At 45.1% G+C, this 72089-nt stretch overlaps 1 pseudogene; it reads left to right on the forward strand.

Moving 5' to 3' along the window:
- Nucleotides 1–4660: 4660 nt before the first annotated feature.
- On the forward strand, nucleotides 4661–55048 carry LOC121568164 (annotated as a pseudogene).
- Nucleotides 55049–72089: the final 17041 nt, after the last annotated feature.

Consider the following 72089-nt stretch of genomic DNA (forward strand, 5'->3'; position numbering starts at 1 on the left):
GCACTGACAATACTGTATATTGCAACCACCAAGCTGAGAATGGTGTTCATTATAGACAACACTGACCTCTGCTGGCCATTAGCTTGAATGTTGACTGATCGGGTTTATAAGTGGATTTTTTAAATTATTTTTTTTGTAATTTAGCAGACGCTATTATCCAGAGCAACATACAGTTAGTGAGTGCATACATTTTTCATACTGGCCCCCCGTGGGAATCGAACACACAACCCTGTCGTTGCAAGCGCCATGCTCTACCAACTGAGCTACAAACCACAAAACAGCTGACTTTATCCACATCTGCATTTTCTGTTTCTCAAATCAACACACTTCAGAATTCAAATAGAGAAATGCAAATAGAGAAATGGTAGGTTGAATGTCCATATCGTTTTTATCTGAAGTTCAACTTTGCCCTTAATTGGCAAGCCTGTTGTCTGCAGTTGTAGCAATTTGCTTGAAATAATAACTGAGCCAAGCCAACTGGTCTTAGACTGCTGTTTTTTAGACTGCTGCTTTAAATATAATGTCAAACCACAGATATGTTCCATTGACCTCAGCAGCAAAACATGATGCTTCAAAAGACAAGGGATGTGTCCCAAATGGCACCCATTTACCAATATAGTACTCTACTTTAGGGTGTCATTGTAGTGCACTTTATAGGGAATAAGGTGACATTTGCAAAGCACACAGGGGCTTCCAAAATGTCTTGTGTGTGGTTTTGTGACTTTGCATCCTGTCTTTAGAAATAAGGACTTCTGGGACTAATCTGTATTTTAGGCACTAAAATTTTAGACACTTGGGTGTCTGAGGTCCTTGATGATCTTCTTGGCCTTCCTGTGACACCGGGTGCTGTAGATGTCCTGGAGGGCAGACAGTGTGCCCCTGGTGATGCGTTGGGCTGGTGTGTTAGATACCACCTACATACACTACCAGTCAAAAGTTTGGACACACCTACTCATTCAAGGGGTTTTCTTTATTTGTACTATTTTTTTACTAATAATAGTGAAGACATCAAAACTATGAAATAACACATATGGAATCATGTAGTAACCAAAAAAGTGTTAAACAAATCAAAATATATTTTATATTTGAGATTCTTCAAATAGCCACCCTTTGCCTTGATGACAGCTTTGCACACTCTTGGCATTCTCTCAACCAGCTTCACCTGGAATGCTTTTCCAACAGTCTTGAAGGAGTTCCCACATATGCTGAGCACTTGTTGGCTGCTTTTCCTTCACTCTGCGGTCCGACTCATCCCAAGCCATCTCAATTGGGTTGAGGTCGGGGTATTCTGTAGGCCAGGTCATCTGATACAGCACTCCATCACTCTCCTTCTTGGTAAAATAGCCCTTATACAGCCTGGAGGTGTGTTGGGTCATTGTCCTGTTGAAAAACAAATGATAGTCCCACTATGCCCAAACCAGATGGGATGGCGTATCGCTGCAGAATGCTGTGGTAGCCATGCTGGTTAAGTGTGCCTTGAATTCTAAATAAATCACAGACAGTGTCACCAATAAAGCACCCACAAACCATAACACCTCCTCCTCCATGCTTTACGGTGGGAAATACATGTGCGGAGATCATCCGTTCACCCACACTGCTTCTCACAAAGACACGGCGGTTGGAACCAAAAATCTCCAATTTGGACTCCAGACCAAAGGACACATTTCCACCAGTCTAATGTCCATTGCTCATGTTTCTTGGCCCAAGCAAGTCTCTTCTTATTGGTGTCCTTTAATAGTGGTTTCTTGCAGCAATTCGACCATGAAGGCCTGATTCACACAGTCTCCTCTGAACAGTTGATGTTGAGATGTGTCTGTTACATTTATTTGGGCTGCAATTTCTGAGGCTGATAACTCTAATGAACTTATCCTCTGCAGCAGAGGTAACTCTGGGTCTGCCATTCCTGTGGCTGTCCTCATGAGAGCCAGTTTCATCATAGTGCTTGATGGTTTTTGCGACTGCACTTGAAGAAACGTTCAAAGTTATTTAAATGTTCCGTATTGACTGACCTTTATGTCTTAAAGTAATGATGGACTGTCGTTTCTCTTTGCTTATTTGAGCTGTTCTTGCCATAATATGGACTTGGTATTTTACCAAACAGGGCTATCTTCTGTATACCCCCCCTACCTTGTCACAACACAACTGATTAGCTCAAACGCATTAAGAAGGAAAGAAATTCCACAAATTAACTATGGTAAGGGTGCTGCTTAAACTACTTCTTATGAGTTATGATTCTCTGCTTATTTGCATTCACAAGCAATGCTTTTATTTGACATTTCTGGTCCACATATAGTGCCTTGCAAAAGTATTCATCCCCCTTGGTGTTTTTCCTATTTTGTTGCATTACAATCTGTAATTTAAATAGATTTTTATTTGGATTTAATGTAATGGACATACACAAAATAGTCCAAATGGTGAAGTGAAATGAAAAAAAAATCTACAAAATAAATAACGGAAAAGTGGTGCGTGCATATGTATTCACCCCCTTTGCTATGAAGCCCCTAAATAAGATCTGGTGCAACCAATTACCTTCAGAAGTCACATAATTAGTTAAATAAAGTCCACCTGTGTGCAATCTAAGTGTCACATGATCTGTCACATGATCTCAGTATATATACACCTGTTCTGAAAGGCCCCAAAGTTTGCAACACCACTAAGCAAGGGGCACCATTTTACATTTACATGTTAGTAATTTAGCAGACGCTCTTATCCAGAGCGACTTACAGTTAGTGAGTGCATACATTTTCATACTGGCTACCCGTGGGAAACGAACCCACAACCAAGCAAGCGGCACCATGAAGACCAAGGAGCTCTCCAAACAGGTCAGGGACAAAGTTGTCGAGAAGTACAGATCAGGGTTGGGTTATAAAACAATATCTGAAACATTGAACATCCCACGGAGCACCGTTAAATCCATTATAAAAAAATTGAAAGAATATGGCACCACAACAAACCTGCCAAGAGAAGTCTGCCCACCAAAACTCACGGACCAGGCAAGGAGGGAATTAATCAGAGAGGCAACAAAGAGACCAAAGATAACCCTGAAGGAGCTGCAAAGCTCCACAGCGGAGATTGGAGTATTTGTCCATAGGACCACTTCAAGCCATACTCTCCACAGAGCTGGGCTTTACGGAAGAGTGGCCAGAAAAAAGCCATTGCTTAAAGAAAAAAATAAGCAAACACGTTTGGTGTTCGCCAAAAGGCATGTGGGAGACTCCCCAAACATATGGAAGAAGGTACTCTGGTCAGATGAGACTAAAATTGAGCTTTTTGGCCATCAAGGAAAACACTATGTCTGGCGCAAACCCAACACCTCTCATCACCCCGTGATCACCATCCCCACAGTGAAGCATGGTGGTGGCAGCATTGCTCGTGTTTGTAAGTCGCTCTGGATAAGAGCGTCTGCTAAATGATGTAAATGTAATGTTTTTCATTGGCAGGGACTGGGAAACTGGTCAGAATTGAAGAAATGATGGATGGCGCTAAATACAGGGAAATTGTTGAGGGAAACCTGGTTCAGTCTTCCAGAGATTTGAGACTGGGACGGAGGTTCACCTTCCAGCAGGACAATGACCCTAAGCATACTGCTAAAGCAACACTCGAGTGGTTTAAATGGAAACATTTAAATGTCTTGGAATGGCCTAGTCAAAGCCAAGACCTCAATCCAATTGAGAATCTGTGGTATGACTTAAAGATTGCTGTACACCAGTGGAACCCATCCAACTTGAAGGAGCTGGAGCAGTTTTGCCTTGAAGAATGGGCAAAAATCCCAGTGGCTAGATGTGCCAAGCTTATAGAGACATACCCCAAGAGACTTGCAGCTGTAATTGCTGCATAAGTTGGCTCTACAAAGTATTGATTTGGGGGGGTTATGCATGCTCAAGTTTTCAGTTTTTTTGTCTTATTTCTTGTTTGTTTCACAATAAAAAATATTTTGCATCTTCAAAGTGGTAGGCATGTTGTGTAAATCAAATGATACAAAAAAACCAAAAATCCATTTTAATTCCAAGTTGTAAGGCAACAAAATATAAAAAATGCAAAGGGGGGTGAATACTTTCGCAAGCCACTGTAAAGCATTACTGCATGTAGTGTATATTCAAATGTAGCATATTCTGCAGCTGCATACTAGAAATCATAGTCTCTGAGGTTAATTGTGATGATGATTCCAGTATGTACAGTATGTCCTGTGTGTGTGTCAAGGTAAGCTTGAACAGGACGGCAGCAGTCCTACGAGGGAAAGAAGCCAGCTGTCACCACCCCCTGTCAGTGTTCCTGTCACAGCAAACCCGCCAGTGTCCCAGACAACAGGCCCAAATCACCAATCACTGTGGTGCTGGACCTCACTGGCTCACCGGAGGTAGTGGTGGCACAGCGCTCATCTTCTCCCACAGACACAGGTCATCTTAGTTGAGAAACAGTAATAGTGAGATACCGATCCACTTAGCCATCCACTATATAGGTCAGTGTTACTGGGGGATGCCTAGGGGGTGCATATTTCCATTCTAACTCAGCACTAATAAAACATATGATTCAACAAATTAAGGGCTTGATGATTATTTTATTAGTTGAATACAGTGTGTTCGTGCTGGGCTAGAACAAAAATGTCTACCCCGTCGGGATCTTCTCAGGAATGGATTGAGATAAACTATCTGTACTGTAGATGCACTTACTGCAGTGTAAGTCACACTCCCAATCCCCTAGCTCAGCTCAGGTTTTACATTTTTCAATTCAATACAAATGTTGATACCTCTGTCTCTTCAGTGCCCCCTCCACCAGAGGAGTACAAGCCCAAGTCTCTAGCCTCTCGTCTGTCTGACAAGTTCCAGACCTCCCTCACCTCCGACCAGGAGAAGGATGATGACTTCTGTGGTGAATCCACAACACTTCCAGCCTGATAGGAAACGCATCCGCACCCCAACTATGGAGCAGAAGGTAGGTAGCCTTATAGAATTCAATAGAATTTCATGGATTTGTATGAGTAGCCATATTAACAATGCTTTCACAGACGGACCAATAAGTCTAACCATTCTGATTGGTCCCTGTTTCAAGTTGCGTAGCCTTGTTCCAGGGTATACAAAATCTGTTTATGTCTGTGCGGATTATCAGCTCTTTACTGCCTTGACTGTCTGAAGAAGTATTTGTCATCTAAGGAACTGCATAAACAAGATATAACGATCTTATAATCTATGCAGGCCTTTGATGATGACACACCCTTAAAAAAAAAAAAAAAATTATGGGACAATGTACAGAATTCAGTCAAAAACATAAACCCTTACTCTCTGTTCCCCTCAGGGTCGTAAGAGAAGGTGCTTGGAGCAGGGAGTGGTGTTTATAGATGATGAGCCAGAAGGAGGGAGGCCAGTGTCTGGAGCACAGACATGGACCGTGGAGCTGAGTACCCAGGCACAGACTATAGACCTGCCCCCTGAGACACACTGCTGTGTGAGTATATTTATCTAAACTAAAGATATGTTGCCACTTGCCTGTAAGTGCTGATCTAGGATCAGCTAAATTGATGGACCTTCCCCCTGAGGCGCACTACTGTGTGAGTACTTCTAGTCTAAACTAAGGATATGTTGCTTTTTAATGCTGATCTAAGATCAGCTCAACTGATGGTAGGGTGGGGAAATATATTGTGTACAATATACCGGTACGGATCCACATACCGGTAGGGATTTTTACAGTCTACAAAGATATTTTGGTACAGTGCTACATTTTATGAAACGTTCTACAAATTGGACTACTTTCAAAGGCAGTTGTGTCGTAGATCCGACATTTTTGTCACGAACGTCGAAGGATGAGGACCAAGGCGCAGCGTGATGAGCGAACATACTTTACTTTATTAAGTATCACACGATAAACAAAACGATAACGTGACGTCCTAGGTCTAAACACAACCAACACAGAACAAGATCCCACAACTACTGTGGGAAAACAGCCTGTCTAAATGTGGTTCCCAATCAGAGACAACCAGCCACAGCTGACACTCGTTGCCTCTGATTGAGAACCACACTGGCCAACATAGAAATAGAACAACTAGAATCTACAACATAGAACATAAACACATAGAATTTACACACCCTGGCTCAACATATAGAGTCCCCAGAGCCAGGGTGTGACAGTACCCCCCCCCAAAGGCGCGGACTGCGACCGCGCCTAAACATAAACCAAACAGGGGAGGGCTGGGTGGGCATTCCTCCTGACCAGGCACCGGTGACCCAGGCACGGGTTGTGCCGGACTGACGACGCGCACCCCTGGCTTGGTGCGTGGAGCAGGAACGGGCCGGACCGGGGTGACGATGCGCACCCCTGGCTTGGTGCGTGGAGCAGCACTGGGCCGGACCGGGCTGACGATGCGCACCATTAGCTTGGTGCGAGGAGCAGGAACAGGCCGGGCCGGGCTGGCGACGCGCACCATTAGCTTGGTGCGGGGAGCAGGAACAGGCCGGGCCGGGCTGGCGACGCGCACCATTAGCTTGGTGCGGGGAGCAGGAACAGGCCGGGCTGGCGACGCTCACCATTAGCTTGGTGCGGGGAGCAGGAACAGGCCGGACCGAGCTGGCGACGCGCACCGTAGGCTTGGTGCGAGGGGCAGGAACAGGCCGGGCTGGGCTGGCGACGCGCACCGTAGGCTTGGTGCGAAGGGCAGGAACAGGCCGGGCCGGGCTGGCGACGCGCACCGTAGGCTTGGTGCGAGGGGCAGGAACAGGCCGAGCCGGGCTGGCGACGCGCACCGTAGGCTTGGTGCGAGGAGCAGGAACAGGCCGGGCTGGGCTGTGGAGACGGATTGGAGGCCTGGAGTGAAGAGCTGACACAACCCGTCCTGGCTGAATGCCTACCTTCACACACTCTGTGTGAGGCATCAGCACAGGACGTACAGGGCTGTGTACACGTACTGGCATAACAGCACGTGACACTGGCGCAGGATATCCGGGACCGAGGAGGGGCACTGGAGGCCACGAGCGCTGAGCCGGCACACTCCGTCCTGGCTGCATGCCCACCTTCGCACGACACGTGCGGGGTGCTCGCACAGGACGTACCGGACTATGCGGGACCACTCGTGGCACAGTACGCAGCTCCGCATACCCCGGAACCTGCCCAGTCTCATGCTGCCATGCCTGAGTACGGGGAGTTGGCTCTGCTCTACATCCAGGCTCCGCCAACCTGCCTTCCGGCCCCCCAAACCCGGTGGCCTCCTCTCCTAATCTCCCAATTCGCCCTGTGGCAGCCTCCTGCTGCCCCATCGCCCATGCCGTGTGCCCCCCCCTAAACATTTCTTGGGGGTGCCTCTCGCCTGTCCGACCACGACCCGGTTGGGGCCGCTTCTCCTCTCCTGCCTGGGTCTCCCCCTTCATAGCCTTCCGGTACCGGACGGCCTCCTCCTCCGTAATCTGCCCCCAACCGAGGAGGACATCCACTAGAGTTACCTCCTGCGTGTGTTCCTGGACACGCTGCTTGGTCCTGTGGTGGTGGGATCTTCTCCTCTCCTGCCTGTTTAAATGTGGTTCCCAATCAGAGACAACCAGCCACAGCTGACACTCGTTGCCTCTGATTGAGAACCACACTGGCCAACATAGAAATAGAACAACTAGAATCTACAACATAGAACATAAACACATAGAATTTACACACCCTGGCTCAACATATAGAGTCCCCAGAGCCAGGGTGTGACAATTTCTTGAATTTTGTTTTGTTTTGTATTTTGTATTTTTTTATTATTGTGTACTCTTTGACATTTTACTGCATTGTAACATAAGCTAGTAACAGAAGCATTTTGCTGCACCCGCTACAACATCTGCTAAACGCGACCAATAAACTTTGATTTGATTTAGTTTGATTGAGTATAAAACCATCAGAATGTAGAAAGCCCATTCAAATCACTTAGAATTGCTGCCATAAACTACTCAGAAAACATATTTAGAACTTTTATTATTCAGAAACATAAAATACAGTCAAATACCGTTGTACTGTCAAAAATTAGACAAATATTGTGATATGATATTTTGGCAATATCGCCCAGCCCTAACCGATGGACCTGCCCCCTGAGGCACAGTGCTGTGAGTACAACTATTCTAAACTAAGGATATGTTGCTTTTTAATGCTGATCTAGGATCAGCTCAACTGACTACCACCTTAATGCCTACCATTAGAATCCATGAAGAGAAATATTTTTGTTGTACAGCGACCTAATTTTGAACATCTACCCAAGTACTACATTGTGTCCACTGGGTGGCAGCATAGCCCACTTAATCTGTGGCCCTGCTCCATCACATACCTTTGGCATTGTTCTCACATTTCTTGTGCGCCAAGTGAATGTGTTATGTAATTTAGGTTGTGTTTAGGCTTCATAAGGCAGGAAGAGGAGGGGGGAAAATGAATAGGTAGAGGGAAATTAAGAGGCGGTGGAAGGAGAAGAAAGTCCCCTCCCGCTGTTCGTGTTGGGTTTCCCCGTCTGATACCTGACCGGCTCCTCTCTGCTGTGAGCTGCTGACTGATGTCCTGAATGGGTCTCTTTGAAGGGATAGAGCTCCACTTTTAATTAAGACGGTTTGCCTTGCCTCGCCGCTGATCTGTGAAAGCCAGGGATAAATATTGAATGGGGTTCACTCGCAGGTTACTGAGCCCCGGGACCTAAAATGGTAAACAGGTGCTTTCTGAGGAGGGAGGGCTCGGTGGCCATTCGTGGGTCCCCAGAGCCTCACACTTGTGCCAGTTGCAGACCAAATGGCACCCTATTCCCTACATACAGTTGAAGTCGGAAGTTTACATACACTTAGGTTGGAGTCATTAAACTTGTTTTTCAAACACTCCACAAATGTCTTGTTAACAAACTATAGTTTTGGCAAGTCGGTTAGGACATCTACTTTGTGCATGACACAAGTACATTTTCCAACAATTGTTTACAGACAGATTATTTCACTTATAATTCACTGTATCACAATTCCAGTGCGTCAGAAGTTTACATACACTAAGTTGACTGGGCCTTTAAACAGTTTGGAAAAGTCCAGAAAAGTATGTAATGGCTTTAGAAGCTTCTGATGGGCTAATTGACATCATTTGAGTCAATTGGAGGTGTACCTCTGGATGTATTTCAAGGCCTACCTTCAAACTCAGTGCCTCTGCTTGACATCATGGGAAAATTTTAAGAAATCAGCCAAGAGCCGTCATACCGCTCAGGAAGGAGATATGTTCGGTTTCCTAGAGATGAACGTACTTTGGTGCTAAAAGTGCAAATCAATCCCAGAACAACAGCAAAGGACCTTGTGAAGATGCTGGAGGAAACAGGTACAAAATAACACCATCCCAACCGTGAAGCACGGGGTGGCAGCATCATGCTGTGGGGGTGCTTTGCTGCAGGAGGGACTGGTGCACTTCACAAAATAGATGGCATCATGAGGAAGGACAATTATGTGGATATATTGAAGCAACATCTCAAGACATCAGTCAGGAAGTTAAAGCTTGGTCACAAATGATTCTTCCAAATGGACAATGACCCCAAGCATACTTCCAAAGTTGTGGCAAAATGGCTTAAGGACAACAAAGTCAAGGTATTGGAGTGGCCATCACAAAGCCCTGACCTCAATCCTATAGAAAGTTTGTGGGCAGAACTGAAAAAGCGTTTGCGAGCAAGGAGGCCTACAAACCTGACTCAGTTACACCAGCTCTGTCAGGAGGAATGGGTAAAAATTCACCCAACTTATTGTGGGAAGCTTGTGGAAGGCTACCCGAAACGTTTGACCCAAGTTAAACAATTTAAAGGCAATGCTGCCAAATACTAATTGAGTGTATGTAAACGTCTGACCCACTGGGAATGTGATGAAAGAAAGAAAAGCTGAAATAAATAATTCTCTACTATTATTCTGACATTTCACATTCTTAAAATAAAGTGGTGATCCTAACTGACCTAAGAAAGGGAATTTTTACTAGGATTAAATGTCAGGAATGGTGAAAAAAGTTGATTAAATGTATTTGGCTAAGGTGTATGTAAACTTCCGACTTCAACTGTAGTCCACTACTAGAGCCCTATGGGCCCTGCTCAAAAGTAAGGCACCCTATAGGGAATAGGGTGCCATTTGGGATACAGCCCAGAGCAGAGGGGTGATGGCTAGTTTATGTTATGTCTCCTAAGGTATTTGATCAGGATGGCGCTGCAGTCATCTTTTTGCGACTCAGCCAGCCCACCCTGTGTGTGTGTTTTTATGTGCACCTCACCTCCCATTGGAATGCATTTCGAATCTTGAAGGCTGAGGACTGAGGAGCAAATTGGCGTCCAGCGAGCGGCGCCAGCGACACAGAGCCAGCCTGTCCCCGCCAACCCCCCACCACCATCTCCTGGCCCCCCGGAGTGTGAGACTCCTCTCTCTCAGGTGTCAGCTGTGCAATGCTGAAACTCAAGGCGCACAGGGCTGGAATCAGCTAGGTCTACGTAGAGGATACTGAGGGACTGAGAACCACACCACCACCATCTCTACATCCAGGGCACGGTTCTGACTGTCACTCTGCCCTGACATTAAGGATGAAGCTAGTCCTGTTTGGAACACACCAGGTGATATCTTTAAAGAGAGGTTTTCTTATGAACACTGTCGGGAGAAGCCACAAGCAAGTTAATAGGGTAACATTTAGGAGGCAGCTCCTGTGGGTTTTAATGGTATAAAGAGCCCTGAGCTGACATGATGAATAAACAGAGGGCCCTCTAGGGGCCCCTAGTAGGATCAGGTTACAGCGGGGCCACATCGTTGGAACAGACCAGTTATACTCCTCAGCTCTGCGGCTCCACTCCTCACCTGGGCAACACAGCCCGATCACCTTAACTGCTGCTGCTGCCACGTTAAATAGGCCCCTCCACATATCCCTGCTACTGCGAAATCATGGCAAATACAGTTGTACTGTCACGAGTTGCAAAGCCAGAACCCAGAAGCAGACCAGGACAAGGTAAGTTGAAACGAAGGTGAGTGTTTATTTACAATTCAAGAGTGATGCTGAATAATCCAGGGAACAGAGCGGGCGGCGTTGATTAATTGTTGGGGGTGCAGTGGTTGATCCCATCATGGGTCGGCAGCCGCCGACCACCAGGCAGAGGTTGGATGAAGGTTCCGGACGGGTGACTGCAGATGGAACAAAACGGAGGTAAGTAAACAACAAGGTGCAAAAACAACAAAACTAACGCTAGGCTCTAAGACTGATACTCTGGTAAACCTACTGTTCATGGCTAACGATCCGGCAGGGAATGGATGTTAGGCCAGAGCCTAAGAAGGGTGATGATCAGGACCAGGTGTGCAGATTGCTGATGGGATGCAGGTGCGGAAATCAAGAGGGCTCCCCCGGGAGCGTTCCAGAACCCTCGGGAAACTGGAGATCACGAGCAGAAAAAACTAGTCCACAGACAGGACCCGACTCAGACTGCCGGGATCGTTACAGTACCCCCTCCGACGAACGCCACCGGGCGGACTCCCGGAGCGCCAGGATGGAGGCGGTAGAAGTCACGGATGAGGTCAGCATCTAGGATCTGTCGCCGCGGAATCCAACTCCTCTCTTCAGGACCATACCCTCCCAGTCCACGAGATACTGGAAACCCCGGCCCCGCCGTCTGGAATCCATGATTCGTCGCACCGTGTAGGCAGGACCACCTCCGATCATCCGAGGAGGAGGAGGAGGAGGCGGAGGAGGCAACAGAGGACTGAGGAAAACCGGCTTGAGGCAGGAGACATGAAAGGTGGGATGGACTCTGAGCGTCCCTCGGTAGTTTGAGTCGAACTGCCACTGGATTGATCACCTTCTCCACCACAAACGGACCAATGAACTTCGGTAACAACTTCCTAGACTCAGTCCGTAACGGAAGATCCCGTGTGGCCAACCAGACCCTATCTCCGATGGTATAGGTGGGAGCGGGGATCCGGCGACGATTCGCCTGGAGCTGATACCGGTCCGAAACTCTAAGGAGTGCCTTTCTGGCTCGATGCCAGGTCCGGTGGCAACGACGAATATGGGCCTGAACAGAGGGCACTGAGAGCTCCTTCTCCTGAGAAGGGAACAAGGGAGGTTGGTAGCCATACAGGCACTGGAAGGGAGACATCCCAGTGGCAGATGTAGGGGAGAGTATTGTGGGCATACTCAACCCAAGGCAACTGAGAGACCCAGGAGGTGGGGTTGGAAGAGACCAGGCAGCGTAGCGTGGTTTCCATCTTCTGGTTGGCTCTCTCCGCCTGACCATTGGATTGGGGGGTGAAAACCAGATGTGAGACTGACTGTAGCTCCAATGGCCAAACAGAAGGACTTCCAGACAGCAGAGGTAAACTGAGGGCCACGGTCGGAAACGATATCACTGGGCAACCCGTGGACCCTGAAAACCTCCCTAACCAGGATCTCGGACGTCTCCGAGGCAGAGGGAAGCTTGGCAATTGGCACAAAGTGGGCGAACTTGCTGAATCTGTCCACGATAGTCAGAACGACCGTGTTCCCCTCAGAAGCGGGCAACCCAGTGACGAAGTCCAGGGCCAGATGCGACCATGGTCGCCGGGGAATAGGAAGGGGGTGAAGTAGTCCAGAGCTGGGCCGATTGGTACTCTTATTCTGCGCACACACTGGACAGGCAGCAACAAAACCCCGAGTATCCTCGGCCATGGCAGGCCACCAAAAACGTCTGCGAAGAAACGCCATTGTCCGAGCCACGCCAGGGTGACAAGCCATCTTGCTGGCGTGGGACCATTTGAGGACAGCAGGACGAACCGACTCAGGCACAAACAACCGACCGGGTGGACCGTTACCGGGACCGGGCTGAGTCCGAAGGGCCGCCAGCACCTCCTCCTCAATCTTCCACATAACTGCTCCCACGACGCAGTTCCGGGGGAGAATTGTCTCGGTCTTGGACCCACTCTCCTCCGTCTTGGAGAACATCCGGGACAAGGCGTCCGCCTTGCCGTTCTTAGATCCAGGTCGGAACGTCAGGGAAAACTTGAATCGTCCGAAAACAACGCCCACCTGGCCTGACGGGAGTTGAGACGTTTAGCCGATTGCACGTAAGCAAGATTCTTGTGGTCAGTCCAGACAATAAACGGTTGCTCCGCCCCCTCCAACCAGTGGCGCCACTCCTCCAAGGCAAGTTTCACCGCGAGAAGCTCCCGGTTACCCACATCGTAATTCCTCTCCGCAGGCGAAAGGCGACGAGAGTAGTAGGCGCAGGGATGGAGTTTACTGTCCGTGGAGCATCGCTGCGACAGGATGGCGCCAACTCCCACATCAGACGCGTCCACTTCAACGACGAACTGACGGGCCGTGTCCGGTTGAGAGAGAATCGGTGCGTTGGTGAATCGCCTCTTCAAATCCAGAAACGCTCGATCCGCCTCCGGATTCCACTTGAAGGTCCTGATACTGGAAGTCAAGGCAGTTAACGGAGCGGCCACACGGCTGTAATCCCGGATGAATCTGCGGTAGAAATTCGCAAACCCCAAAAATCTCTGGAGCTGCAATCTCGTACCGGGCTGGGCCCATTCCAGAACCGCTCTAACCTTCTCCTGGTCCATCCTAATCTCTCCCCTGGAGATGATGTACCCGAGAAAGGATGTCGTGTGGGCGTGAAACTTCGCACTTCTCGGCCTTCACGAACAGGCGATTCTCCAACAATCGCTGCAGAACCTGCCGGACATGCTGGACGTGGTCGGAAGGTTCCTTCGAGAAGATCAGAATGTCATCCAGGTAAACAAACACAAAGAGACCCGATCATATCTCTCAGGACGTCGTTCACCATACTCTGGAATACCGCTGGAGCATTGGTCAGTCCAAACGGCATCACCTGATACTCGAAGTGACCCATCGGTGTATTGAAACCCGTCAACCACTCGTCCCCCTCTCTGATCCGGACCATGTGATACGCATTGCGTAGGTCTAGCTTGGTGAACACCGTAGCACCCTGTAAGGAGTCGAAGGCAGAACTCATCAAGGGCAGGGGATACTTGTTCTTGACCGTGATGTCATTCAACCCCCGATAATCAATGCACGGTCGAAGAGAGCCATCCTTCTTACCCACAAAGAAGAATCCTGCCCCAGGGGTGATGACGAGGGACGAACGAGACCAGCAGCTAGGGACTCCTTGATGTAGGTCTCCAAAGCCTCACGTTCAGGTCGGGAGATACTGTATAACCTTCCCTTGGGGTAGACAGCTCCAGGGAACAGGTTGATGGCACAATCATATGGTCGGTGGGGAGGGAGTGACAGAGCCTTCTGCTTACTGAAAACTTCCCCCAAATCGTGATATGTCTCGGGAACCAGGGACAAATCTGGGGGTTTAGCCTCAATCACCTGACTGGGAACCGAATGGGGACAGGCAGTCTTGAGACAGTTAGCATGACAATCAAGGCTCCAACTCGTTACCTTGCCCGTCACCCAATCGAACGTGGGATTGTGTTCCTTCAGCCAGGGGTATCCAAGGACCAGAGGAACATGGGAAGACGGCAGAATGAAGAATGAAATCATCTCAGAATGATTCCCCGACAACAGCATCTTAACCGGTTCAGTCCTCATCGTGATACGTGCCAGACTACTGCCGTCCAGAGTGGTAGCTTCAATGGCTTCCGGCAATTGCTCCTTGGAAAGCCCCAGCTGTTCCACCAACTCGGCATCTAGAAAGCTTCCATCGGCACCTGAATCGATAAAAGCGTTAATCGCTAAGCTCTGATTCCTGTTCATAAGGGTAGCCGGGAAACGGGGTCTGACAGAGGTATTGAGAGGTCGAAACTGGCTCGCTAAAAGTCCTCCCAACTTTAGCGAGCCGCGCAGTTTGACGACCCGACTGGAACCTGAGAAGCTGATCGGTTGGACGGAACCCATTGCTTCTCCCTCCTTCGCTCTCGGACTCGATTATCCACCCGAATAGACAAGGCTACCAAGCTGTCCAGGTCACTAGGCTCCGGATAGGAGATCAACTCATCCTTGAGCTGCTCCGACAGACCCTGGTAAAAGGCCGCTTGCAGAGACTCCTCATTCCACCCACTCTCCACAGCCAACGTCTTGAACTCGATCACGAAGTCGGCCACGCTGCGAGTTCCTTGGCGAAGCGAAAACAGGCGCCTAGCTGCGTCCCTCCCTCGGACGGAATGGTCGAAGAGCTTCCTCATCTCGGCCGTGAACCCCTGGTATGAAGCCATGCAGGGATCCTGTCGTTCCCAAACGGCTGAAGCCCACTCCAGCGCTCGACCACGCAGCAACTCAATCACAAAGGCTATCCTAGCCTTGTCTGTGGCATAAGAGTAGGGCTGTAGATCGAACACTAATCCACACTGCATAAGGAAGGAACGGCATCTTCCCAGCTCCCCCTCATATTTATCCGGCGTCGGAACCTTGGGCTCACGGAAGGACACAGCTCCAGAAGCGGCAGGCGAGATGGGTGAAACCGGTAGTGGATCCTCCACCGGAAACTGGCGTTGGTTCTGGACCTCCGTCAGACCGGTAGAAAGGTTCGAACTGACAACGCGATCTCCTGTAGTACCGTGCTATGATGGCCCAACATCTTCTCCTGCTGGGTAATGGCATGGCGAACAGAGTCCAGGTCCGCTGGGTTCATTACTGGCCGGATCGTTCTGTCACGAGTTGCAAAGCCAGAACCCAGAAGCAGACCAGGACAAGGTAAGTTGAAACGAAGGTGAGTGTTTATTTACAATTCAAGAGTGATGCTGAATAATCCAGGGAACAGAGCGGGCGGCGTTGATTAATTGTTGGGGGGTGCAGTGGTTGATCCCATCATGGGTCGGCAGCCGCCGACCACCAGGCAGAGGTTGGATGAAGGTTCCGGACGGGTGACTGCAGATGGAACAAAACGGAGGTAAGTAAACAACAAGGTGCAAAAACAACAAAACTAACGCTAGGCTCTAAGACTGATACTCTGGTAAACCTACTGTTCATGGCTAACGATCCGGCAGGGAATGGATGTTAGGCCAGAGCCTAAGAAGGGTGATGATCAGGACCAGGTGTGCAGATTGCTGATGGGATGCAGGTGCGGAAATCAAGAGGGCTCCCCGGAGCGTTCCAGAACCCTCGGGAAACTGGAGATCACGAGCAGAAAAAACTAGTCCACAGACAGGACCCGACTCAGACTGCCGGGATCGTTACATGTACACCTTAGCCAAATACATTTAATCTCAGTTTTTCACCATTCCTGACATTTAATCCTTGTAAAAATTCCCTTTCTTATGTCAGTTAGGATCCCCACTTTATTTTAAGAATGTGAAATGTCAGAATAATAGTAGAGAGAATGATTTATTTCAGCTTTTATTTCTTTCATCACATTCCCAGTGGGTCAGAAGTTTACATACACTCAATTAGTATTTGGTAGCATTGCCTTTAAATTGTTTAACTTGGGTCAAACGTTTAAAGTAGCCTTCCACAAGCTTCCCACAATAAGTTGGGTGAATTTTTACCCATTCCTCCTGACAGAGCTGGTGTAACTGAGTCAGGTTTGTAGGCTTCCTTGCTCGCACACGCTTTTTCAGTTCTGCCCACACATTTTCTATAGGATTGAGGTCAGGGCTTTGTGATGGCCACTCCAATACCTTGACTTTGTTGTCCTTAAGCCATTTTGCCATAACTTTGGAAGTATGCTTGGGGTCATTGTCAATTTGGAAGACCCATTTGCGATCAAGCTTTAACTTCCTGACTGATGTCTTGAGATGTTGCTTCAATATATCCACATCATTTTCCTTCCTCATGATGCCATCTATTTTGTGAAGTGCACCAGTCCCTCCTGCAGCAAAGCACCCCCACAGCATGATGCTGCCACCCCCGTGCTTCACGGTTGGGATGGTGTTCTTCGGCTTGCAAGCAACCCCCTTTTTCCTCCAAATATAACGATGGTCATTATGGCCAAACAGTTCTATTTTTGTTTCATCAGACCAGAGGACATTTCTCCAAAAACTACGATCTTTGTCCCCATGGGCAGTTGCAAACCGTAGTATGGCTTTTTTTGGCGGCTTTGGAGCAGTGGCTTCTTACTTGCTGAGCTGCCTTTTAGGTTATGTCGATATAGGACTCGTTTTACTGTGGAAATAGATACTTTTGTACCTGTTTCCTCCAGCATCTTCACAAGGTCCTTTGCTGTTGTTCTGGGATTGATTTGCACTTTTCGCACCAAAGTACGTTCATCTTTAGGAGACCTTTAGCATCTCCTTCCTGAGCGGTATGACGGCTGCGTGGTCCCATGGTGTAAATACTTGCATACTATTGTTTGTTTAGATGAACGTGGTACCTTCAGGCGTTTGGAAATTTCTCCCAAGGATGAACCAGACTTGTGGAGGTCTACAATTTTTTGTGTATGTAAACTTCCGACTTCAACTGTAATTACTTATTCATCGACGGATGGGGGGGAGAGGTGGAGTCACTGCTGAATAGAGGCCCTTGTCAAGAGGCAGCAGCAGGAAACCGCTGACAAGGGTATCCCTTTACGTGCCTGCCCCTGTCCCCGTCTGAGATGCAGACGACACGGTTTGGGGCTCTGATGGGCTCATAGCAGCGAGCAGACACCCCCCTGGAATGGAATGTAGATAACGAACAGGGGGCCTGATGATGTTGGCTGCCCTCTGCAACAGACACATACCGGCTCATTCATTCAACACTGGACAATTCCACTCACCACCGCTGCCTGTTGCTCCATGTGTGATGCTGAGAGCGAGGGCGTCTGTCTACCACCCAGAGTGAATACCTGTTCAATCAAGGGAAAAGTGACTGAGCTGAGTTAGGGCCCCCTAACACACATTGTAATATTTAATGGCAAACACTGTTTGAGAAGGAGCGGTAAGGAGGGTAACCCGAACCGCCTGGCCCTTCTAGTCTCCACTGAAGCACCACAGGCTCAGCTAGCTTGATCTGCTGGCATTGAGGTGTAATACACACCCTGAGCTTTCGTTTATATGGTGAGGCATATAAACCGGTTGGTGCCAGATGGAAGAGAAGAGATGAATAGTGAGGGATTTCTTATTATTTAGGGGATGAACGTCTTTCTTTTAAAAGCAGGACTTATGCAGTCACTAAGCTCAAGGTTTAGATTCAGAGTTACTTCAAAACAGTGTCAGAAGAGAACATTTTACTTCCTCTGACGGAAACAGCTAAAGAACACTATGTGGTTAGCTTAGAACTTGGTGGTGAACAATACTATTTGTGGTTAGCTTGTTTAGTCTGCATGGTTGGGTCTGGTGAGTGGATGATGCAGTGAAAGGGGTGGAAAGTGTCCCACTTAAAAGAGCACCTGACTGGTATTGGTTTCAGCAGCGCTGTCGGCTACGCTTCACCTGTGTGTCAAGAGAAAGTGACGCCACACATTGTCTGTGGTTACTAACAGCCAATTAAAAAGCAGCTACACTTTTCACATCCCCAACAATGGCAACCTATCAGCTTAGAAAATGTAATTTAACCATGACTGACCGGCAGTATTGTGTGGATACACATTCTTGCTATGCTTTCCTATATGTTCACTACTAGAGCATATAACGTTCACCAGTTAAGAGATTCACCAATTGTCTGGTATTGGTGATTTACCTTTTTGTTTGGTGTTAATATTTTTATAGTGAGCAATGTACTCCTGAGTGGCGCAGTGGTCTAAGGCACTGCATCGCAGTGCAAACTGTGCCACTAGAGATCCTGGTTTGAATCCAGGCTCTGTCGCAGCCGGCCGCGACCGGGAGACTCATGGGCGGCGCACAATTTGTCCAGGGTAGGGGAGGGAATGGCCGGCAGGGATGTAGCTCAGTTGATAGAGCATTGTGTTTGCAACGCCAGGGTTGTGGGTTCGATTCCCACGGGGGGCCAGTATAAAAAAAATATGTATTCACTAACTGTAAGTCGCTCTGGATAAGAGCGTCTGCTAAAATTTAAAAATGTTTTTCACAATTCTCTGAAGAGAACAACACTCTTTATCTTGTTCTTTTATCTTCCTTCTCCCTCCATGTGTCCACTAGTCCCCCGTGGTGTCCTGCTCTCTCTAACCCTGAGCCTCATCCAAAGGTGTCCAGAAAGGAGCCGAGGGGAAGTCTTCAAAGGAGAAGGACAAGGACAAAGAGGGAAACAAGAAACAAGTCCCCAAGATCTTCTTCGGCACGCGCACCCACAAACAGATCACTCCGATCGCCCACGAGATGAAGCGTACGCTCTACTCTTCCGCCCCATGACCATCCTGTCCGGTAGGGACCACACCTGTGTCCACCCAGAGATGGTGCCTCACTCCAACCGCAACAAACGCTGCAAGGAACTGCTGGAAGCGAAGAATGTGTGTAGAGTATAGACATACAGACCTACACACATAGACCTAATACACACATAGGGTTGCAAAGGGAGGGTATATTACTGGAAACTTTATACATTTACCAGTAAACTACCAGAAATGTGGTATCTTTCAAGGATTTTATGTAGTCTGTCACAAGACATTTAGTGGCCCTATTGGGTACTTCAGATTTTTACAGGTGTTTGTGATTATCTCTGGCCCTCTGTGTGGCCTTATCACATGTAAAATAATAATTAAATAATTAAATAAGATTTTCAAATACAAAATATAATGACATTAATCTGTAAAACATTTTCCTAAATATAAACCATCAACTTATTGAATGCCATTGGTGTTTAATATGAGGGTTTCAGCATGAAAGATATTTAATATATATATTTTACACATATATATTTTACTATGTCAGTATGTATTTGTTGTCAATGTTTTGGCGTCAAACTGGTGGCAGTTGTGAAAAAAGTTAATAGTTGGAAGAGTTGCAGAGTTCATTGAAAAATAATGCCATTGTTGATTAGATGCTTTTTTTCATTAATTATGCTATTTCTCTTGAACCATATGGTCTATCTACTAGAAACTCATGGACAATATGGACACAGATATAAAAAATGAAAACTATATATGAATACTTAAAAAAAAAAAAAGTGATTCAAAGTTACGATAGATTGTCATAGATTTTCTGTTAATTACCTAAATTAATTTAGGTAAACTACCGGTAGCTTTGCAGCCCTATACACACAAACCTGGGATTTAACTGACGACTGTCCAGTTGCTGTCCCGCTTCCCTAACCTCTAGCTCACCTACCGCCCTTCTTTGTAGTAACACAGTGTTTTCCTTAGTTTCACCAATAGAAGGGTCTTGTTGTGTAGGCCTCTTGCCCTGCTCCACCCCAGGGCTTAGACCATTTCTGCTCCTAGCTAGGCTACATTAGTGTTGCCCTCTTAATTCTAAATGGAGTTGGTTGACTATTACTGGGCCTGAATTGAATTATTTTGAACTGAGATTTACCCCAATCCAGCTGTGAAAACCAACACCTCTTCAGACATGGAAACACACACACCTCCGATCCTGAGTTTGAGTGGTGTTTCTAATCCCAGTGACAGACACTCTAAAGGGAGTGAATTCGAGCCGCCTCTGAGCTCTAGAAAGAATGGCTTCGTAACCCAACCCCACAGTTAAAGGACAGGCAGACAACCCCCGTCACCATCGCCCCGGGTGGCAATAACCACCCATAATATCCCCAATCGGTCAGACAGTCTCTCTAGCACAATGACGTGTCACAAGGCTTCAGACAGGTTTTGTGTCGGAAGGGAGACTTTTTATAGTCAGTGTTACTGTTACAGTCCTAACTCCTGTTCTCCTCGAGGTGAGGTGACTAGTTTAATGAGCGCCTATTACTCGCGCGCGCGCACGCACACACACAAACACACACACACACACACACACACAAAGGTCAGACTGATCGTATAATAAGCCCCTACTGCGCTGTCACCAGAGGTGTCTTATCTGTCCTGTCCGCCTCAGTCTACAGTCGCCACAGTGACAGTGTCACATCCTGATCTGTTAGAGAATGGGTGTCCCCGCGACAACCCCAGAGGATAGAATGGCCACAGCTCCATCGCACTCATCCTTCTTCTATCAGCCCTGTTCATCCCTCCGTCCCCTCCACTCTCCAGTCCCCTAGGCCCTGTCTAAAGCCAGTCTCTTGTTACAACTCTATACACCCCACCTTCTGGCTTTGACTGAGCTCAATTGGGTTAAGACTCCCCTGTTGTGCTTTCCCTTTTTGTGGAGTCATAAAGTCAAATCGCACCCCTAAGCTGCCATTGCCCCAATATAAGAATTACTTGAGTGGACGCTAATCCTTTCACCTTCGCCACACACACACACTGAACCGTTTGAAACAAAACCTTTTTAAGTGCTGAAGTTTATCCTTGATGTGTGGCAGAAAGTGAGGACCCACCCACCCCTTTGATAGCTGCCTTTCTTTCCATGCCTTTGGCAGTAACGGAGTATAGTCGTCACACGTGTGTGTGTGTGTGTGTGTGTGTGTGTGTGTGTGTGTGTGTGTGTGTGTGTGTGTCACTGGGGAGCCGGCTGGTTGTGACATGGTGGTAGCTGAGGCACCTCTGATGACCGGGTAATGGGCCTTAGTACATGAGACTGGAGACTGCCGCTTGGGATTACCCCGAGCTATTGATAATGCCAGAAGAGTTGATGTTGATATCGGCCTATATTGAGCGTGTGTCTGTATATGTCATGTATATAAACCATGATGAAGGTCTATTGACCAAAGTGTTGATTCTGAGAGATCCTCAAGGTCACCAGTGCGCTGAAGTTAATAATTTTTCATGTGTGTATTGTCAAGGATGAAAACAACCCCTCCTACTCTCTCTTACCTACCACATGCAGGGCGTGTCATGCCGCTTCAAAAACGGTGTGCCCAAGATGCAGGACCAGAACACTCTGCAGTTGGTCCATGGTCTCCACCAGGCCTGGGACTTAGAGGACCTGGTTCGTCTGGGGGGCTGGCTGAAGGCCTGCTCCTACTACGCTGCCAGGGACCTCATGCAGGACGCCTGTATCGTCTTCTGTCCCCACAACTACCTGCTGGAGCATGAGGGGAGGGGAGGAGGGAGACTGGGATAAGGAGGAGGGAGACTGGGATAAGGAGGAGGGAGACTGGGATAAGGAGGAGGGAGACTGGGATAAGGAGGAGGGAGACTGGGATAAGGAGGAGGGAGACTGGGATAAGGAGGAGGGAGACTGGGATAAGGAGGAGGGAGACTGGGATAAGGAGGAGGGAGACTGGGATAAGGAGGAGGGAGACTGGGATAAGGAGGAGGGAGACTGGGATAAGGAGGAGGGAGACTGGGATAAGGAGGAGGGAGACTGGGATAAGGAGGAGGGAGAGATGGGTGTAGTATTCTATCCCTAAAACGACCTACTGGACCCCCTCAGTAGGGGGATGGTGAGGAGGGTGGAACGAGGGATGGAGGGAATTGTTGTTGGAGTAAGAGAAGGAGTGAGTAATGAAGAGATGTGTCCTCCTTTACTTTTATCTGAACATATTCCTTGACTACCACCTGGTCAAACCCACTGCATGTCTACTGGGGTAGAGCGGGAGAGGAGTGAGGGGAGGCCATCTGTATGTCATATTTTCCTCACTACCCCTATGCTCTCCTTCTCCCCCTCCTCTCCTTCCCCCTCTCCCCTCTCCTTCCCCTCTCCTCCCTTGCAGATGCAGATCAACCTGAAGAGTCAGATTGTGGTTCTGGATGAGGCCCACAACATAGAGGACTGTGCCAGGGAGAGTGCCAGCTTCACCCTGAACAAACCCCAGCTGCTGTCCAACCACGAACCCCTACGAGCCTTCTGCTGCTCCCTGCTCAAGGAAATAGACCACAACCTCCTGGAGTTAGATAGTCCCTAACCCCTCTAGGTAGACCCTAAACCCTCTGAGCTTTCTGCTGCAGCTCCCTCACATAACCTCCTCCCCTACTGAAACTACAGTACTGTTTCTCTAACTATCTATTTCTGGTGCATGTTTTTCTTTCTAGGTAAGCACTAGCACAACTGCTCTACTAATCAATCCATCTTAGTTAAACATGAATTGAAATGTAATCAATACTTGTAAAGAATGTCTTCACTGACTTGCTTTCCTCAGTATCAAACAATAGTTCTAAGATGGCCGCCTCTCTCGCTGTCTCTCTCTGTCTGTTCCTCCTGTGGTGTAGCTGGATGCAGGAGCACAGCAGTGTTCTGGCTGAGAGGGAGTATGAGATGTCCTGTAAGGTATGGAATGGCAAGGAGGTTCTGGGACTCTTCCACACCATGGGCATCACCGCTGACACCTTTGCCATGCTGCAGGTCAGATAATGTTGTTGATCACCTAGGTCTCCTCTCACCTGTCTCTCTCTCTCAATCCCTATCTTTTGCTCTCTTTCACTTTCACCCCCTTTTTATTTATTGTTGCAAGGTTTGTTTGTTTAGAAGAGAGGCCTACAGCATCTCTCTTTTCTCTCCCCATCTCCCTCCCTCCCTCCCTCCCTTCCTCCCTCATCTCTCCCCCTGTATAGAAGCACCTGGCAGCGGTGTTGGAGAAGGAGGAGCGGGTTGGGCTGGTGAACGAGAGAGAGGACACAGTGGAGGTCCAACCATCAGCTCAGCCAGCTCCTCTGTCCTCTAGAGTCTCTTCATGGTGCTGGACTGTGAATCAGTCTTTAACGATCAGTCAATATTTGTATTGTCCTAATTCGGAAATGTGTATTGTAGTCAGGGTGAAAAACAAGACCAACACAACAACATACTACAAAATACATTATACAAACACTTTTGATTACTGACAAACACTTCTGTCCTGGTCATGTTCCCGTGGTCAGGTTTGCAGAGGACTACCGCGTGGCGCTGCAGCAGACCTACACTTGGACCACGGCTCCAGACATTCCAGATGCATAGGGCTTCTTCGCGAGGCCCAACCGCCGACGCCGACGCCACAGTGCCAAGACCATGACCCTCGTACACACACTCAGCTTCTGGTGCCTCAACCCTGCCGTGGTGTGTAGCAGGGGAGGATGTACTGGAGAGTGAATGCTGTGTATACACCTTTTATATGGTGAAAAAAAGTACATGTTACGCAAATGTAGCGTATTATTATATTACGTTGAGTGCTGCCCGTCCTAAGGGGTGTGGTCATGTGTGCGGGTGTGGCAGGCGTTCTCAGGCCAGCCACGTCATCAGCAAGTCACAGTTCAGTAGAAACCTCTACCTTAATTTCAGCCTCACCACTGATGTTATGGGTAATGATTTTATCATGGTATCCAGAAACTGATGGTTAACGATGCTCAGAAAGGAACTGGACCTTGTAGCCAAGCAAAAAAAAACGAATAACATTTGACTGTTGTAGTCTTATTTTTTTGCTAACTGGGTCTTGTCCTTCATGAATTTTGTCCTGACAGAAGGACGTCCTTACCCTCCTCAATGGGGACGGATGTTTTGAAAAATGTCCAATAGATTTTCGTTTTCTGTTGCAAAACGTTTAGCTTCAAAGTGCCATACTGAACACGACCATTGAGAACCACTGAGCTGATGTGTTCCTAATTTTCACTCACCACTCTTTATGTTGTTTAAATCGTCTTCAGTTCCTAGCGTTTACCACCAGGAGGGGCTAGAGACCACATATTGAGGTCGAGTTCTTTAATGTACTCATGATATCCTTGCTGTGTGTAAGCAAGTTTGGCGCAACTGGTATGAGAATGAGGTTGAGATAATAAGTAGAGTAGAGACATTTTGTTTGATTTCAAAAGAATGCCAAAGGAAGAGGTCCTAGGAGTCCATAGCAGCTGTAATGTAGGCCTAATAGGTATCTCTTAAACAGCGGTAGGCTAACAATTACCTTGTATCCCCTTTCAGTTAACCAGACACTTCTAAGGGCCCATTGATAAATACTTTGTCCTCCTTTGTTTGTTATGCTTCCCTCCATGAATAATAGATTTCCATTCAGGCTCTGTGTCACATCACCAGTCCACTTAGGGACCAGCTGGCTCTCTCATTATTATTATTAGTAATTTAGCAGACGCTCTTATGCAGAGCGATTTACAGGAGCAATTAGGGTTAAGTGCCTTGCTCAAGAGCACATCGACAGATTTTTCATCTAGTCAGCTCGGGGATTAGAACCAGCAACCGTTCGGTTACTAGGCTCAACGCTCTTAACCACTAAGCTACCTGCCGCCTCTCATGTCACTGTTGGTGTGTGTGTTGGTGCTCGCATGTGCACATGTACACTACCGTTCAAAAGTTTAGGGTCACTTAGAAATATCCTTGTTTTCAAAAGAAAATCATTTTATTTGTCCATTTAAAATAACATCAAATTGATCAGAAATACAGTGTAGACATTGTTAATGTGGAAATGGCTATTGTAGCTGGAAACGACTGATTTTTAATGGAATATCTATGTAGGCGTACAGAGGCCCATTATCAGCAACCATCAGTCCTGTGTTCCAATGGCACGTTGTGTTTGCTAATCCAGGTTTATCATTTTAAAAGGCTAATTGATCATTAAAAAACCCTTTTATGTTAGCACAGCTGAAAACTGTTGTGCTGATTAAAGAAGCAATAAAACTGGCCTTGAGACTAGTTGAGTATCTGGAGCATCAGCAATTGTGGGTTCGATTACAGGCTCAAAATGTCCAGAAACAAATAACTTTCTTCTGAAACTTGTCAGTCTATTCTTGTTCTGAGAAATGAAGGCTATTCTATGCGAGAAATTGCCAAGAAACTGAAGATCTCGTAAAACGCTGTGTACTACTCCCTTCACAGAACAGCGCAAACTGGCTCTAACCAGAATAGAAAGAGGAGTGGGAGGCCCAAGTGCACAACTGAGCAAGAGGACAAATACATTAGAGTGTCTAGTTTGAGAAACAGACGTCTCACAGGTCCTCAACTGGCAGCTTCATTAAATAGTGCCCGCAAAACACCAGTCTCAACGTCAACAGAGAAGAGGCGACTCCGGGATGCTGACCTTCTAGGCAGAGTTGCAAAGAAAAAGCCAATATCTCAGACCAATAAAAATAAAATATTAAGATGGGCAAAAGAACACAGAGACTGGAAAGAGGAAGATTGGAAAAAAGTGTTATGGACAGATTAATTTAAGTTTGAGGTGTTCGGATCACAAAGAAGAACATTTGTGAGACGCAGACCAAATGAAAAGATGCTGGAGGAGTCCTTGATGCTATCTGTCAAGCATGGTGGAGGCAATGTGATGGTCTGGGGGTGCTTTGGTGGTGGTAAAGTGGGAGATTTGTACAGGGTAAAAGGGATCTTGAAGAAGGAAGGCTATCACTCCATTTTGCAACGCCATGCCATACCCTGTGGACGGCGCTTGATTGGAGCCAATTTCCTCCTACAACAGGACAATGACCCAAAGCACAGCTCCAAACTGTGCAATAACTATTTAGGGAAGAAGCGGTCAGCTGGTATTCTGTCTATAATGTAGTGGCCAGCACAGTCACCTGATCTCAACCCTATTGAGCTGTTGTGGGAGCAGCTTGACCGTATGGTACGTAAGAAGTGCCCATCAAGCCAATCCAATTTGTGGGAGGTGCTTCAGGAAGCATGGGGTGAAATCTCTTCAGATTACCTCAACAAATTGACAACTAGAATGCCAAAGGTCTGCAAGGCTGTAATTGCTGCAAATGGAGGATTCTTTGACGAAAGCAAAGTTTAAAGGACACAATTACTATTTCAATTAAAAATAATTATTTCTAACCTTGTCAATGACTACATTTCCTATGCATTTTGCTATATTTCCTATTCAAACTCATTTCATGTATGTTTTCATGTAAAACAAGGACATTTCTAAGTGACCCCAAACTTTTGAACGGTAGTGTACGTGTGTTTTTATTTTGTGTTTTATTTGTTAAATTTTTTTTAGGGGGTAGATCAGCTTTAATATTGCAGATAGATTGTAACTTCCATCAATGTAATTGTCTGCATCACATCCAATCCCCATATGTTTTCTTTTCTTCTCGCATATATATATATATATATATATACAGTGAGGGAAAAAAGTATTTGATCCCCTGCTGATTTTGTACGTTTGCCCACTGACAAAGACATGATCAGTCTATAATTTTAATGGTAGGTTTATTTGAACAGTGAGAGATAGAATAACAACAAAAAAATCCAGAAAAACGCATGTCAAAAATGTTATTAATTGATTTGCATTTTAATGAGGGAAATAAGTATTTGACCCCCTCTCAATCAGAAAGATTTCTGGCTCCCAGGTGTCTTTTATACATGTAACGAGCTGAGATTAGGAGCACACTCATAAAGGGAGTGCTCCTAATCTCACCTTGTTACCTGTATAAAAGACACCTGTCCACAGAAACAATCAATCAATCAGATTCCAAACTCCACCATGGCCAAGACCAAAGAGGTCTCCAAGGATGTCAGGGACAAGATTGTAGACCTACACAAGGCTTGAATGGGCTACAAGACCACCGCCAAGCAACTTGGTAAGGTGACAACAGTTGATGCGATTATTCGCAAATGGAAGAAACACAAAATAACTGTCAATCTCCCTCGGCCTGGGACTCCATGCAAGATCTCACCTCGTGGAGTTGCAATGATCATGAGAATGGTGAGGAATCAGCCCAGAACTAAACGGGAGGATCTTGTCAATGATCTCAAGGCAGCTAGGACCATAGTCACCAAGAAAACAATTGATAATACACTACGCCGTGAAGGACTGAAATCCTGCAGCGCCCGCAAGGTCCCCCTGCTCAAGAAAGCAAGTATATACAGGCCCGTCTGAAGTTTGCCAATGAACATCTGAATGATTCAGAGGAGAACTGGGTGAAAGTGTTGTGGTCAGATGAGACCAAAATGGAGCTCTTTGCCATCAACTCAACTCGCTGTGTTTGGAGGAGGAGGAATGCTGCCTATGACCCCAAGAACACCATCCCCACCGTCAAACATGGAGGTGGAAACATTATGCTTTGGGGGTGTTTTTCTGCTAAGGGGACAGGACAACTTCACCGCATCAAAGGGACGATGGACAGGGCTATGTACCGTCAAATCTTGGGTGAGAACCTCCTTCCCTCAGCCAGGGCATTGAAAATGGGTCGTGGATGGGTATTCCAGCATGACCCAAAACACACAGCCAAGGCAACAAAGTAGTGGCTCAAGAAGAAGCACATTAAGGTCCTTGAGTGGCCTAGCCAGTCTCCAGACCTTAATCCCATAGAACATCTGTGGAGGGAGCTGAAGGTTCGAGTTGCCAAACGTCAGCCTCGAAACCTTAATGACTTGGAGAAGATCTGCAAAGAGGAGTGGGACAAAATCCCTCCTGAGATGTGTGCAAACCTGGTGGCCAACTACAACAAACGTCTGACCTCTGTGATTGCCAACAAGGGTTTTGCCACCAAGTACTAAATCATGTTTTGCAGAGGGGTCAAATACTTATTTCCCTCATTAAAATGCAAATCAATTTATAACATTTTTGACATGCATTTTTCTGGATTTGTTTGTTGTTATTCTGTCTCTCACTGTTCAAATAAACCTACCATTAAAAATATAGACTGCTCATGTCTTTGTCAGTGGGCAAACGTACAAAATCAGCAGGGGATCAAATATTTTTTTCCCTCACTGTATATATATATACATACATATATACACATACATATACATTTCCTTTTTAAAAATATATTTCCCTTTATTACTTTCCAACCCCACCACCCCTTCCCTAATTGGAGTAAACTAGTGATCAACAATGCTTAGGCCTCTACTTCCAGCTTATACATACTATATACATTTTATGGACACAGTCAATTTTACAATAATTCTATTTGTACGTGAGTGTTACATGTGAAGGTTTGTTTGCTTTTTTGCGTAGCGCTGCATACCTTTTTTGTGTGTCCGCTAGTGTGCATGTTTAGTGTCTTACAATGCACACATTATTTATGCTTATATACAATAGGCCTATGGTTTGTATTTGACCCTTTAATGTTGTCAAAGCTCAAGGTTTTCCCTCTAGTTGACTATCCAGTTGAGGCTATATCAATGCTATCAGAATATGAACGTTCAAAGTCTCCTATTAGGATCCAGTTTGGTCTCTCCCCCCAGTCATGACGCCAGGCAGGCAGAGACAGCCATGTAACAACTCTGGGTGGGTATTGTGTATTATTGATGACTAGTGCAGGAGCTCTATGCCCTCTGTGCATTAATATTTAATGTGCAGACAGACTGCTCTTAAAGATGATGAAGAGATGAGGGGTATTAATTGTAGAGTCTGTTGAGGCCCTCTGGAGCCGGTGAGTCCTGTGTGTGTGTGGTGTGTGTGTGTGTGAGACAGAGGATGGGTCGTCTCAAGGCGCCCCCTCTCTTCAGTGTGTCTGGGTGATGCCTATCAGAGAGGCAGCAGTATGAAAGACAGAAGCCACATTCACACAGTCACACAGTACTAAGATCACACAGCAAGGCCGCAGAGGCGTCGTCCTTCCCTCTCGGTTCTGTCTGTCGCCCTCTGACAGATGCACACACTCCTGGTAGACACACTGTGAATGTGCATACGCACACAGAACATACAGTACAACTCAAGAACACACAGTTAAAGGTACTCTCTCTCACGCATGCATGCACACAGGCGTGCATGTGTGTGTGTGTGTGGCCATGCACACACACTCATGCAGACATTACACACTCAGACATGTCCCAGAGCCCTCCTGGAGCTGTGGTTTTGTAGCACTTGAGCCTCAACAGCCCCCCAGTTAATGCCCATTAAAACAACAGTACCCCTCTGCCCGCGCCTCGCAGTCTGGCCGCACCGCAAGAGGAAAGGGCCAAAACACACTGGGGGGTTGAAGGGTTGGGAAGAGAAGGTGGAGAGGTGGGTTTATTAAAAATTGGGGTTTGAAGAGGTGAAAAGATCAAAGGGAAACGCAAGATGCTTTTAAAGCAGATTGAGATAAGGGCCATTAGGGGTGATGTCACATAGCTGTATGTGTGAAGACACATCCGCGCTGGCGCCTGAAGGAGGCTGGGAGCTGAGGATGGGGCTGGGGGCACACTCAAACACACGTCCGCCCTGCTATCTCCCAGCCACACTCCGAGATTATTACTCAGCGTAAGGTGTGCTGTCATCTCTACAGGGTGTCTGTGTCTCTCCTCTATCTCTGTGTTTATGGGTCACCTTGCTCAGACGGGCACATATCCATCTTTACTGTTCCAGCTGAGATTATGTTTTATATGGCCTTTTACAGTGGAAACTTGAGGTGCGCTGCTGCTGCTGTAGGCTAAATGTTTCACTACGCTACAGCTTTGAGGAGGCAAAGCTTTAAAGGGGATTTCCACTCAAACTATCTTTCTGCATTTCTTTCATTAGTCCACTATTGATATAGTCCCAACATGTTTTGCATGTCAGCAGTCAAGTTTTGAAGATATTGGACTTTCAAGAAGCAAAGTGTCACCGACCACATCATCATGATGATGTGTTTTGCAGTGGAGCTCCCTTTTAAGACACCTGTCTATGCTCACTAACAGCTTACCCTTCTGGAGAGATTGACACCAAGAAGATACCAAGACGATCTTCAATGCTTAACTTTGAAAGCCCAAGCTTCACTCTCGAGGTGTGGACACCAGGGGAGGGGTTGGGATGGCAGGTGGTGCGGGAGCCACTTGGTTGGCACCGCCCTTGGCGTGATGGTCGCTGTCATATGTAAACGGAATAATTCAAGATTGCAACACATCTCCCGTTCTCTCAGCCACCAAGCACCGAAGCAGCAGGCAGGTCTGCATGTTTCAGTAATGCTACTGTCGCCCAAGACCCCTTCCATAATTTACCAGGCACTACAAGAACAGTGACGTGTGGCAACACAGCCCACCGATACCAGGGATGAGGGGAAGGACATAAAGAGAAAGTGGATAGGAGGAGGAGGAGAGGAAAGAGGTGAAAGATAGAGATTGTGGGGGCATGGAGGGAGGGATGGAAGACGTGCGAAAGAGAGAGGTGTACAGTCGTGGTCAAAAGTTTTGCGCAAATACTAATTTTCACAAAGTCTGCTGCTTCAGTTTTGATGATGGTAATTTGCATATACTCCAGAATGTCATTAAGAGTGATCAGATGAATTGCAATTAATTGCAAAGTCCCTCTTTGCCATGAAAATGAACTTAATCCCCCAAAAAAACATTTCCACTGCATTTCAGCCCTGCCACAAAAGGACCAGCTGCCATTATGTCAGTGATTCTCTCGTTAACACAGGTGAGAGTGTTGACGAGGACAAGGCTGGAGATCACTCTGTCATGCTGATTGAGTTAGAATAACAGACTGGAAGCTTTAAAAGGAAGGTGGTGCTTGAAATCATTGTTATTCCTCTGTTAACCATGGTTACCTGCAAGGAAACACGTGCCATCATCATTGCTTTGCACAAAAAGGGCTTCACAGGCAAGGATATTGCTGCTAGTAAGATTGCACATAAATCAACCATTTATCGGATCATTAACAACTTCAAGGAGAGAGATTCAATTGTTGTGAAGAAGGCGTCAGGGCGCGCAAGAAAGTCCAGCAAGCACCAGGACCGTCTCCTAAAGTTGATTCAGCTGCGGGATCAGGGCACCACCAGTGCAGAGCTTGCTCAGGAATGGCAGCAGGCAGGTGTGAGTGCATCTGCACGCACACTGAGGCGAAGGCTTTTGGAGGATGGCCTGGTGTCAAGAAGGGCAGCAAAGAAGCCACTTCTCTCCAGGAAAAACATCAGGGACAGACTGATATTCTGCAAAAGGTACAGGGATTGGACTGCTGAGGACTGGTATAAAGTCATTTTCTCTGATGAATCCCCTTTCCGATTGTTTGGGGCATCCGGAAAACACCTTGTCCGGAGAAGACAAGGTGAGCGCTACCATCAGTCCTGTGTCATGCCAACAGTAAAGCATCCTGAGACCATTCATGTGTGGGGTTGCTTCTCAGCCAAGGGAGTGGGCTCACTCACAATTTTGCCTAAGAACACAGCCATGAATAAAGAATGGTACCAACACATCCTCCGAGAGCAACTTCTCCCAACCATCCAAGAACAGTTTGGTGACGACCAATGCCTTTTCCAGCATGATAGAGCACCTTGCCATAAGGCAAAAGTGATAACTAAGTGGCTCGGGGAACAAAACATCGACATTTTGGGTCCATGGCCAGGAAACTCCCCAGACCTTAATCCCATTGAGAACATAAATAAAAACCCACAATTCTGACAAACTCCAAGCATTGATTATGCAAGAATGGGCTGCCATCAGTTAGGATGTGGCCCAGAAGTTAATTGACAGCATGCCAGGGCGGAATGCAGAGGTCTTGAAAAAGAAGGGTCAACACTGCAAATATTGACTCTTTGCATAAACTTAATGTAATTGTCAATAAAAGCCTTTGACACTTATGGAATGCTTGTAATTATACTTCAGTGTACCATAGTAACATCTGACAAAAATATCTCATAACACTGAAGCAGCAAACTTTGTGAAGACCAATACTTGTGTCATTCTCAAAACTTTTGACCACGACTGTACAGTTCAGTGCCTAAGAGTGGCACTCGTCCCTCCAGAGCACTCAAAGCAGAGATCCGGCCCACTCTACCAAGTTATTTGTGGCCAGAAGCTGAGCGATGCACACACACACACACACACACACACACACACACACACCATACCCAGAAGTCACCATGAATTATTTACTGTTAGTTGTGCCTGTTGCTTACTCTGAGACTGGGTAAATACTGCAATCCTCCTCATTCCATGTTGTTACCTAGACAGACAGGTTCTGAGGGCTGCTGTGGAACCTTATGGCGTGCCTTGTAGAATGAGGGGCCATGCTAGCACTGGCCTGCTGGAGATCCAGTGATTGTGGACTACACATTGCCACTAGGGGCGGGGGTTTGATTCCCACATTTGCCACCTTCAGTTTGTTTCCTTCTCATCTATTTCATTCATATTTGTCAAAATGAAGTACACAACCGGTAAATTCAAAAGGAGCCATTTTACTCTACAATGTCTGTGTGTGGTGGTTTGCCCTTTGTGGGAGTGCACTCGGTCGTTCCTGTCATGTTTGTGCACCTGGGTGCCAGCCGAGTGTGCAGATTGACATTTACTGTAGCGCTTCAGCAGACCCTGTGCATACACCACCTACCCGTCAGATAATGCCCTTAAATTAGTCATGAAGGCCAAGTTACACACACCAACGGCATCCTTCCAGTCATACTCTGTGTAGACTTTGGTGTTCACCAATCGCTTGTGCATAATATGCCATTTAGCAGACGCTTTTATCCAAAGCGACTTACAGTCATGTGTGCATACATTTTTACGTATGGGTGGTCCCGGGGATTGAACCCACTACCCTGGCGTTACAAGCACCATGCTCTACCAATTGAGCTACAGAGGACCACATAGTTCTTGCAAGATTACATTAGCTGTCATTAGTTTGGTCAGATCAGTTAGAGGTCAAGTTGAGCTGTCTGGCAGAGGAGACGAGCCTTGATGAATAGCTAGGTGACTGTCATTTGTCTGCCTGCCTCTCCATAGAGTAGTATAGCACAGTCTCCTCTCCTAGACCTAGCCAGCCCTCCTCCTCGTCTCCTCTCCTAGACCTAGCCAGCCCTCCTCCTCGTCTCCTCTCCTAGACCTAGCCAGCCCTCCTCCTCCTCTCCTCTCCTAGACATAGCCAGCCCTCCTCCTCGTCTCCTCTCCTAGACCTAGCCAGCCCTCCTCCTCGTCTCCTCTCCTAGACCTAGCCAGCCCTCCTCCTCGTCTCCTCTCCTAGACCTAGCCAGCCCTCCTCCTCGTCTCCTCTCCTAGACCTAGCCAGCCCTCCTCCTCGTCTCCTCTCCTAGACCTAGCCAGCCCTCCTCCTCGTCTCCTCTCCTAGACCTAGCCAGCCCTCCTCCTCGTCTCCTCTCCTAGACCTAGACAGCCCTCCTCCTCGTCTCGTCTCCTCTCCAACCCTAGCCAGTCCTCCACCTCGTCTCCTCTCCTAGACCTAGCCAGCCCTCCTCCTCGTCTCCTCTCCTAGACCTAGCCAGTCCTCCACCTCGTCTCCTCGTCTCCAGTGTCCGGGCTGCAGCGTGAAGTCACAAGCACTGCTTGTCGGCTACTGCGTAGCAACCTAGCAGTACCAAAAGCCCTGGTCTGCCCTAGAAACCCTATGTAAGTTACGATCGCCAGAACGGCCAACATCTTTAATTTTTACGGTCGTTTTGGGCTTTAAAATTAGTTTATTATGATCAAATTCGATCCCCACAGTGAATTATTTTAAAGTTCACCACAAATCGAGATATTTAATTAAATCTGCACTAGGCAGAAATCGCTCCTCCATTTCCTAATTGCAAAAATTCTAATAGTTAGCCTAATTTCAGTTTGTGACAAAACTAGCAAGTATAGTGTAGAGAATCATTCTACCGTCTAAACCGCTGTGAAATACGTTTTCCAAAACCCAAAATATTGTATTTTCAGCTGTTTGAAGCTGGTGTACAAAACTGAAAGTAAAAGATGCAAAAACAAAGCTTCAGTTCGGGAAACTTAGAAATAACGCAGATAGAACAGATCTGCCGCTTCTTAGACTTGCTTTCAATGAGAATGACAGATCAATAACTCACATTTCTATGTGAATTTGGTCGGATCACCCAAAAAGTTACATATTGCAGCTTTAATTAAATGGGGATCCATTCTGACTACTACATTTGTCGTCACACAGGACCACGTGCTGACACAGGCAGGCTACGAGGAGGCTCCCGGTTGACTCTCTCAAGCAGGATGAAAACGACAACATTGACTATGATCCTTTGCTTGTTGTGGCCTCTTTCACCATGATCCTTAATGATTTTTTTGGTGCCATTCAAACCACTGAGGAACAGTGAGGGAAAAAAGTATTTGATCCCCTGCTGATTTTGTACATTTGCCCACTGACAAAGAAATGACCAGTCTATAATTTTAATGGTAGGTTTATTTGAACAGTGAGAGACAGAATAACAACAAAAAAATCCAGAAAAATGCATGTCAAAAATGTTATAAATTGATTAGCATTTTAATGAGGGAAATAAGTATTTGACCCCTCTGAAAACATTACTTAGTACTTGGTGGCAAAACCCTTGTTGACAATCACAGAGGTCAGACGTTTCTTGTAGTTGGCCACCAGGTTTGCACACATCTCAGTAGGGATTTTGTCCCACTCCTCTTTGCAGATCTTCTCCAAGTCATTAAGGTTTCAAGGCTGACGTTTGGCAACTCGAACCTTCAGCTCCCTCCACAGATTTTCGATGGGATTAAGGTCTGGAGACTGGCTAGCCCACTCCAGGACCTTAATGTGCTTCTTCTTGAGCCACTCCTTTGTTGCCTTGGCCGTGTGTTTTGGGTCATAGTCATGCTTTAATACCCACCCACAACCCATTTTCAATGCCCTGGCTGAGGGAAGGAGGTTCTCACCCAAGATTTGACGGTACATGGCCCCGTCCATCGTCCCTTTGATGCGGTGAAGTTGTCCTGTCCCCTTAGCAGAAAAACACCCCCAAAGCATAATGTTTCCACCTCCATGTTTGACGGTGGGGATGGTGTTCTTGGGGTCATAGGCAGCACTCCTCCTCCTCCAAACACAGCGAGTTGAGTTGATGCCAAAGAGCTCCATTTTGGTCTCATCTGACTACAACACTTTCACCCAGTTCTCCTCTGAATCATTCAGATGTTCATTGGCAAACTTCAGATGGGGATGTATATGTGCTTTCTTGAGCAGGGGGACCTTGCGAGCGCTGCAGGATTTCAGTCCTTCACGGCGTACTGTGTTACCAATTGTTTTCTTGGTGACTATGGTCCTAGCTGCCTTGAGATCATTGACAAGATCCTCCCGTGTAGTTCTGGGCTGATTCCTCACCGTTCTCATGATCATTGCAACTCCACGAGGTGAGATCTTGCATGGAGCCCCAGGCCGAGGGAGATTGACAGTACTTTTGTGTTTCTTCCAACTGTTGTCAACTTCTCACCAAGCTGCTTGGCGATGGTCTTGTAGCCCATTCCAGCCTTGTGTAGGTCTACAATCTTGTCCCTGACATCCTTGGAGAGCTCTTTGGTCTTGGCCATGGTGGAGAGTTTGGAATCTGATTGATTGATTGCTTCTGTGGACAGGTGTCTTTTATACAGGTAACAAGCTGAGATTAGGAGCACTCCCTTTAAGAGTGTGCTCCTAATCTCAGCTCGTTACCTGTATAAAAGACACCTGGGAGCCAGAAATCTTTCTGATTGAGAGGGGGTCAAATACTTATTTCCCTCATTAAAATGCAAATAAATGTATAAAATTTTTGACATGCGTATTTCTGATTTTTTTTGTTGGTATTCTGTCTCTCACTGTTCAAATAAACCTACCATTAAAATTATAGACTGATCATTTCTTCGTCAGTGGGCAAATGTACAAAATCAGCAGGGGATCAAATACTTTTTTCCCTCACTGTATAAGATTCAGCCCCATTCAGCAATATGGCACAATTCAGGAGTTTGCATAGGAATACTTGGATGAAGTCAGCGCTATCACTATCTACTGATTTGAATGTTTATGCTCCCTGCCTATTCTCTGCCCTGCCTCGCCTCGTCACCTTTGAACCCGGCTCTACTCAGTCAAGATTAAGGAAAATGTGCTTGTAATTAAATGGCAGCATCAGTCAGAGCAACGAGACACAGAGGGTTCATCCTAAATCGCACACTATTCCCTTTAAAGTACACTACTTTATGGCCATGGTCAAAAGCACTGCACTATATATGGAGTAGGGTGCTATTTGAGACGCAGCCAGAGTGACGTTTACTCTTAGTGTCTGAGAGATAAAAGCATTAGGGACCATTACCCTGGCCCCTGCTGCAAGCCAAGTGGCTCCTGCTGGAGTGGCTCTGACTGGATTGTATTTTGCCCCCCGCTTTTATAAGGGTTTTACAAATTACAGCTCAGGGAATATAAACGACAAGCTCTGCACAAGGACTGTTTGTGCTGCTCAAGTGCATGTGTCCCTTCTGTGTCTCAAATGGCACCCTACTCCCTATATAGTCCACTACTTTTGACCATGTCCCATAGGAGGGCCTAAAGGGCTCTGGTCAAAAGTAGTGCACTATTTAGGGAATAGGGTGCTATTTGTGTCTTACCCTCTGTGTTTTAAGAGCCCTGGCTGGCATTTTATTATCGGGTTACGTTTCCCTTATTATCAGGTTACTCGCTCTTCCCTGGCAGAAGTTTACTTTGGCTGCATAAAGGACAATCTCAACAATCCAAGATGCTGACTACAGTGACCCAGACCATCAATTAGATCAGCGAGAGAGTGAGCTTTGCATGTCGAGAGAGTGAGCTTCCTCTTCCCTTCCTCCTTGAATCGGCCTCTCCTCTGGTCTTCCTCAAGTGCAGCGTGGCAGATAATGGCTGTTTTGTTTCACATCCTAAAATACATAACATGAATAATTCACCCATTGTCAGTCAGGATTGGATCGGAAAGCAATTGTTGGGACAAACAGTTTTGTGGAGGAGTCGTCGTGGTGGTTGACGAATGAAGCAGCAAAAAGACCAGCGGGGGGTCCTTGTCGATGTAACGCTGCGGCTTTTGTATAATAATAATAATAATAATATGCCATTTAGCAGACGCTTTTATCCAAAGCGACTTACAGTCATGCGTGCATACATGTTTTTTTTTTTTTGTGTATGGGTGGTCCCGGGGAGACTTTTGTAAAAGTGTCATGTTTTTTATTAATGCAAAATGTCCTGTTTCCCGGCCCTCCAGGTTGTTTTGTGGCGTAGAGCGAGGCGACCTGATGAAATACGCCTCTGGCAGGCTGTAGCTAGTCAGTCACCTGCCAGGAACTAGAGGAACTATCCATCCATCCACACTCTTGTAATGTTTCATATCCCTATCTGCCATTTTCTCACTGTGTTAGAGTAACCGACTAACTGACAAAAAAAACACACTAAAAACTTTTTTGCCCAAACTATGTACTGCCTGGAGGCTTTTTGGGTGTCCTCTCTGAGTAGGCCGCTGTTCTCTGACAGTAAACGGCACATATTTACACTTAATGGGACAGGGGGATAACAGGGCCCATACAAACACCCCCTCTTCCCTTTCAGCTCTCTTTAGCTATCTCTCTCTTTCTTTGAATTTCTCTCCCTCTCTTTCGGTCAATCTCTATCTGTCCTGGTCTCTCTCTGTATCTCACTTAACATGGGCCAACAAGGCCTGTATGAAAACCCCTTCCTCCGTTTCGACCTTCTCACTGATACCCTGCTCCTGGCTGTGGCCTACTTCTCCCAAACCCAGCCCTGTTGCTCTGTTCTGAGAAGTTTTTCTGCTGACTACAAGACAAGAAGAACTTCTACTTGACCCTTTGAACACATTTCCAAACCAATGAAGATGCTCTGATTGTGAAGCCATGCGAATAATCCGCTACGGTGGAGACATGACTGGATCTCTGCTAGGAGCTGACGAGGAGAGGGCTTTTAGATCAATGTTCCTCCCTGGAGAGATCGTGACTTTTTGCACTAGCAGCAACAGTGATTTTATTATGGATGGAAGGGGAGGGTGGAACTGAGCCATGGGAGGGCAAAATCGGGAGAAAGACAGGCTGCGGGGAGGAGGAGCTTCCAGTGCCATCATGCTGTGAACCTTATTTCAGACTTTAATAGACACACACACCTGCAGTGTCTGGATGCCAAGCTATCAGGACAGTGTACTGGACTGTGTAGCCCTGAAAGGATTCCAGGTGCACCCACTAACTCTGAAAACACTTTAGAGTTCTAGAAAGGAACCTGGAACCCTATTTTTCTATATGTCCTGTGAGAGGAGAGATTGCTGCTTTTGGCTGGTAGACAAACCTCAGTATTTATGCTGCTATGTGAAAGGTTTTCTCAGGGGGCTCTACTGTGGCCCTAGTTTTTCTCTTGTTTACTGTAGTCTCAACTCCTGCTCTGTTGCTTCATTAGGTCATTAAGACTCATGTGAAGAATAGCTTCTATCCCATAGTGGTGCCAAGCCTGATTCATGTTGGCACCAATTGATAGTTATTTATTTATTTGAAGGCTATGTAGTTTTGAAAATTATGCAATTTCTACCAGCTTCCTGCCAAACAGTAAACAAATGAAGAAATGTTAACAAAAATATGAATTGAAAAATAGGTGAACAAATCACACTGTTTATTATTATTGTTGATGCATGCATGAAGCTCTGATCTGTTTGCTGGTGTTCTGTTTCCTTAGATGCTGGACAAGCTGCGTGACCGCTGGACCAACACAGGGCTGTGGGAGAAGCTGGAGGAGAGGAAGACTGGGATCACAGAGCCTAGAGGAGGAGGGAAGGGAGACTTGGATGAGCTGCTGCAGATGTACTACACTGCCATCAGAATCAGTGGAGAGTTTGCAGGGGAAGGAGGTGAGACTGGGCTGTCTGTCTTTCTCTCTCACTATCTCCTTCTTCTTCTCTCTGTGTCTCTATCTTTGTCTGTCTGTCTCTCTGTCTATCTCTTGTGCAAGGGATTAGTGCGCACCAATTGGTTGATTGATCATTGATTAGCTGTGTACAAAGAAGGAAGAATCAAGTTATAAATGTGGAAGAATTCTAGTCATATCTGTTTAGGACGGATGACTGGGTTGATGTTGGTGTTGTTTCTGCCCCCCCAGATGGAGCTCTGCTGATGGCTGTGTGTAGAGGGAAGGTGAGTGATGGACTGGACTTCACAGACGACAACGCCAGAGCAGTGGTCACCATCAGCATCCCCTTCCCCAACATCAAGTACCTGCAGGTAAGAACCAGAGGAAGAGGTGGAGACAACGTCTTGGTGGTGAGCCCCATCAGGTCTGTTTCACAGCAGAGGACCCAGAGAGAGAGAGAGAAAGACCCCTGTTTACCGTTGTGTCCAGCCAGTCACATACAGGTGGAAATACCACCTCTCTAGCAGCCTCCTGCAGACTAGACTTTGCACTTCACAGAATCTACTGGGTACACATTTTCCTACAGACCTCCAGTGCCAACAATAAAAAAGTTATTTTCTGGACACACACACAAACAAAAGTGCATCCTCCATCCTCCTCTTTTTTGGTGATCTATAACATAATCCCAAAGTGATTGTTCTGTGTCTGTCCTGTCCTTAGCAGATAGAGCTGACCTTTGTTTCTACCTTGGTCCTCCACTCTCCCTCCTCTCTTCCTCCCTCCCTCCCTCCATCCCTCCCCTCCTCCCTCCCTGTCTTCTTCCCTCCATCTTTCCTTACCTTATTGTCATTGCCCAGTGTTGCCTAATAAATCCAACTGTGATACCAGCTTTCTGGGTACACAGTCTGAAATAAAGCACTGCAAACACTTGGAAAGTTTCCTTACAAGCCAGAATGTTGAATAATATAACATTTGAACTTACTCTACTGGTTGTCTGAGCGGTTGGTCTTTCGGGTCGACAAAATATCCACAGGAATGTATTATTAAACCGACTTTTCAAAACGATGGTACTGCCGTGGAGATTTCTATCACCTTGTACATGCACATAACCATGTAAACCCCTGTAAGACTTTGGTTAGTATGCATGCTTCGCGTGCGTGTACTTACTTTATTGTGCGCGTGCCTTAGGTGATGAGCAACTCGTGATAGCCACACATAGAGAGACACGGGTTAATAACACTTTTCTGTGGATATTTTGTCTCATATTTCCACCCAAATAAGGACGAAATCAGAAGACAACAGGTAGAGTAAGTTCAAATTAAGTTTGTGATGAGCAGGTCAGGGTATTTAGCTTTATCATGTAGCCCGCTGGCAGCTTCTTTTTTGAGTAGCCTTGGAGGGACGGGAGATAAGTAGGCTAGATATGACCGACGACTAGAAAGGGAGAGAGCGCTATGGGCTCCTGAGGGATACACCAAAGTCCCCTTGTCCTTCTCATGCTGAGAAACCAGTTCACCCAACAGCACAGCAGATCTTTTCTGAAAAGTTATCTCTTTCCTGTCCTCTACTGAGTAAATGGGGTAAATGGCAGGCCTCATGTCAGCTGCCCCAGCCCCAGAGGAGCCCTGAGGGGGTGTAAAGGTCTCTCTCTTGCTCTCTTTTTTCTTTCTTTCCTTATTTCCTTATTTCCTTATTTAGTTCTTCTCTTCCTAGTGTGTCAGCTGCCTGCCCTGGCCCCAGAGGAGCCCTGAGGGGGTGGTAAGGTCTGCTAGCTGACCCCCATTACCAGAAGAGGGGACAGGACATGACGCTAATGACTGTCAGGGCCAGATCACTGTGACTGATTGTCCCCACGGCCCCTCTGACAGCTACGCTAAAACAACCCAGCAGGCACCGGGCAGGCAAGAAGCCACAGGTACACAGCAACACAACGCTGCCCTGGCTGTGACAGGGATCTTATAGAGGAGTCGGATACGCACCCACATGCACGCATGCTCATATCACACATGTGGTCCTCTGTAGCTCAATTGGTAGAGCATGGCGCTTGTAACGCCAGGGTAGTGGGTTCGATCCCCACAACCACCCATACGTAAAAATGTATGCACACATGACTGTAAGTCGCTTAGGATAAAAGAGTCTGCTAAATGGCATATTATTATTATTTATTACATGTAGTGCACACTTTGTCTCTCACAACTACACTCCTACTACACTCAAATGGTCTAGCTCTAATGCCCAGAGCCACAAAAGTACATATATTCTTACTCTCCCACCTGTTTAACATTTATGCCTTTACGGAAGCGCATATAGATATTCCTTTCTCAGCACATGTTAACTTGGACTCACTCACCCTGTCCCACATTTCAAATATGCACCCCCTATAGCTTGTGTAGACACCTCATGTAGTATGACGCCTACCTTCGTGTCTAGACTGCTTTTCCCAGACCCAACTCTCAGCAAAACTTTTTAAGGTTTTAACCGAAGCACAGAGCAGCGTTGTGTTTACTAGCCTGTTATCGTGTCTGAGGTCAAAGGTGAACTGTAAACAGTCCTCCACACCGAAAGCTCTGCTAAGCTACTATTACATTAAAACTGCATCCCAAATGGCACCCTATTCCCTATTTAGTGCACTACGTTTGACCAGAGCCCTGCACTATATAAGGAATAGGGTGCCATTTGGGACTAACCCAATGTTACATTATACACATGTAGAGTCGTTTTTTCCACAACAGGCATGTCTTACAGTCGTGTGTGAGGGAGAGAAACAATCCTCTTGTTCAACAGGCAATAAAAGGACACTTACAGCTGATACGGCATCTCTGTTTGCTTAATGAGGAGCACAGCAGACATTTTAAGACACCGAACACCATTATATAGAGACCTGGTGTTTCAACTTCATACTTTATGGAGGAGGAGGACCAGACAGTTTAGATCCTATGTTGATGAGTGGGAGACACTTTGGAATTTTGTTGTGGGGGGGGTGGGGGTAGGAGTGTGTGTGTGTGTGCGTGTGTGCGTGCTGGTTAGATGCTTGTGAGTGTGTGTTCACTTCACACAGGGACGAGGCACCCAGCTGTCAGCTCTGCCACATTAGGCAGATGGAGCGCTTGGCAATCTCAATGACAGGCACAAGATGGCTTGGACTGCCGGGGGGGCACACACAAACAGGTCCGCTCAGCTGCAAACCATGCTTGCTGGTCAAATGTATGTTTTTAAGCATGAACAGGTAGCAGTGGGAGGACCGGTCCAAAGCGAGCGAGCGACTAGCGATCTCCTGACATTTTAACTAATCCTTTCTAGCTGGCGGTTTCTTTCACATTTATGAGGAGATTCGCTAGAAGCTAGAATTGGCTTTTCACATATGCATCCTGTCATGTCAGATCTGGTGTTGACACAGGGTGGGATGCTGAAATGGACTCCCATTGGATTTCGATGACATTGGCGGCTCGGGGCTATTGGCCATTTCCGTTCGTTTCATGGTCTCAGAAGCATATGCGTCAACCCCTCTGGTGTTTAACAGACAGGAGGAGACATCTCATCTCACCATACAGCCGCTAGCCTGTGCCTCTTGAGCCCCCATGACATGAGTAGTATACATCTGTCCAGCAAGAAAATGGCATGGCTACTGCTCGTCCATTTTGACATGGTCTAGTGAGGCGTTTTTTTATTTATTTAAAGGAATCTAATTCCTGCTTTTTATTTGGTTCAGACCAAATACGTGTTCTGAGTATGGACGGACTCATCCAGGCCATGTTGACGTCCAGTTGGACGGACTCATCCAGGCCATGTTGACGTCCAGTTATGACACATCTCTCTGCCTAGGACAGAAAGCAGAGAGCGGGGAACAGTGTGTACATGCCTGTGTCCCTGTGTCATTGGGGGTCATGGTGCTCTGGGCTGTGAACACACGGCACCTGCCTGTCAGTCCCCGTTAGAGCCCTGTTCACCGGCATGTCCCATATGTCCCGCCCGTCAGACGCCACATGAACTTTTCACTTGTCAATCCCAAAAGGTTAGCGCTGAAAATCCAGGAGAGATGGATTGATGGATGGATGCAAATTGATGGAGATGGATGCTTTCGAGTCCTTTTTGTGGCGTGGCTTGTTGCTCGTCTTGTGTTGACTGGACCACCTTTTCTGCCCCCCCTACCTCCTGTCTCACCACCTCTTTGCCTTTTTGCTCTATCCCCCCATCTTTCTCAACAGATCTGTCTACTAAACCACCTTCATCACTTGTGTTGACTAGACCCCCTCCTTCCTCCCGTCTCTGCTCTTCTTCACCTCCGCTGTATCCCCCCTTTATTCCCCCTTTCACAACAGATCTGTCTGAGGGGGCATTCTGGGCAGGCAATAACAAACCTCTTCAGGCCCTATGTGTTTTTAACAGGGGGTTGGCGTCTTCCCCTGAGCTCCCCGTCTGCCCCTCACCTTCCCACTCCACAGCCCACATTAATCACATTAGTTCTCAATGGATGTGCCCTTCCTGATGCCTGAAAGGTGCTGGATGGCAGGTCAGAGCACAGGTGATGGCCCACAGCTATAGTTAGCCAATCAGCCGCCTATCAGCCACTGGAGCACATTTGGTGGTTTTGGGGTGTCTGACAGGTAGCGATTGATTTGTCCTTCTCACATCATGTCAAAGATAATGCTCCGGGCTACACAAGATTCATTGAAATGTCATGATTTTGGAAAATCGAGGGCTGCTTCAGTTCAACATTACTTTATTGTTCCCCAAAAAGGACATTTGATTGCAAATATTTTAAATTTTTTATATAGATAGATAGATAGATAGATAGATAGATAGATAGATAGATAGATAGATAGATAGATAGATAGATAGATAGATAGATAGATAGATAGATAGATAGATAGATAGATAGATAGATAGATAGATAGATAGATAGATAGATAGATAGATAGATAGATAGATAGATAGATAGATAGATAGATAGATAGATAGATAGATAGATAGATAGATAGATATACAGTGCATTCATAAAGTATTCAGACCACTTTTTTTCCCTTCACATTTTGTTACGCTACTGCCTTGTTCTAAAATGGATTAAATCGTTTTTTATCCTCATCAATCTACACACAATAACCCATAATGACAAAGCAAAAACATGTTTATAGACATTTCTGCAAATTTATAAAAAATAAAATATCACATTTTCATTTTTACAAACAGACAGATAACAGCAAACAATACAACAATAACACCCCCACCCCCTGAAAGAAGACATGAACAACTAAAACCGAAAAACAACAGCAATGCACTTATTTAAAAAATTGACAGAGTAAAGAATAATCGACACCATGCTTCATTGAAATTTGACAAAAATAGAATATGCTCCATTACAAAATAAGTAGGCTACTATGGATCAGGGTGGATTGCAGACTGCGTGTCATGTTGCCCATCATCACCTGATAGATAAGACAGAAAGGGTTGCCATATCTTATCAAATGTGCTGGATTTGCCAGAGATATTATGACAAATCTTTTCCATATGCAACAGACTAGAGACTTCAGCTAACCAGGTTATAAAAACAGGACAAATGTTTTCTATTATTAATCTTTCAATGTGTTTGTAAGCATACCAGTCCGTCTCGTCTCCCGTTGTCTGTTCTGCTCTGTTTTCAGCTTTGATATGTCTGTGGTGGCAGTGTGGCAGTATAGCAGTGTCCTGATGACCCGTCCTGTGAGGTGTGTCTCCATCTAACATTCCTGCTGTGTGTTTTCAGGTGGAGCTGAAGATGAAGTATAATGACCAGCACTGTAAAGCCAGGGGTCTACTGTCAGGCTCCTGCTGGTATGAGATCCAGGCCCTGGGCAGGGACGGCTCTCTTTGTTTGTGTTCCTGTTTGTTTCTCCATCTTCAACTCAGCCTATCACAGGAGACTTCATCCTAGCTCACAAATCAAGCTCATGATCAGTAAACTGAAAACGTTTTGGAAAAACCAGGAGGTTATTACCTGAACTTGAAAATGTTTTTGCTACCACAGGTGTATCAGACACAAGAATTACAGGGGAGCCCACATTCTGGTAGACGACCGGTTTGGGAACAACCCCAACAAATACATCTCAGGTACTGAAATGAATGATTGCAGGTTGCAGCCACTTAAGAGCTTAAATTACTCACAAACAAGCCCTCTAATGTCCCTGTTGTCTGACACAGTGTGTCATTTCTTATCTTGGGCACTTGGTGGTGACGGTAGTTCACAAGATAGAGGACTTGTGTTGTGGTGCATTATTTTAACCTAGGGGATTGGTCTGTTCACATGCAGAATTGAGCAAAATAAAATGTGTTATTAGAAATGATAAATAATTTGTTTTTATATTATTAATTTGTTTTTAAATGAGTGCAGGTGGTGGGATGCTCTTCCACTAACAAGATTAGTCTCTGTTTACCCCAGGTCTGTCCAAGTGGGTGCGTGACCTAGTCAGGCACCACGACGCCTTCATCAGTGCCATGCAGTCGCTGGTGGCTTTTTCCCAGTGCCAACAGCGGGCAGAAGAGACCCAGGGAGCCAGACCTTCAACAGCACCACCGTCCTGTCTCCCGCCAGTCAATCTCCAGTGACTGTAGAAGATCTGTCCCACTGTCGGCCCAGTCCTAGCCCCAGCTCAGTCAGCCTTCTCTGTGCCACAGTGCACCACACTACCATCTCTCAGGTCCCAGAGCCCCACACCCAGCTACAGGGGGTCAGGTCCCGGGTTCGCCCTACGGTCTCTGTCCCACCTGCTCTGTGGCCTCTGTCCACCACCAGCTGTGGAAAGAGTGGAAACACAGGTGAGATGAATAGAGATGTATTACATTAGATATATAAATACATGTTATTTTTGATTCTGTCAGGGAAGTTTGGAGATTATTAGTCAGAGGTTTGATTGGTGCATAAAAGCATAATATGAGAGCTTCATCCAGAGCTCTTTACATTAACTCCTTGTATAATTGGTTTCTAATGAGTCAAATGCATCAGTCAGTCTTTCACAAAGGTCTCCCACTACCTCGACTACATGATCTCAATGCAGACCAACATCTGTTGTGTTCATCTATCTTGTTATTCATGAAGAGATGATGTTATTTCAATAGTCCTGTCCCAGTAAAGTGGATGGGCCCCGGGGAACAGGAAAAGGGCAACAATGTGTGAGGCTTTATGCATCTACTTCTCTGATGAATAAATATTATGGAACAAAGATGTTAGGTGTGTAGAGGAGCACTGCTGTTACCTTTTCCTCCCTCCAGGGTTTCATTTGTTCAGGATACTTGGCTTCGATTTTAGTCCAATCATTTCACATTTCTTGCTCTTTAGGAATGTTAAGACATGCTGATGTCTTAATTATTATACAAAATTCTTACTACCAATAGAATGTTATTTATATGGGGGATACAATCTTCCCAGCTCTGCAGATTTTCCTGCGAAGAGACAGAATCATTAGATCATTTGTTTTGGTACTGTCCATTTGTAGCTTGTTTTTGGACACAGGTCCAGGAATGGCTTAAGGATTGCAATATTTACCTGGAGCTAACCCTGCAGATAGCACTACTGGGTGATCTGAAAAGTCATAGTCAATCTATCAATAATATTATAATACTTTTAGCAAAAATGTTTATTTTCCATTTTTAATCTGTAGAAACAATGAGAATAGAAGGGTTCAGAACTTTTGTGAAACATCACAGTACAGTTGAAAAATATATGGCAAATAGAAATCCAATATGGATGGTGTTAAGAGATAGATGGGAGGTGTTGAATGGAGCTGAAGGATGGGAATAATAACAACTAACAACAACTAATAACAACAAGATAACTAATGTAAAGCATACTGTGTCCATAATAATTATATAAGTTATAGGTTGAGAGCTTTTGTGAAAGAAGCAAACCGGATGGACATCATAAAAATGATCGGAGGGGTTGAGGGTAGAGGAAGTTCAGGAGTAAAAACAAACAACATATAATTATTGTAAAATTGACTGTGTCCATAAAATGTATATAGTATGTACAGTGGGGAGAACAAGTATTTGATACACTGCCGATTTTGCAGGATTTCCTACTTACAAAGCATGTAGAGGTCTGTAATTTTTATCATAGGTACACATCAACTGTGAGAGACGGAATCTAAAACAAAAATCCAGAAAATCACATTGTATGATTTTTAAGTAATTAATTTGCATTTTATTGCATGACATAAGTATTTGATCACCTACCAACCAGTAAGAATTCCGGCTCTCACAGACCTGTTAGTTTTTCTTTAAGAAGCCCTCCTGTTCTCCACTCATTACCTGTATTAACTGCACCTGTTTGAACTCGTTACCTGTATAAAAGACACCTGTCCACACACTCAATCAAACAGACTCCAACCTCTCCACAATTGGCAAGACCAGAGAGCTGTGTAAGGACATCAGGGATAAAATTGTAGACCTGCACAAGGCTGGGATGGGCTACAGGTAAATAGGCAAGCAGCTTGGTGAGAAGGTAACAACTGTTGGCGCAATTATTAGAAAATGGAAGAAGTTCAAGATGACGGTCAATCACCCTCGGTCTGGGGCTCCATGCAAGATCTCACCTTGTGGGGCATCAATGATCATGAGGAAGGTGAGGGATCAGCCCAGAACTACACAGCAGGACCTGGTCAATGACCTGAAGAGAGCTGGGACCACAGTCACAAAGAAACCCAATAGTAACACACTATGCCGTCATGGATTAAAATCCTGCAGCGCACGCAAGGTCTCCCTGCTCAAGCCACTGCATGTCCAGGCCCGTCTGAAGTTTGCCAATGACCATCTGGATGATCCAGAGGAGGAATGGGAGAAGGTCATGTGGTCTAATGAGACAAAAATAGAGCTTTTTGGTTTAAACTCCACTCGCCATGTTTGGAGGAAGAAGAAGGATGAGTACAACCCCAAGAACACCATCCCAACCGTGAAGCATGGAGGTGGAAACATCATTCTTTGGGGATGCTTTTCTGCAAAGGGGACAGGACGACTGCACCATATTGAGGGGAGGATGGATGGGGCCATGTATCGCGAGATCTTGGCCAACAACCTCCTTCCCTCAGTAAGAGCATTGAAGATGGGTCGTGGCTGGGTCTTCCAGCATGACAACGACCCGAAACACACAGCCAGGGCAACTAAGGAGTGGCTCCGTAAGAAGCATCTCAAGGTCCTGGAGTGGCCTAGCCAGTCTCCAGACCTTAACCCAATAGAACATCTTTGGATGGAGCTGAAAGTCTGTATTGCCCAGCGACAGCCCCGAAACCTGAAGGATCTGGAGAAGGTCTGTATGGAGGAGTGGGCCAAAATCCCTGTTGCAGTGTGTGCAAACCTGGTCAAGACCTACAGGAAACTTATGATCTCTGTAATTGCAAACAAAGGTTTCTGTACCAAATATTAAGTTCTGCTTTTCTGATGTATCAAATACTTATGTCATGCAATAAAATGCAAATTAATTACTTAAACAATGTGATTTTCTGGATTTTTGATTTAGATTCCGTCTCTCACAGTTGAAGTGTACCTATGATAAAAATTACAGACCTCTACATGCTTTGTAAGTAGGAAAACCTGCAAAATCGGCAGTGTATCAAATAATTGTTCTCCCCACTGTAGGCCTTGAAATATATCCACAGGTACACCTCCAATTGACTCAAATGATGTCAATTAACCTATCAGAAGCTTCTAAAGCCATGACATAATTTTCTGGAATTTTCAAAGCTGTTTAAAGGCACAGTCAACTTAGTGTATGTAAACTTCTGACCCACTGGAATTGCGATACAGTGAAATAATCTGTCTGTAAACAATTGTTGGAAAAATTACTTGTGTCATGCACAAAGTACAGTGAGGGAAAAAAGTATTTGATCTCCTGCTGATTTTGTATGTTTGCCCACTGACAAAGAAATGATCAGTCTATAATTTTAATGGTAGGTTTATTTGAACAGTGAGAGACAGAATAACAACAAGAAAATCCAGAAAAACGCATGTCAAAAATGTTATAAATTGATTTGCATTTCATGAGGGTAATAAGTATTTGACCCCCTCTCAATCAGAAAGATTTCTGGCTCCCAGGTGTCTTTTATACAGGTAACGAGCTGAGATTAGGAGCACACTCTTAAAGGGAGTGCTCCTAATCTCAGTTTGTTACCTGTATAAAAGACACCTGTCCACAGAAGTTATCAATCAATCAGATTCCAAACTCTCCACCATGGCCAAGACCAAAGAGCTCTCCAAGGATGTCAGGGACAAGATTGTAGACCTACACAAGGCTGGAATGGGCTACAAGACCATCGCCAAGCAGCTTGGTGAGAAGTTGACAACAGTTGGAAGAAACACAAAAGTACTGTCAATCTCCCTCGGCCTGGGGCTCCATGCAAGATCTCACCTCGTGGAGTTGCAATGATCATGAGAACGGTGAGGAATCAGCCCAGAACTACACGGGAGGATCTTGTCAATGATCTCAAGGCAGCTGGGACCATAGTCACCAAGAAAACAATTGGTAACACACTACACCGTGAAGGACTGAAATCCTGCAGCGCCCGCAAGGTCCCCCTGCTCAAGAAAGCACATATACAGGGCCGTCTGAAGTTTGCCAATGAACATCTGAATGATTCAGAGGAGAACTGGGTGAAAGTGTTGTAGTCAGATGAGACCAAAATCGAGCTCTTTGGCATCAATTTAACTCACCATGTTTGGAGGAGGAGGAATGCTGCCTATGACCCCAAGAACACCATCCCCACCGTCAAACATGGAGGTGGAAACATTATGCTTTGGGGGTGTTTTGCTGCTAACGGGACAGGACAACTTCACCGCATCAAAGGGACGATGGACGGGGCCATGTACCGTCAAATCTTGGGTGAGAACCTCCTTCCCTCAGCCAGGGCATTGAAAATGGGTTGTGGATGGGTATTCCAGAATGACAATGACCCAAAAAACATGGCCAAGGCAACAAAGAAGTGGCTCAAGAAGAAGCACATTAAGGTCCTGGAGTGGCCTAGCCAGTCTCCAGACCTTAATCCCATAGAAAATCTGTGGAGGGAGCTGAAGGTTCGAGTTGCCAAACGTCAGCCTCGAAACCTTAATGACTTGGAGAAGATCTGCAAAGAGGAGTGGGACAAAATCCCTCCTGAGATGTGTGCAAACCTGGTGGCCAACTACAAGAAACGTCTGAGCTCTGTGATTGCCAACAAGGGTTTTGCCACCAAGTACTAAGTAATGTTTTGCAGAGGGGTCAAATACACTGCTCAAAAAAATAAAGGGAACACTTAAACAACACAATGTAACTCCAAGTCAATCACACTTCTGTGAAATCAAACTGTCCACTTAGGAAGCAACACTGATTGACAATAAATTTCACATGCTGTTGTGCAAATGGAATAGACAACAGGTGGAAATTATAGGCAATTAGCAAGACACCCCCAATAAAGGACAGGTTTTGCAGGTGGTGACCAGAGACCACTTCTCAGTTCCTATGCTTCCTGGCTGATGTTTTGGTCACTTTTGAATGCTGGCGGTGCTTTCACTCTAGTGGTAGCATGAGACGGAGTCTACAACCCACACAAGTGGCTCAGGTAGTGCAGCTCATCCAGGATGGCACATCAGTGCGAGTTGTGGCATGAAGGTTTGCTGTGTCTGTCAGCGTAGTGTCCAGAGCATGGAGGCGCTACCAGGAGACAGGCCAGTACATCAGGAGACGTGGAGGAGGCCGTAGGAGGGCAACAACCCAGCAGCAGGACTGCTACCTCCGCCTTTGTGCAAGGAGGAGCAGGAGGAGCACTGCCAGAGCCCTGCAAAATGACCTCCAGCAGGCCACAAATGTGCATGTGTCTGCTCAAACGGTCAGAAACAGACTCCATGAGGGTGGTATGAGGGCCCGATGTCCACAGGTGGGGGTTGTGCTTACAGCCCAACACCGTGCAGGACGTTTGGCATTTGCCAGAGAACACCAAGATTGGCAAATTCGCCACTGGCGCCCTGTGCTCTTCACAGATGAAAGCAGGTTCACACTGAGCACATGTGACAGACGTGACAGAGTCTGGAGACGCCGTGGAGAACGTTCTGCTGCCTGCAACATCCTCCAGCATGACCGGTTTGGCGGTGGGTCAGTCATGGTGTGGGGTGGCATTTCTTTGGGGGGCCGCACAGCCCTCCATGTGCTCGCCAGAGGTAGCCTGACTGCCATTAGGTACCGAGATGAGATCCTCAGACCCCTTGTGAGACCATATGCTGGTGCGGTTGGCCCTGGGTTCCTCCTAATGCAAGACAATGCTAGACCTCATGTGGCTGGAGTGTGTCAGCAGTTCCTGCAAGAGGAAGGCATTGATGCTATGGACTGGCCCGCCCGTTCCCCAGACCTGAATCCAATTGAGCACATCTGGGACATCATGTCTCGCTCCATCCACCAACGCCACGTTGCACCACAGACTGTCCAGGAGTTGGCGGATGCTTTAGTCCAGGTCTGGGAGGAGATCCCTCAGGAGACCATCCGCCACCTCATCAGGAGCATGCCCAGGCGTTGTAGGGAGGTCATACAAGCACATGGAGGCCACACACACACTACTGAGCCTCATTTTGACTTGTTTTAAGGACATTACATCAAAGTTGGATCAGCCTGTAGTGTGGTTTTCCACTTTAATTTTGAGGGTGACTCCAAATCCAGACTCCAAATCCAGACCAAATCCAAATCCTTGATAATTTTTGTGTGATTTTGTTGTCAGCACATTCAACTATGTAAAGAAAAAAGTATTTAATAAGATTATTTCATTCATTCAGATCTAGGATGTGTTATTTTAGTGTTCCCTTAATTTTTTTGAGCAGTGTACTTATTTCCCTCATTAAAATGCAAATCAATTGATAACATTTTTGACATGGATTTTTCTGGATTTGTTTGTTGTTATTCTCTCTCACTGTTCAAATAAACCTACCATTAAAATTATAGACTGATCATGTCTTTGTCAGTGGGCAAACGTACAAAATCAGCAGGGGATCAAATACTTTTTTCCCTCACTGTAGATGTCCTAACCGACTTGCCAAAACTATAGTTTGTTAACAAGACATTTGTGGAGAGTTTTAATGACTCCAACCTAAGTGTATGTAAGCTTCCGACTTCAACGGTATGTATATGTGTATATGTATGTATGTGTATATGTATGTATATGTATGTATGTACAGTGGGGAAAAAAAGTATTTAGTCAGCCACCAATTGTGCAAGTTCTCCCACTTAAAAAGATGAGAGAGGCCTGTAATTTTCATCATAGGTACACGTCAACTATGACAGACAAATTGAGGAAAAGAAATCCAGAAAATCACATTGTAGGATTTGTATAGAATTTATCTGCAAATTATGGTGGAAAATAAGTATTTGGTCACCTACAAACAAGCAAGATTTCTGGCTCTCACAGACCTGTAACTTCTTCTTTAAGAGGCTCCTCTGTCCTCCACTCGTTACCTGTATTAATGGCACCTGTTTGAACTTGTTATCAGTATAAAAGACACCTGTCCACAACCTCAAACAGTCACACTCCAAACTCCACTATGGCCAAGACCAAAGAGCTGTCAAAGGACACCAGAAACAAAATTGTAGACCTGCACCAGGCTGGGAAGACTGAATCTGCAATAGGTAAGCAGCTTGGTTTGAAGAAATCAACTGTGGGAGCAATTATTAGGAAATGGAAGACATACAAGACCACTGATAATCTCCCTCGATCTGGGGCTCCACGCAAGATCTCACCCCGTGGGGTCAAAATGATCACAAGAACGGTGATCAAAAATCCCAGAACCACACGGGGGGACCTAGTGAATGACCTGCAGAGAGCTGGGACCAAAGTAACAAAGCCTACCATCAGTAACACACTACGCCGCCAGGGACTCAAATCCTGCAGTGCCAGACGTGTCCCCCTGCTTAAGCCAGTACATGTCCAGGCCCGTCTGAAGTTTGCTAGAGTGCATTTGGATGATCCAGACGAGGATTGGGAGAATGTCATATGGTCAGATGAAACCAAAATAGAACTTTTTGGTAAAAACTCAACTCGTCGTGTTTGGAGGACAAAGAATGCTGAGTTGCATCCAAAGAACACCATACCTACTGTGAAGCATGGGGGTGGAAACATCATGCTTTGGGGCTGTTTTTCTGCAAAGGGACCAGGACAACTGATCCGTGTAAAGGAAAGAATGAATGGGGCCATGTATCGTGAGATTTTGAGTGAAAACCTCCTTCCATCAGCAAGGGCATTGAAGATGAAACGTGGCTGGGTCTTTCAGCATGACAATGATCCCAAACACATCGCCCGGGCAACAAAGGAGTGGCTTCATAAGAAGCATTTCAAGGTCCTGGAGTGGCCTAGCCAGTCTCCAGATCTCAACCCCATAGAAAATCTTTGGAGGGAGTTGAAAGTCCGTGTTGCCCAGCGACAGCCCCAAAACATCAATGCTCTAGAGGAGATCTGCATGGAGGAATGGGCCAAAATACCAGCAACAGTGTGTGAAAACCTTGTGAAGACTTACAGAAAACGTTTGACCTGTGTCATTGCCAACAAAGGGTATATAACAAAGTATTGAGAAACTTTCGTTATTGACCAAATACTTATTTTCCACCATAATTTGCAAATAAATTCATAAAAAATCCTACAATGTGATTTTCTGGATTTTCTTTTCTCATTTTGTCTGTCATAGTTGACGTGTACCTATGATGAAAATTACAGGCCTCTCTCATCTTTTTAAGTGGGAGAACTTGCACAATTGGTGGCTGACTAAATACTTTTTTCCCCACTGTATTTGTTTGTATATATATATTTGCAAGAGAAAAAAAACATATGGGGGATTGGAAGTAATGCAGACAATTACATTGATGGAAGTTACAGTCTATCTGCAATATTAAAGCTGATCTACCCCGTAAAAAAATAAAACAATTAAATGACATGTTGATGTACAAAACATGTGTATATGTTTTAGGTCCATTTTTGATACCTTGCTCTGGTTCATTTGACAGTGCTAGCTTTTTCTTCTGCTCCTACCATCCACTGTTACAGCAAAACCTGTTCTTATAGGTGTCAAGCTAAACAAACATAAATGCAGCGAGATATCAGGTTTCATATGGTACCTTGGCCCTCACTGAGGATGGATCAATAGAAAAACATGCTTCTGAGCCTAACAATGATATGAGGTCACCGGGTCAATTAAATGAGGTGGATACTCACCGTTCTAGAGCTCTAGTCTATTTTCTGTTGGGTGACTCGGGTCGCTGTAAGGCTGAGCTGTTTGCTCAATTGCGTTTTGAGGGGTGGGTGGGGGTGTCAGGAGCTGAATCAGGCAGTGGTGGGGGTGGGGGTTAGTGTGTGTTTGTGTGTACACCAATCTGTCTCATTACTTCGAGGTCCTCTACATGGCTGAGTGGTGCTGGGTTGGGCTGAGGCAAGCAGCTTGATGAGCAGATGTTGGACTGTTGCTTTTAATTAAATCCCATTGACCATTGTTTGTGTTATATTGAGCGTGAGACGGTAGTGGTGAGTTCTTCTCCTCTGCACTGTTCTGGATAAGAGGGAGAAAGACATCCTTTGCCCACACCACTAAACATGTGTAGTGTACACTAACCTAGCTGTTACGGGTCCAACTTATAGTATCCTTGAGGCCAATGTTGGCATCTTCAATGTACTTTCCCTGTTATTTTCTCACCTTTATTGTCAACACCTGATGACTACTCCAATCAGCTCCTCAGCTCAGCTGAATTTCTAAATGCATTGTAACAGATAGTCTTTATACAACCATGTTGTCTTTCCTTTCCATGATTTCCCATAACGTGTGTATTCTCTGTGGGCAGGTGACCAGAAGCAGACACAGCAACACCCCTCCACTCATCCGAACTGTGATCCCAAGGCCCCGCCCCCCACCGTCTCCACCCCCCTCACCACCCCACGGCCCCTGCACCACTTCTTCACCTCCACCCCTGTGAGCTCCACCCGCTTCAAGACCCCCATCTTCCAGGCCCGGGACCCAGGAAGGCGTCGAGGTCCTCTGGTCGACCCTCCTCGGCCTGACTCTGTGGAGGAGGTGAAGGAGAACCAGGAGAATGTAAGTCAGGATCCCTGGATCCCCTTCCCAGGAAGGAAGGCCCGTGAGGGTAGCTACCCCTCCCAGCCAGGACCATGGTCCGGTTCTAGACCTCTCCCCAGTGGAGGTCCCTGCCAGTTGTGAGCCCAGACAGACCACTGTAGTCGTAGACAATCCTGCCCTGCTAGAGGGAAAGGAAGAGGAAGACCAGAGCATTTTCTTCACACCTGAGATGTTTGATGATGAAGAGGAGGTGGACACCAAGCCTCTCCCCAGGACAGTGCAGTGGACGATGACAGGGGAGGGAACTGTGCTTGCGGCCAGCCTTGCTCTCTCTACCGGAACAGGCCAGGCTCTGTCTGAGGACCTGTTTGGCCCAGAGTAGGGTCACAGGGAACGGTCACTACCACTGACACCCAGAGGGGCGGCGCTCTCACTCCCTCAGCCAGTAACGACTGTGTAAGTGTGGGATGGGAACAGGACAGGCAGCCGGGTTGTAGGAGTAGGATAGGAAGAGGTGACGAGGCCCAACAGCAAGAGACCCAGAGACAGGAGGACCAAGGTCAGGGAGAAGGACAGGAGATGAACCAGACGCATGATCAGTCCCAGGGGGCGACCCAGAGCAGTCAGAAAGCATCCTCAGGTAAACTAACCAGCTACTTATATGTTGTTCCTCAGGTTATAACAATAGACGACTAGACACCAGGTTATAACTGTAGATGACTAGGCACCAGGGCCCGTATTCACAAAGAGGCTCAGTAGGAGTGCTGATCTAGAATCAGTTCTTCGTTTTAGATAATAATAATTAAAATTATATGGACAGGGGAGACCTGATCCTAGATCAGCACTCGAACTGAAACTAGACACACCAAAACGCTCAGAAATCCAGTTAGTTCTCAGATCTTGCTCAGTAAAGCCAGTTAGTTCTCAGATCATCATGTCTCATTATCTAGCGTGACAGCATGGCTGGGTCGACTCGTCTGACTGACATTATCTGTTTAAAAAGTCTGGAGCTAACGAACTTTGCACAAATTGCGATGTTAACGTGCAGTCTTATATTTTTGTACACATCATTAAAATGCAAGAAGAAATGTGTCTTAATTTTCCTGTAAATGCGATGATGGAAGCATTGTCCCATTATGTGTTTTAATGAGATGTGTTATTTGGAGTGAGGAGAGGAGTGTGGGGGGGGGGGGGGTTTGCTCATGGCTTGGTTTTTGCTCTGACATGCACTGTCAACTGTGGGACCTTATATAGACAGGTGTGTGCCTTTCCAAATCATCTCAAGGATGATGAATGGAAACAGGTTGGACCTGAGCTCAATTTCGAGTCTCTTAGCAAAGGGTATGAATACTTATGTAAATAAGGTATTTCTGTTTAATATTTTATAAATTTGCATAATTTTTTAAAAACCTGTTTTCGCTTTGTCATTATGGGAAATTGTGTGTAGATTGATGAGGAATTTTTTAAAATTCAATCAATTTTAGAATAAGGCTGTAACGTAACAAAATGTGGAAAAGGGGAAGGGGTCTGAATACTTTCTGAATGCACTGTATCTCAGTGTAAAAACAGGCTTTACTTTGCCAGTTACCATGTTATTGACCCAATAGTACCAAAAAGAAATGTTTTATCTTCCAATCGGAAGGTAAAGCCAATGAAGAATTATAAATGCTTTATTTTTTTAAGTCTCAGTTATTAAACTGTAATTGACTACCTGTTTTTATGTTAATATTTTATTAGTAGTTGTACCTGTCTGTCTTTGCTATGATGGCGGTCATTTTCTCAATTTCTTAATTGACCTGTTTATGTCCATTGCCTCACGTATATGCCTAATGTTCTCTGTGTGTATGAACAGTTAAGCATTGGCATATGTTGTCACGTAAATCCTAACCGTTCCCCTTAATGGGGAAAATGGTTTAATGATGTTGTGAAGAGTAAAAGGTCATTTACAGTGTTAGGAGGATTAGTTGTGATCATGGTTTAAGGGCCTTGTTTGGATTATTGGAGCTTACCCCGACAATGAGCAATCATACCAATGGTTAAAGAAGCTGAACTGTAGATGGAGGGAGGCGGGAACAGTGAAGTCCGGCAAATTAAGCCCCATTAGCTTGACAAGATGTTGTCTCGTTAGAACACAAACCTCCCTAATGATCCCTAACCTGTGATTGGTTGACGGAGGAGTCCAAAGTGGACTACCGAACCATTCAATTAAAGCTCACCCCTCTGCTCATCAGCCTCACTGTACGACAGTGCCTTAGCATCGTTAGTTAATGTAATTGCATGGCTGAACGTGGCTGGGCACCTCGTTAATATCAGCATCAACGAGCGTGCCGTGGGAGAGGGCAAGCAGATGTCCTAAAAACATCCTAATAGGTGGTTAGTCTGTTGGTCTGTAGCACTGTAAGGCTATTAAGCAGCACTATGAGGTTATTAGAGTATTTACTGGGGCTTCCCTAAGTCCCTTTAATATCTCATCATTGATTAGCCTAAGTCTTTTATATATCCTTGTGGGTTGGAACAAATTAAATAAATGAGTGTGTTTATTCATTCAGTAGGCTTATTGTAATTGTGGAATTGTATTAATGTCCCAGGTTGCTGATAATTGGAAAGTACGTTTGTTTCCATTATTTCAGCTTGTTTGAGATTTTGCCACTTAAAAGACAACACTAAGCAGTATGAGGTGGCTGGCATATTGACATAATTTGCTTTAATTGGCAGTTCACGGCACTGAGGCCCTTGTTGCAAGACAGACCCAGCCATGGAAAGGAAAGTTATTATTTCCAAGACCCAGGCTAAGAACCAGGCCCAGACCCAAGTCAGGTGCAGTCAGAGGGGCAGAGGCAGGACCAAGGCAGGGGTGCCCTTTGCACCCACCTCCAGTGTCCCAGTCCAGCCCCAGACCAAAACCAGGGCCTTGAGGTCCATGGCAGGACAGCCAGTCAGATCTGTTATTGTGGCTGGTTCTGGTCCTAAGGCTGAGGAGAATGAGGGAGAGCAAGCCATCACAGGATGAAAGTACCAGGCCTCTACCAAGTCTGGGACTAGTATTAAGGCCAAGGCCAGGGGGCCACAGGACTCTTTCAAGTCAGGAACCAGCAGGAGGGCCAGGGGGCAGGAGGATATTTCCAAGCCAGAGACCAACAGTAGTAAGGCCAGGGGGCAGGAGGTTACTGGTGTTTTCTGCCAACAGTACAGCAGTAGGGGGAGATTGAAGGCAACATGCAGACCAGAGGAGAAGAGATCCAGGGGGAAAGAGGCACGGTTGCCCCCCTCTTGGGAGGGCATGGAAGAAGTCACAAGCAGCTCCCCCACCCCTAACATCCCCGCCACCACCACAGTGCACTTTGGTCCAGGCATCATGGTGCAGAGGAGCTGTAAGCACGATAGAGGGGCCAAAAGGGCCTCTCGGAGGAGGAAGGTGAGTTAGAGGCCACTGCATAGACCATGGTTGGAGCCTAGGTTTCTGAACAGTAGTGATGCACATTGTTTGTGTGTAACGGGTGATATGATGCACATCAAGTCAACTCAAGTGTTGTCTTCCAGAGGACTAACGACCAGAGACCCTGTTCCAGAGGACTAGACTGTGCTGTGTGTGGGCAGCAGCTGCTGCCCGTGGCAGAGGGTACATTTACTTCCCACAAATAAACATATATCCTTATGTCAGTGACCCTCAATCAAATCAAAAGTGGATGTTGTAACTTGTGACCATGTACCTTAGGTGAGCTGCAGAGCACCGTGTGTGATCTGGAGCAGATAGACAGGCTTAGAGGCACCAGAGGGTGGGGGGCCACAGCTATAGGTCCAGCCCAGTGTCCATGCCTCTCACCCAGGCACCCATGTCACCACAACCTCTCTATCCTACTGGTTTCCGGAGCATCGTGGCCATACAGGCCCTTAAAAGCCATCTTCAGCCTTACAGGGACAACAACACCACAGGTAGACCTGAAAGAAATCAAACATCTGACTTTATCTTTAATCTTTACGTTGTTGCCTAACCTACAGGAATTACTTAATTTGTGATTTCACGGTGGGGGTTTGGAATAATACAACCACATACGAAGAACCTGCTATTACAGCCTTTCCTTGTTCGGGCTTGTTTTAGTACCTCTTTGGGGATGCCCATAAAGAGAGGGAAGCGCTGTCATAGGAGGTAAACACTGCAGTCAGCAAGATGTTTCCATAGTTACAAAACCCCTGCTTCATTGATGCCATAAGTCTATGCTGGAGAGCTCCCCTCTCTTTGAAGTGGGGGTGAGAGAAACCAACCTGTCTGAACAATGTCCCAACTCTGAAAGGCTCTAACCTGGATTCATCCAAATCACTGACTCAATAGATTAGTCAGGACAAAAGAAGCCATGGTGCCTGCTAGAATCCCCTAGTCACTTTTCCCTTTGACAGTGTTGCTATCCAAGCCATAGAATAAGAATGAATCATTCTATTTCTGTGATCCAAGCACCTTTGATCCATACATACAGTACACACTTCCCCAACAGCATTCTATAGTTCCGTTGGTAAAAGTATTTACGGTCCCTTCAAAGTAATGATCCATTTAAACTATCTGTCATTATAAAACAGCAATCAGTGTCACTAGCCAAAAAGCGTTTATACAAATTCAATTTCCCCCAGGATTAAGGTGTATGCCTTCCTGTGCTGACGAGTGGGTAAGTGAGTGGCTGGCGGCTCAGAGGCCTTTAATGCTGTCTCCCTACAGGCTTTTCTGTGGGTTACTTTGCATGGGAGAAATGGAGCATTTAGTTGTTTTGTCCTTTATTTTCATTTTCTCTTTCTCTCTCTCAGGAACACACACATACACATACACCCTACAATGCTATCTGGGAACCAGTGGAGTGCTCTGTGACAAGGCTACCACAGTGTAGAGGTTGTGCCTTCCAGAACCCCTCCTCTTCCTCGTCTGCTGCTGTGGTGGCAGCTGAGATCCAGCACCCACGGGACCCCACCCTGGACCAGGTGAGCCTCAAAGCCTCAACCTTATAGGGAGGGACACAGCAACTTGTACTAGGTCTGGTTGTCCTCTAGCTGGTGCTCCCCATACACACACACATAAACAATTATTTATTCCTTGAAAGCAGTTTATGCATAAGGAGAGACTAATATCAACGCTTTGGGTTTGTTTAATGCAATTCCATGGTAACATAATGATGCTGAGACTCAGATGTTTCCCATTAAAATGTATGTCAAACAAAACCCAATGACTGCAAAGTTAATCAAATCATACAATTCTATGCACAAGGAGTACTTTTAACAATTTCCACAGGAAGTGCAGATGCAAAGTTTGTTTGTGCCATTATTCTGTTACCAAACTTTGCACCAACCAATAATATCAGCCTTTTCTAACCAAAAGCCAATGGAAGTCAATGTACCCCAAATGCTTGCCTCATAATCAAGTTATGAATCAGGACAGTAATGTAAACCTGACCATGACAGGTCTAATCAGTTGTAGGACTGAGAGGTATAATTGACTGTATAACATATGTCATGACTTACATCTTTTGTTCTGCACTTAGTACATGTTATTTTCTATCTTCATATGTTGCTGTGGGTTTGAAGTGTGGGTTCAGTAACCAATGTGAGAGATGGAGGTGACATTGTAACCAATATCTGGCCCTCTCTTTTGTGTTCAGAAATATGCTGTAAATATTGAACTTTATATATTGATGCAAAATATATAAATATGTAGAGACCATAGATCGAAATGGCTTGCATTTAGTGGTAGCCCTGATGGACATAGAAGTATGTCTCTTCTGCCTGTGTGAAGCAGAATGTGAATTCTGACACCCCTTGAAGCTGGGATGTCCCTCCTACCATTTTAATACGCTCTTCCGACTGTCTATCAACTCCTGGCTGAACCCTACGTCACAGCCACTAACAACGCATATGCCTGGAATCCTTACATCGTAACGCATCGGGAGAGCATGGTTTTGTCACTGTAGCACATTCAGAGATTTATTTATAGCCAGTAATCTAAAATTATTCATGTACTGAAAAAGAATATAGACGCAACATGCAACAATTTCATCGATTTTACTGAGTTACAGTTCATATAAGGAAATCAGTCAATTGAAGTACATTTATTAGGTCCTAATCTATGGATTTTACAATCTATGGATTTTACATGACTGGCCAGGGGCGCAACCATGGGTGGGCCTGTGAGGCCATAGGCCCACCCACTTGGGAGCCAGGTCCACCAACTGGGGAGCCAGGCCCAGACAATCAGAATGAGTTTTTCCCCTCAAAAGGGCTTTATTACAGACAGAAATACTCATGTTTAATCAGCTTCTTGATATGCCACACCTGTCAGGTGGATGGATTATCTTGGCAAAGGAGAAATGTTCACTAACAGGGATGTAAACTAATTTGGATACAACATTTGAGGGAAATAAGCTTTTTGTGCGTATGGAAACATTCTGGGATCTTTAATTTCACCTCATGAAACATGGGACCAACACTTCACATGTTGTGTTTATATTTTTGTTCAGAATAGATTTTAAACAAAAAACACTTTCTGTTTGTCATAGATGGACAAGATTAATATGAGATGAATGGTGAGTTCCTAACAAGTTCAGGAAGCCAAGCTAGAGCTCGGAGAAGTTCACAGCGATTTTATTTATTTTTATTTATTTCACCTTTATTTAACCAGGTAAGCCAGTTGAGAACAAGTTCTCATTTACAACTGCGACCTGGCCAAGATAAAGCAAAGCAGTGCGATAAAAACAACACAGAGTTACATATGGGGTAAAAAACATAAACTCAAAAATACAACAGAAAATATATATACAGTGTGTGCAAATGTAGCAAGTTATGGAGGTAAGGCAATAAATAGGCTATAGTGCAAAATAATTACAATAGTATTAACACTGGAATGCTAGATGTGCAAGAGATTATGTGCAAATAGAGATAATGGGGTGCAAAAGAGCAAAATAAATAACAATATAGGGATGAGGTAGTTGGGCGGGCTAATTTCAGATGGGCTGTGTACAGCTGCAGTGATCGGTAAGGTGCTCTGACAACTGACGCTTAAAGTTACTGAGGGAGATAAGAGTCTCCAGCTTCAGATATTTTTGCAATTCGTTCCAGTCATTGGCAGCAGAGAACTGGAAGGAATGGCGGCCAAAGGAGGTGTTGGCTTTGGGAATGACCAGTGAGATATACCTGCTGGAGCGCAGACTACGGGTGGGTGCTGCTATGGTGACCAATGAGCTAAGATAAGGCGGGGATTTGCCTAGCAGTGATTTATAGATGGCCTGGAGCCAGTGGGTTTGACGACCGAACATGTAGTGAGGACCAGCCAACAAGAGCGTACAGGTCACAGTGGTGGGTAGCGTATGGGGCTTTGGAGACAAAACGGATGGCACTGTGATAGACTACATCCAATTTGCTGAGTAGAGTGTTGGAGGCTATTTTGTAAATGACATCGCCGAAGTCAAGGATCGGTAGGATAGTCAGTTTTACGAGGGCATGTTTGGCAGCATGAGTGAAGGAGGCTTTGTTGCGAAATAGGAAGCCGATTCTAGATTTAACTTTGGATTGGAGATTCTTTATGTGAGTCTGGAAGGAGAGTAAGTAATTATTTATCATGAGAGGGCCATAAACAATTACTAGGAATGCTGCATACTCCAAGAAAGGTTCAAATCTCACCTTTCTGGTAAAATATGTTATAAATTGCTGAGGTGTAGTCACGTTTGAGGACACAAACTCAACTACATAGTACAAATATGAAAAAAAAAATGAAAATATGATTTATTTTATATGATGTATTTCCTATTCAACAAAACCATATGAATAAGGCTTGAAATGAGTTATAATTTTTCTAAATATAGTATAATCCATTTATAAAATGACTAACAGTGGGGCGATGGGGCAGATGTTTTGATCAAGAGAGAACTTTAGAAAATATGCACATTTTCTAAATATGCAAATATGTATTTTACAGTTATAAGGAAGGTGAAATCTTATAGTTAGTCATTTTATAAATGGATTATACTATATTTAGAAAAATTATAACTCATTTCAAGCCTTATTCATATGGTTTTGTTGAATAGGAAATACATCATATAAAATAAATCATATTTTCATTTTTTTTTTCATATTTGTACTATGTAGTTGAGTTTGTGTCCTCAAACGTGACTACACCTCAGCAATTTATAACATATTTTACCAGAAAGGTGAGATTTGAACCTTTCTTGGAGTATGCAGCATTCCTAGTAATTGTTTATGGCCCTCTCATGATAAATAATTACTTTTGGGGATTACATAGATTACATTTTCGATTACATGCAGTTACATTTAAGAGGTTTAATAACAGGCCATGTGTTTGATATCCTCACACTGCAGTACATGTGCTAGACAAAGGGCTACTGTACTGTTTTTATACATATCATGTTCTTAGGGCAGACCGTTTCAGTTGGTGTTTGTCACTTCTGTGTACATCCCAAATGGCACCCTATTCCCTACATAGTGCACTACTTTTGACCAGGGCCCATTGGGTATATAGGGTGCAATTTGGGACTCTGACTCTGTCTCCTGCCAAGCGTCCATATGCTATGCTACACTATGCCTGGGGGCCTGGGGTGGAGTGGCGAGACATTTGGTCGAATAAATCAATACCAACAACACAACAGTGGCAGGATAATTATTTAATTATATCTCCCATAATCTGTCTGATATTGGTGACGGACTGAAGACCTATTCCAAGTTGTCACCCTTCTCCCTGTGACTGAGTTAACAAGCCTTTATTGACCCGTCGGTAGACGCGGCTGCTGCCAAGTCTTAATCGATTGCGATGTCTTAATCACTCCTAAACTGCTTTTTTAAAGGTTAAATTGAGAGATTACAGACATGCCCCTCTGCAAAAGCTTGGGGGTGATGGCTAGCACACTTGTGTCATAAACAATACTGTTTTTAGAACAGAATTTTGATGACTTGTTTCGACGTAAACTGAGAGGTTATATCTTATATTATTTATAGTTTTGTACCTTTTATGCTAATTATATAGGCTAGAGCACGTGTCAAACTCAAGGCCCGCTAGCCGATTCAATCCGGCCCACTGGTGGTTAGAAAAAATAAAATAAATAATAATAATAACAATAAAATAGGCCTAAATAACGTTTTTTGGGTGGAACACGATCTCAATCTATATTGGAATGACTAAAACCAAATCAAAACTGTGTAGAAATGATAGGCCTAATGCATCTACATTTATAGTCTCTTCACTCTGTCCAGCTAGACAGTAAGGGAGCATCGAAAATTCAAAAAGCGATGGACAGAGGACTATGATTTGCACATTTTGACGCAAAGGAAATAATGAATTTTAAGTCTGGCTCTCCGGACCTCGGTGAAGAGCGAATGCATTCCGCGGGGGAAATGAGTTTGACACCCCTGAGCTAGAGATAAGAAGACACCAGGCTGAACTTTCCATCCTTCCTCTTTCTGATCGAAAGGCTTGACCTTGATTGACTGGTCAACTCAGGTCAGAACAAATTCGCTGCAGTGTCTAGGAAAGTTCTGTCCTGAGCTGACCAGACAATGGCTCAGATTATAACAGGGATGGTAGGCTAGTTGTAGAAAATTAGAAAGGAAAGTTTGATCTTCTCACATGTGGACAATGTATAAACATTTCCCGCTATGCTCGCAAGTCTTCTCAAACATGATTACTAATTGATTTAAAGAAAATGTAGTTCTTCAACACATTACAGAAAGGTTTGTAAGAGAGTGCATAGATACATAAAATACTAATCATTAGTGTGAATACCTGCAAAACGCTACGACTAGCAAAAATGTTTTCTGTGTATGTTAGATTGATATTTAGTTGATCGATACACCTCAGGCTTTTGGCCATCTTTGTTTCAGCTGGGTTTGTTTTCCACTTATGTAGTTCACTGTGTCTACACGTAAGGCACATTTCTTACAAAACTTACCCGTTAGCTTGAAAAAGTCAGCATTTTCAAATATCTTCATTTTAATAGATTTCACCTGCGTTCTAATTAAACAAACTGACAATAAATACGAGTCCACTCAGTGTTCTAGAATGCAGGATAAGGGTCAGTTCAAGAGGGTGCTATGTGAAAACTTGGTTTTCTTTACCCTATGTCATTATAATCAAATACAATAATCATTCATTTGAACGATATTATAACCGCAATATGCTTGTACTCGACAGTGTTGATGAATTACGAACGTTATAGGTGCGTTGTAAAAATGAAAAGCTCGCGAAACGCATCTGATTAATTCATTATGAGTTTGATTTACATTCATAACCTATCTTACGTCCTCATCTCCCTCCGTTGCATTCTATTTTCTACTTTCGGCACCCTGGTCAAAAATGGTACGTGCCCGAGCAAGGTCAACATTTCGGGACTCCGGTTCCCCCATTCAAATTGTCATTAGGTCAGGGATCATCAGATTCAACCACAGGCCGATTTTTTTCTTGAGCGGGGGCTGAAAATTGACCGCAAGAAACCCAAACAGATATAATATTTGACTAAAACATAATCATTTCAAACCTTGCTTACAATTGGGTATGATCACATTTGGAAAGGATTCAGACCCCTTGACTTTTTCCACATTTTGTTATACTAAAATGAATTAAATATTTTTTCCCCCTCATCAATCTACACACAATACCACATTATGATAAAGCGAAAACAGGTTTTTAGAAATTTTTCCAAATTTATTAAATATAAAAAACAGAAATACCTTATTTGCATAAGTATTCAGACCCTTTGCTATTAGTCTCAAAATTGAGCTCAGGTGCATCCTGTTTCCATTGATCATCCTTGAGATGTTTCTACAACTTGATTGGAGTCCACCTGTGGTAAATTCCATTAATTGGACATGATTTGGAAAGGCAAATAAAACCCACAGTTGACAATGCATGTCAGAGCAAAAACCAAGCCATGAGGTCGAAGGAATTGTCCGTAGAGCTCCGAGACAGGATTGTGTCAAGGCACAGATCTGGGGAAGGGTACCAAAACATTTCTGCAGCATTGAAGGTCCCCAAGAACACAGTGGCCTCCATCATTCTTAAATGGAAGAAGTTTGGAACCACCAAGACTCTTCCTAGAGCTAGCCGCCCGGCCGAACTGAGCAATCAGGGGAGAAGGGCCTTGGTCAGGGAGGTAGCCAAGAACCCGATGGTCACTCTGACAGAGCTCTAGAGTTCCTCTGTGGAGATAGGAGAACCTTCCAGAAAGACAACCATCTCTGCAGCGCTCCACCAATCAGGCCTTTATGGTAGAGTGGCCAGACGGAAGCCACTCCTCAGTAAAAGGTACATGACAGCCCACTTTGAGTTTGCCAAAAGGCACCTAAAGGACTCTCAGACTATGAGAAACAAGATTCACTTGTCTGATGAAACCAAGATTGAACTCTTTGGCCTGAATGCCAAGCGTCACATCTGGAGGAAACCTGGCATCATCCCTATGTAGCGTGGTTCGTTCTGCTTTGTGTACTTTTAATTATGACACTGCCACAACTGGAGGTCTGCTGGTTGGATTATTTTTATCTGCCCTGCACACGAAGAGACAACACACAATATGTTAGCCCTTGGTGAAGTCACAGCTCTCGGGCACCTTGCTAGTTGAAGGTCAGGCAAAAGAGAACAGGTGCTGCATGCACACATTCAGTGCCCAACAGCACACTATACAATACAAGTAAAATGATATACAACATAATTCTGACAAAATAAAAGACATACCTGCACACGAAGAGACAACACACAATATGTTAGCCCTTGGTGCAGTCACAGCTATCGGGCACCTGCGTGAGCACATGAAAACTCACTCAAACACCGTCCCAAGTACTCACAAATTACAATAGGTACCCTAATTAGCGAGCTCGGTTAACATAAATCTTCATATTGTCCACATTGTAACAAATCCTATAGTTGCGTAACAGCACTTTGTGTAACATTACCACAGTTTTATATTGACAAATTACGGAGCCAAGGACAACATACCTTGCTAGTTGAAGGTCAGGCTGTTGTTTATAAAGAATAATGCTAATCTTTGCTGTGAGACCAAGGAGTCCGCTTACACTGTACTTTGATTATAAAGGTTTATTTATATCACAAGATTTCAGCATAAGTTTACAGATGTCTGCAGGCATCTGGAGAACAGCGACCCAAAATAATATGTTTGTTCTGACCTCCTTTGTCTCAACCAAGTATTTATAATCTTTACCATGATATGGGTGGTTTCCCATACAGACCAATCACCTGTCTCCACACAACAGACTTCCTCTGTTCTATGGGGTGCCCCCATAAAACTGCTCCCCAGATGCTCCCCTAAGCTGAATAAACATCCTCTCAGATACCATTTGAAAACGTTAGCAAAGTCATAAATTCCTCAGATACCACAAGGCAAAAGAGAACAATAAGAGGGTACGTAAGTACAGATAACCCGCGATGGACCAAACCAAAATATACAAAACTTTTACAATCAGGTGTATTTACAATATAGATATATAAAAATGTTTGTACACCAAAAAATAACATTAGCTATGCAGCTGTAATTAAATAAAGAAAACACATTGAATTATTATTATTGTTATTAACTTATTAACATACCCTCTTGACCTGGCCTACTTGAACTGGTCCTTGTGTGCAATTTGTACATAATCTAGGAAACAACATCACACAACTACACCTACGGTGAAGCATGGTGATGGCAGCATCATGCTGTGGAGATGTTTTTCAGCAGCAGGGACTGGGAGACTAGTCAGGATCGAGGGAAAGATGAACGGAGCAAAGTACAGAGAGATCTTTGATGAAAACCTGCTCCAGAGTGCTCAGGACCTCAGACTGGGGCGATGGTTTCACCTTCCAACAGGAAAACGACCCTAAGCACACAGCCAAGACGACGCAGGAGTGGCTTCTGAATGTCCTTTAGTGGCCCAGCCAGATGATGCAGAGCAAGGTGACCGGGGACAGATCGATCAAGATGGCGACACACAAGTATAGAGACAAAGTGGAGGAGCAATTCAGCGGGTCGGCCACAAGGCGCCTAAGGATCATGGATTTCAAAAAGAAAGCCAGCCACATCGCGGTCATCAACGCCACCCTACCGGAGGAGCTAAACACCATTTTCTCACGATTTGAGCACAATGACCCTGAGCTGCCGGAGAGAACCCCCGATGACAACGTGGGCTACACACTCACAGTCTCCACTGAGGACGTACACTACCAGTCAAAAGATTGGACACACCTACTCATTCAAGGGTTTTTCTTTATTTAAAAAAATTTTTACATTGTAGAATTGAAGACATTAAAACAATGAAATAACACATATGGAATCATTTAGTAACCAAAAAAGTGTTAAACAAATCAAAATATATATTATATTTGAGATTCTTCAAATAGCCACCCTTTGCCTTGATGACAGCTTTGCATGCTCTTGGCATTCTCTCAACCAGCTTCATGAGGTAGTCACCTGGAATGCATTTCAATTAACAGGTGTGCTTTCTTAAAAGTTAATTTGTGGAATCTATTTCCTTCTTAATGTGTTTGAGCCAGTCAGCTGTGTTGTGACAAGGTAGGGGGGTATACAGAAGATAGCCCTATTTGGTAAAATACCAAGCCCATATTATGGCAAGAACAGCTCAAATAAGCAAAGAGAAACGACAGTCAAATATAGGTGTCAAATACTCATTTCCCTCATTAAAATGCAAATCAATTTATAACATTTTTGACATGCGTTTTTCTGGATTTTGTTGTTGTTATTCTGTCTCTCACTGTTCAAATAAACCTACCATTAAAATTATAGACTGATCATGTCTTTGTCAGTGGGCAAACGTACAAAATCAACAGGGGATCAAATACTTTTTTCCTCAGCAGAGCAGCAGCCCTGACCCCAGTAGTGTGTATGTATGTGTGTGTGTGTGTGTGTGTGTGTGTGTGTGTGTGTGTGTGTGTGTGTGTGTGTGTGTGTGTGTGTGTGTGTGTGTGTGTGTGTGCGTGTGTGTGTGTGTGCGTGTGTGCATGCGTGTGTGTGGCCCAGTGGACGGACAGACAGAAAACAGACTATTTGGCGTGACGCCTGCCACACTCCAGCCAGCATGTTCATGTTTGCTTGGCATCAGCAACCTCTTGTCATTTTGACATGTTAATCAGTTTTACCACATTGTTGTTAAGGAGGAGTTACTCCATATGGCGACTGAGTGCGTGTATTTGTATGTGTGTTTTATTCCTGTCATTGGTGTGATGCTGGCTGGCATCTTTTTGTCCCGTCTGTTGCTTTGTTTTCGTCTTCATACCAATGACACCTCCCAGTGGCTGCCCCACCCCAAATCATAACTGGCCATCATAGCGTAGCTGCTGTGCGACACACACACATTAAATAATTACTAATTACGTCCAGATAATGAACAGGGCTCGAACACGCCAAGTGTGTTTTCCTAATGTGCTTTGTTACAGCAGAGATGAGAGACTGGCAGCTTGCTGCTGCCGATGATTCAGTTACAACTACCGTGCAGGATCATGTCTCTGTCATAATAAAAGAACATGGCTGCGTCCAAAATGGCACTCTATTCCCTATATCAGGGAAACCCAATAGGCTTTATAATTTATATATCATTTTCGCTCGTGGACATAAAAGACTGTAAAATCACCAAGAAATGAGCTCAAAGTGATTTTAATTAAGGAAATCTGTCCCAAGTATTCCCACGCATAAATAGAGCCAAATGTGATCGTATCCCAATGTAATCAAGGTTTGAAATGATTCTGTTTTTGTCAAATACTATATCTGTTTGGGATTCTTGCGGTCAATTTGCAGTGTACAAATTATTTATAACTATGTTCCGGCCCCCCGACCATCCGCTCAAAGAAAAATAGACCCACGGCTAAATGAAAGTGGGGACCCCTGCCCTATATAGTACACTATAAGGACCCTATGGGCCCTGGCCAAAAGTAGTGCACTATATAGGGGATACGGTGCCATTTGGGACGCAGACCACCTTCATGCTCCACTAGGTATTAAATCTAATTATTTTCATCTGAATGCTCACGTTGGGTTAAACAATAGAAAACGGCCAGTAGGCTAGCTGCCCCCCGGGCTCCCACCACCATGCCATGGGGTGACAAAGCTTGTGTCTATGGATTGTTTGGTTTTGAGAATGGCAAAGTGTCAAAAATAGTGCAGAATTTATATTTAGGCCTATATATTTAGCAGCTGTGGGGAGAGGCTGGAACTGTAGGGGCAGGTGGTGCACACACAATATATGACCATGGGGTCGTATAAGGAAAAGTGTTTATAAGAAAAACGATTATATTTTTCCAAGAAATCCTACTGTATTGGGGGGTTGGTTTGAGAGGGCAGGGTTTGTGTATTGAGGGCAGGCAGGGGTTATGTTTTGGGGGGAGATCTGGGGCCTCATTTATCAATCTACGTTTCTCACTCAATTTTGGCGTACGTGGAGATTCTAGGATTTGCATACTCAACAAATTATTGGGATTTATCAAACTCCTACATAGGGTTGGCCGATATTTTCGGAGACCTCTTCTACGATATGCTACTCCAAATACCGCGATATCCGATATTATTGTTTTGCGCCATTATTGACTAGATAAATCCAGACTGTGCAATTCTTGTGCTTATTTATGATATTATAGTCGCATTCTCATTAAATAATCTTAGTATGGCAAAAAAAATAAGCCTTAGTTAATTCATTTAGACTTTATTTTCAACATATTGATACAGCCTAACTAATATAACTGCTCCGTTTTGATTTGTAAAATTCAAATACTGTATAGTCTTGCATATCACGATATATCGTCTTCACATCACGATATATCGTCAATGTCAAATATAACGATATTCGATTTAATCAAATACACACACGTTTTCATTGATTCATCTGAGTGTTACTATATTTCTGCACACGTGAAAGAGCATTGCAACCCTGCCTGGAAAACTGGCATTCACTTTTTATGGTAACAAAAATGCCTTCATTTGCAGTATGATTAGGAAATGTTGGAACTTGGCCGTGATGACAGTTTCTAAAAGAAAGCACAATGCTACATTTGATCTAATTTCTGTTTAGAGGTGTGGGGAGAATGTTTTGATATTTTACAGTGACTTTTTCTAACTAAACATGCATGTACCAAACACTGGCATTGCAATCTGCAATTAAATGCTACAGCCCACACTTCTATGCAGAAGAAAAGCTATTGTTCAATATTTTATTTATCGATATATGATTGTGTTTCTATCTCCTGCCTTGGTACAGGCTCTGAGATGAAATAGGCTATGATGTCACGCTCCTATCGCACAGCACTACTGTAGCCTACCTATTGTCAAATATTTTAAATAGGATACTGGTCTATTTACTTTCAATCATGCTTGAATGAGGGATGGATAAATGGTAATATTTGTTGTATAGTAGCGGGAATAAAACAATCATGTTAGAAAAGGAGAGACTTATCCTGCAATATGATTATGATTTATATAATGAAAGAAACATATTAGCCAAGGCCTACAAGCCCAGTTATGGGATTTCGTTGCCAACGACAAATGCATATTTTTTTATTAATTAATTAAATACTTCCGTGCGTGTCAACAAACACCTCCATTTCCCCAAAATAACAATATTTGCTTGCAATCCAATTCTTCAACCACTAGAAGTTGTGTGTACGCATGGTTTGAGGTGTGCGTGGAGATACGCACATTTTCCCATCAAGTTCAAATTTGATAAATACCCACCTTTGGAGGAAAACTGCCGCACACAAGGTTTACTCTTTTTTGTGCATACGCACCTTTGATAAATGAGGCCCCAGGTGTGGAATAATCTGTGATTAAGGGTGGCTAATCCATGTAATCTGTCTGTTATAGCTACTTGACATGGCGTGGCCTACATCCAGGTTTTTACAGCCAGAAAACAGA

Source organism: Coregonus clupeaformis, chromosome 6 (assembly GCF_020615455.1).
Source record: "Coregonus clupeaformis isolate EN_2021a chromosome 6, ASM2061545v1, whole genome shotgun sequence".
NCBI lineage: Eukaryota > Metazoa > Chordata > Actinopteri > Salmoniformes > Salmonidae > Coregonus > Coregonus clupeaformis.